The sequence below is a fragment of the Acomys russatus genome, chromosome 6 (assembly GCF_903995435.1).
Source record: "Acomys russatus chromosome 6, mAcoRus1.1, whole genome shotgun sequence".
Lineage (NCBI taxonomy): Eukaryota > Metazoa > Chordata > Mammalia > Rodentia > Muridae > Acomys > Acomys russatus.
In genome coordinates, this window is record NC_067142.1 from 64,758,913 (window position 1) to 64,831,001 (window position 72,089).

Genomic DNA, 72,089 nt, shown 5'->3' on the forward strand with positions numbered 1-72,089 from the left:
AACTGACAGCAAGTCTTCATTGCTGAATACAATACCCACACAACATTAAACATGGAACAATCAAGCTTGTACCTACCTAGAACCTTCACCCTCTACATTCTAGTGGCTTTGGTACAAAAATAGTTTTAAGTATATGCTTGGCAGTTTGGTTGGTGTTGAAAATGGTAAAGAGAAGTGATTTTAAAAACTATGACTAACCTTTTATGCACATTTCATCTACTAAATTAATGATAGATTCTATTGCAGTACTTCTAACTGATGAAGATAATGTGGTGTTAAGATCATTATTTGAGTTAGCAAAACCCCAGAAATAAATTAAATCATAGAACTACAATTGAGCACTATTAATGGCTCCTTCATACCCTTTGCACTGAGAAACCATGAAGAGCAGGTGGGGGAAGTAGGAGGAAACAAACTGCTGAGTGCATAAAGACGGTAATTATATAGTTAGAATGTACTTTAGTCCCAAATAGTAAGTACTAAGTAGACATGAAGGAATACAACAAGTATGTGATAAACAGTGATGGGAGATAAGTATATCTGGAGATGAGATGTTTCAATACAGCCTTCGAAGAATATGTTATATGGGGTGACTAGTGAGGGAGACATGGTTTTATGAATATCTAGGAACTCTGCATCCCAGGCAAAGGAAAAGGTTAGGTCAGAAGGTCTAAGGTTTGAATAAACTACATATGTTTCAGAAACAAAAGTTCTGAATAGTTAGAATGAGCAGGTAGGTGGGGGAAAGGGAGTCCACACACTCACAAAAGTGAAGAAGAACTTGAATGTTACCAAGAGTGTGAAAGTGAGGAAGGCCAAGTAAGTGAGGAGGGCTAAGTAAGGGATTTCAACTTTGTTCTGACATCAATAAGAATGTAATGAAACAATTTGCTAATATGTAAACTATTTTGAGTTTTAGGAAATGAGAAAGTAGGATACCAAAAAGAAGAATGAAGCTAAAATGCCTCACAGAGTGATACATTTGGTAGTGGTTTTGTAAGGTTGCATCCTCTCAACTGCATCATTTTCTCTCAAAGAATTGTGAGATAAATTATCAACTGAGGATAAGGGCTCAGAATGAATTTGGGAAGATCTCAGGAGAGAAGGGCAATACTCTTTTGCATAAATACAAGTAAGGAAAAAAATAGATTTTGGTTGTATTTATCTAGATTTTATTTTTACTAAACTAGTGCTAAGAGGCTAAAGGAGAATGGGGGCATCAGTGATGCTTTCAGGTGTTTGGTTATGATACTTTGTCATTGGCTGGGCATGAAGGCTGATGAATGATTAAAGACATACACACAGATAGGGGGTCTTAAGATGAGAGAAACTGTTTCACTGAAGTTAATACAGTGGGTTGTAAGTAGAAGATGAAGGAAGGAGAAAGGAAGGAAGAGAATTAAAATTGATGTCACAAAAGTAGTGCAATTGGTCATGATGTGGAATTGAGTAAGTGAAAGGGGTGGAGAACTCACTTAAGGAAGTGAGAGGCCAGAAGATTGGATGGACTACTTTAATTCAGTGGTTATTGAAGCTATCAAATCTCAAGTTTGGATTGGGAGCAGAGAATATGAGGTGCCAGATGCTAAAATAAGTACATGATTTCAGCTAAGGAGTATATAATTTAATTACACGAACTTCAAATTATCTTGAGCATTTGCAAAAGAACTAAAAGAGAGTGAATTTGCTGGAATATGTGTTTCACGGTGACTTCTCTGTACAGTATGTTCATCAAAATACCGAGGTCCACCAGATGGTTAAGAAAAAACCCTAATATAGAACTAGAAATCAAAATAGTGAGACTTGTAAGAAATGAGACTCTTGGTTATTGTATGGAAGGGTACTACATGGAAATGGTGTCATCAACTGAAGAGAATTGTACGGTGAACTTACTTTTAAGAAAAGCAGAGAGTCAATATCTGTTATATCTCATCTCTATCAATGTAAAACATCTATCTTGACCTAAAAACATCTTAACCCCTAAACAACTGAGCTTAATTGTAAAACTAAACTATCTCTGATCTTCAACCCTATCAGAGACGTTAGAAGGAATAAAATCAATTACCTGAGTAAACAGTAAGTACAGGTTAGCAGCTTCCAAAGTGAAAAAAAAAGTGGCAGATACAGTGTGCTGCCTGAACAGTCACCCAAAAATCTCTCTATTACTTTGGAGCATCATATGATAGATATTGCTTTACATTCAGAATTTTAGACTCACCAAGATAAGAAATATGTTTTCTTCATGGTTGCCAAATACAAATAGCCAAAGCACCATGAATGCAGCGTTAATATAATTCCTGATTGTTTTGTGCTTTTTCTTGATGTATGTAGTTTATTTTATATATATGTAGCAATATAGATGTATATGTAAAAGAAAAAATATAAAAACAAAAAGCAGAGAAGAAATAATAATAAGAGGAGATGAGGAACCCCTAGAAGAGTAGTAAGGGCATCACAAGTTGTGTGACAAAATCCAAGTAGGGATGCATTTGAAGAGGGAACCAGCCTTTACTATGTCTAAGGTGGTTACGAAAGAGTATTCTTTGTGTAGAGCAGTGTGAAGATGGGGTTGACTGTGGCCAAGTATTTATCCGTGGAACAATAAAGCTCCATGTCATATTGTCTTAGTCTGAAGATAGACGTAAAGGTAAGACATGCAGTTTGGCAAGTGTGAATTGTTCTGAAGAAAAACAGGTGTGAAATATTTAGGAGGAAGATGGAAGGTACCCAAAGGGAGTAATGAGACGTAGGGTATAACCTTAGTTATTGTTTTAAACAAAAGCCCTGTGCATGAATACATTCTCACACTTATTATTTCCATGCTTTCATATGGTAGTGAATATGTTAAAACAATATGGGAGAAATATCTACCATCTGTACTTGATTACACATTTGTCAAGTGTATTGAACATATCTTATTCAACTTCGCTATCCAAGTATCTACCATAGTGCAGTATAGCCATGACAAATAGCATTTTTGAATTGGTTTCTACATTAAAATGATATTTTTGGATACAGTAATGGAATTAAAATGAATCACAGAGAAGGAAACATTCAGAAATAGTTTATAATGACAAGATAAAAAAAAAACTTAATCACTGTGTGATGTTTGTCAGGAAAATAGAAACCCCAAAAGAAGTCTTAGAAAGACTCTTAAGTCTGAACTGACCTCCATAGCAGAGACTCCCATGGACAAAGCAGCAGTTTTGGAGTCATTGCACTAGAATGATAGATTGCCTGGAAAGAAAATAGTCACTCGTATTCCAGAATTAGACTCTTTCCTCCACAACTAACCATGTAACAACAAGAGAGACCTATTTAATATAGCCTCACATATACATTATTCAAGTCTCTCCAAATTTTACTGAAGGTATCAAGTAAAAGATGAGGACTCATTCAAGAAAAACTAAAGTCTTTTTAAGAATGGAAAGATTCTATGGCATCTGTGATATGACTCAAGATATTTCCTATAGAATCTATCAAGAAAACTGTTTCTATCAGAAATGAGCAAGAAAATAGATCACTTTTTTTCCTCAGGTTCAAATGTGGGGTTACAGAGTAACCTAGGAAGGGTAGGCTACTACATTTCTTCTTTACCTCAGCCCCGTGTTAAAGACTATTCCAGACAAGCACAACAGAGAAAGAGAATTATGCATTCTTTCCCCATCATGGCTTTGCCTTGGCAAAAAGCATACCTGAGAGATAAGCACTAATGACGAGCAGTTGCACATCTCTGCTTAAGAGAATTAACTTGAAACAAATAATAGAAAAATTCACAGGTTAAGAAGGCATTATTGAAAACTATGGTGGTATTGGTGCAAACCATGTAAGTGAGTTCTCAGAGCTTTTGAAACTTCAGAACAATCAGAAGTTAATGAGAAGAATCAAAGGAAGAGCCAAGACAGATTTTTGCAGGGGTCACAGTAGAATAGAGGATGGGAAATATATGTACAAAGAAGAGCAATCAGAACAAGGAAGGTGTGCTCCTGAAAAAGAACAATCAGAGCGGGACACAAGGAAGATTTGAAAATATTTCCCAAGACACTCACAGAACAATAAGCAGAGAGCAGAAGCCCCAGTATCCCTAGGAAATGAAATGTATCTTCTGGTTGAACAATAATCTTGTCAGATCAAGGGGACATTCCTAGCAAGCCAAAAGAAAAATAAAATCACACACACCTTCTGTAGTCTTAAATACTGGCACCTGCTGAAAGCTGTGTTCTATTAGAAGTGTTAAGGGTAGGAAAATGCAAGCTAACAGTTCCTGGCTAAGCAAATGGGAAAAGGTATGCTCCCTAAAATGAGAAAGATATCCCAAAGCCACACTTGCATAGGATAGCAAAACAATAAGAGAAAATAATATCTTACTAAGGAGAATTAATCCCAAGCTTTAAACAACAAAAACAATGTGTTTACTTATGTTGAGCTGGGTTCTGCTCTGAATACAGATACTAGAGACTATGTACTATGTCTGAGATCTATTTCAGAGCCAATTCAACCAATCCATTAATAAATGAAGACATACACAAGTCAAATAATATCATCAACTATGGGCTAAGGGGAGGGAATTAGAATTGTTCTGTATTGTTATAGATCATCTAAAATTCAGGATTTTAAGCAAAACTTACCAGAAGCAATCAAACCAGAAAGTGTGACCAGCATTTACAAATATGCTGAGAGAACTACAATGCACCATGTGCAGATAAAGATGGCATGCTGGCAATATTTACTTAGTTAAATAATCAATAAACAAACTTTTTTTTTTTAAAAAAAGGACCAGATATCAATTCTGCAATTGCAAAACATAGCAAGTGACATAGGACTTCAGTAAGATGAGAAGAAAGAAGGAAAAATAAGTGAAAAGAATGAAAAGTAAGGGAAAAGTCTGCTCAAAGAAATACTAAGTGAAAACTTGCTGAAGTTGATGAAAAAATGCATATGTATATTCATAAAGTAAAACATTCTAAACAAGATAACTGCATCAGAATCTATAGCTAGACAAATTATAATGAAAACAATGATAACAAAAGACAAAGAAAAATCCAGAATACAGCAAGATAAAAATGACAAGGACAAGGGAGCCCAAGTGAGATTATTTTAACGGCAGATGTCTCATGAGAAACAATGGAAGCCGGAGGCAGTGGGATGACATATTCAGAGTAGAAAAAGTAAAAATTGTCAACCAAAACTTTTTCCAGAAAAAGTCACCTGTCAAAAATGAAGGCAGAATAAAGAAATTCCAAGATACATAAAAACTAAGAGAATTTGTTCTTTATAGACCTGTCTTAAAAGAAGGGGGTTCTTCAGGTTGAGTGTCAATGATATCAGACAGTACTTTCAATCCATCCCCTGACAAACTCTATCATTAAAATAAGTATGTAGGCAATTATAGAAGATAATGTAATTGATCAATTATCTAGTCAGAAAATCTATAGAGAAACCAAGAACTTGCATTGCACTATACACTAAATGGACCTGACAGTCATACGTACAACACACCACCAGAACTAATAGAAAACACATTTCTCTGAACACCTATTTGAAGTTATTCAGGCCCACTCACATGTTAGGCTACAAAAAAAAATCCCTTTAATTTTTAAAGATTAAAATCATATAAAATAATTTCAATGACAATGGTATGAGACTAGAAACCAGTGACATGGATTTGGGAGATCCACAAGGATAGAGGATAAATAACATCTCCCAACAACTAATGTATCAGAAGAATTGAAAAGGGAAAACATTGCATCAGAAGGTGATCAAAAACATAAGGAACACAACAAAGGAGATTTTTGAGAGGGAAGTTTATAATAATAAATGACGATATCAAGAAAGAGAGAGAAGATGGCTAGGCTTGTGACGTGCTCAGTTAAGTATTTGGTTTTTGGTCATAAGGTCTGAGTCAGATACCTAGAAATGTGTAATCCCACAACTTTAAATACCAAGGCTTGTGGATCCCAGTGGTTCACTGACCAGCTAGCATGGACCAATCAGCAAGAGCCAGGTCACTGAGAGGTTCTGTCTTTAAAAAGAAGTGAAAGGTGGCTGAAGTGTAACAGCCAAGTTTTCCTTCTGGCATCCTCATACATATGCATACGTGTGGATGCACACTAGCATGCTCACAGAATCTCTCTCTCTCTCTCTCTCTCTCTCTCTCTCTCTCTGTGTGTGTGTGTGTGTGTGTGTGTGTGTGAGAGAGAGAGAGAGAGAGAGAGAGAGAGAGAGAGAGAGAGAGAGAGAGAGAGAGAGAGAGAGAGAGAGAGAACAGGAAAGCTCCCACACATTCTAATGATACATTTCAGGAAACTAAGAAAGCAAGAGAAATCTAGGGACAAATTTAACAGAATAGAGGAGAAATAAATGAAACAAAGAGTAAAGTAGGAAGAGAAAAACTCAAAAAATGAGGTGTAATTTACAAAGATTTTTTAAAAATTGAACTTTTAGAAATAATAATAATAATAATAATAATAATAATAATAATAATAATGATAATAATAAAACATGGCTCAAGTAAACAGAAGCGTAAATAAAAGAACATTACATCTGAAGCCACCTGAATTTAAGGAATGTTGAGTGTAACAGTGAGCAACCTCACTATAATGCACTGTTATATGCTATTACAAAACACATCTAGAAGAAATGGATACATTCTCAAACACATACAGACTAAGAAGATTGAGTGATTAACACATTCATTAAGACTAAGCCATAAAAAGTCTCCTATCAGAGAAAAGCCTTAAACCAGATGGCCCAGAGGATGAATTCTACCAAGCATTTAAAGAATAATTAATGATAATCTTAACATCTTACACAGGAATGAGAAAAAGGGACCTACCCAGGCTCCTCTTAAGAGGCCAGCATTATCTTTATACCAAAGCCAGATAAAGACCCTGAAAGAAATTAAAATTACCGTTCAATATCCTTAATGAACATGAATGTAATATCCTAACCAAAACTAGCAAGTTAAGTGTAATATCATATTACAGAGATCACATTCCATAATTAGTCAAAGATGGCTTAATATAATCTAATTAATCACTGTATGACATCATGTTACTGAATAGAGGATAAAAATCATATGATAATTTCAATGGATATATGAAAAGCATATAATAAAAGTTATCACCCACTTACTTTTTCCTTTTAAAGCTCTTATAAGTCTTGAAGAACTTTACCTCAACATAGTAAAGGTTACGTATGATGAGACCTCACTTTAAGATAACAATTACAAAAAGGTATGGGATAAAGAGTTTTAAATATAATATTTTGTTAATTTTGAGAATTTAATATTGTATGTTTTGGTCATATTCACTACAACCTCCTCCACCAGGCTTGTTTCACATACATCCACCCTTCCCTTACTCCTCTCAATTTCATGTCATTTTCTTTTTAAATAAGTCAGCAAGTTGAGTTTATGATGAACATATACTCCTAGGTGGGGACACATACTGGAGGATGGTTGACCAACCAGAGCTACACTCTTTTTCTTTCCATTGAAAATAGCTTTATTACCCACACAATACATCCTTATTACAGTTTCCCCTCCCTCTCCTCCTCCCGGTCCCTCACTACCTCCCTTCCCACCATGATAATAGGAAAAACTAACAGGCTCCTAAGAGATAATAATAAAATAAGATAAAACAAAAACTAATCTACTGGAATATGACAAAAGAAACAGAAGGGAGAGAGCTGGAGGAAAAACACAAGAACAGATAAAGATGCAGAGACTCATTTGAATACAAAGGAATCTCATAAGAGCGCTAAACAGGAAGCCACAATATAAACCCAAAAGACATTCTTCCTGTCTCCTCTTCTGCAAGATCTCCAGAGGCCTGATGGGTGGGGTTTAATGGAGACATTCCCTTCAGGGCTGCATGTTCCAAGGTTCCTCATTCTCTGCCTAATGCCTGGCTCTGCATACTTGTCTTCAGGAGGAAGTTTCTTTGATGATGGCCAGTAAGTGACTGATCTATGAATACAGCAGACTATCATTAGGAGCCATTTTATTGCTAATTTTTTTAGAACAGGAGCATTTCATTTAAACACCTGTTTCTTTCTTGCCCAGAAGCCAGTAAGTATCAATAGCTCCTCAGCTAAAGGCGGAGGCTCATGTCTTCATGGCCAAGTGTGACTGACCAAGCCAACACTGGTCTCTACTGCCATGTCCCCTCCTGCCTCTTTCCTTCCTCATACTCATTCCAATTCCTCCTAGTGTCACACATCTGCAAGCCCAGACACGGACCTAATTTATCACATCTGGGTAAGGACTACCTCCTCTTAGTCTGCCATTTAATATAAATTAGAAATATTTCTAAAGTCTATTTTATCCCAGAATGGCCTATCAATTTAAGTAAATAAATAAATGATAAATAAATAAATGACAATACATGTTGGTTGAGGATGTGTGCAACAGCATACTCTTATGGACTGTTGGTGGGAGAGTAAATTACTGCAGCCACTCTGGAAATTAACGTGGCACTTCATAAAAGAAAAACCAACTAGAAACAGATCTAACATAGGACACAGCTAAGCCAACCTTTGTTCTAAGAGTGAACAGCTTCGGATTGCAAACAGATTTGTATGAAAGTAAGGAAATAAATCTAACTTAACTCGATAAGGGTAAGGGAATAAATAAGGATAATCATACATACTAAACAAGATTAATGCACAAAACCAACAAACGTTGACTTACCTTGTCAGTAGACAAGACCTAAGATGGCACAGTATCATAGGTATTTCTACATACCATTAAATTGTAACATGTGCAGATAAAATGAATTATAATAGCAATAGGCTAATAACAGCAGCTGGCAAAAAGTAGGTGGGGTGTATACAAGAAGAACTTTTCATTCTTTCATTGTAATGGTAGTAAATTGGAGGCAGAGTTTGGTCATTAAAAAAAAAGATGTATAGCTGGGCGTGGTGGAGCATGCCTTTAATCCCAGCACTCGGGAGGCAGAGGCAGGCGGATCACTGTGAGTTCGAGGCCAGCCTGGTCTACAAAGTGAGTCCAGGATGGCCAAGGCTACACAGAGAAACCCTGTCTCGAAAAAAAAAAAAGATGTGTGTGACAAGCACCTTCACTCACATCAGGAACTAAAGTTAACTTCATAAAGAACTGGCTCATAGGCTTAAGTACCAGTGTTAAATCCATAAAACTATTAGAAAAAATATGTTATCATATTTGGGGGGTTTGACACATGTGTGTATATGAAGGCCATGGCCCATTGGTGGAGATCAGATGATAACATGAAACTATCTCCTTACACTATGTAGATTCTGGAGATTGAAGTCAGGCTGTCAAACTTGGCGGCCAGTAAGTGCCTTTACCCACTGAGAGATCTCATCAGCTAGAGGATATCTTTATGGCTTTAAATTAAGTAATTATTTCTTAGACCCAAGTAAAAAAAATGTCAAAAGAAAACCTGTATACATTAATTGCATGGAAATCACAGCTTTTGTGCTGTGTAGTGGCACTCTTGATAAAGTGAAAAGACAACCATAAGAGCAGGAAGATTTATCTGTAAAGTGTATACTGATAAGTTCTTGACAGCTATATGAAATATATAGAGAATTCACAGAACTCAATAATAATATCAAACAATCTGGTTTAAAATGTACAAAAGATTTGAGCAGATACTTTTACAGTGTTACACAAATGACTAACACCACATAAAGCAGACATACAGATGGCTTATGCACATAAGAAGAGTCTCACTGCATCAAAGAAATGCAGATCACACCACCATGAAGCACCACTTCACACACACTAGGATGGGTATTATTAATAAACAAATATAAAACAAAAGTTGTCAACTTACTAGTGCTCTGAAGGATTGGCAGACATTGATACTGTCACAGACTGTTATTGATAATGTATTATTTAGCTATTGGGGAATACTTTGGCAGTTTGTCAAAGCTTTAAAATAGTTACCACATGGATTGTTTAATTTTGTGGGTCAACTTGGCTGAGCTATGGATGTATGCATATCTGGTAAACATTATTTCTAGGTGTGTCTGCGGAGGTGTTTCCATACTGTGATTAGTGTTTGAATTGGTGCATGGAATGAAACAAAGTTCCTTCCCATTGTAGGTGCTCAGCATCTACCCCATAGAGAGTCCGAGCCTTCGCTGTATGGGCATCACCATCTACAATTAAGCATCTGGGAAGAACAGAAAGTCAAATGAAGGCTGAATTTTATTTGTCTCACCATGTAATAAATAGGTTGACCAATCATTCTTCCCCTTCACTTTAAATGTTACTTGTACCACTAATAGTCTGATTCTCAGGACTTTGAACTTTTTTTGAAATTAGTATTTTATTCTAATAAGTCTAATAAGACTTCTTAGTCCTTTCAATTACAAATGACTGGTTGTGGGCTTTCTCAGCTTCTATAAGATGGGTCAAGTGCTTATCAGAACTCTGAATACACACACACACACACACACACACACACACACACACATACACACACACACACACTAGCATTGCTCCAAACATAGAAAACTAGAAACACTTCTGAAAAAGAGAGAGGTAAGAGTGAACTCAGAAATATACATTCCTAGACCAATAGCCATCTGTGTAACTGGAATATACAGCAGCTGTGTCTCAATGCAGAGCCTCATGCCCTGTATTTGCAGGGCTGAGAGTGGTGAAATGAAATATAAACTTGCACTTTGCCATTAGACCTATTACAAAGCCAAGCCTCCCGTATTGTAAGGTGTCTCCTGCTAAGGAGGAAATAGAATAGAAGAGGATGGGATGCTGAAGTTGGGAGGTGAATGTGCGAGGAGTCCGCTAGAAGTTGGACTTAGCAATCCCTCAGGTCTGCTTTTCTTCTCAGGAGAAAAGGTTTCTCCACCAACAGTGGTTTCAGATCTCTCCATCTCTGCTACAAGAGGAAATTAATGCTCCTCTCCAAATGCCACAGCCCAAACCAATTCTCTTAGGTGCTAGCTCCACCCACCCCTTCCCACAAGGCTCGAGTCTCAGTTACCACTAGTGATCAAAGGCAATGTATGATTAATTAGAAAGTGTGCTAAAAGCCAAAAGAGAAGGACCAAAAGTTTCCAATTTGTGTAGAGGGAAATCCAAGGATAACTGTGGAATAAAGTACATTGAAGTGAGAGGCAGGAAGCCGGAGAGCCTAGGTCAGAAGATGGGCTGGTCATAAACCTCCGAGGCCCCGCCCTCAGTGACTGACCTTTCCCAGTCATGCCTCCACTCTGGAGCCTCCACATCTTCACACACAGCGCCATCAGTTGAGAGCACGCTTCTATGAGGGAGATGTCAACGCTAATGCCCTTGAATAAAGGAGTGACCAGATGCAGTGCAAGGAGGGCCTTGAGAAAATTACAAAAGGTTTTTATTGTTGATTTCTTACCCTAAGACATCTCAAGGGGACTTCTTGATTTTTTTCCAAAGTAACTGTCTGATAAGTAACCTTTCAAGGACTACGCTACATTGATTTGGATTTGATTGTAATTCTAGGAGACCCAAAATGCCATGGGCCCTTCCAGGTAAAAAGAAAGAGATACAAAGTTTAGTTGATCGATAGATTTTTTTTTTAATCCCAAGTCTATTTTAAGAGTTCCTAATCTATTTCTCAGGTTACTTCGGCTGCTTGTGAGTATCTGGAGGAACAGAGAGAGAATTTGGCAGAATCTTCACAAGGTTTATCTGACCAGTGGAGGAAGGACTGTTATAGAAATGGAATCTATTAGAACTGTTTAGCCACAGGAAACAACAAACCAACAGCAGTGCCCCATTCCTGTAGGGACTGCTGTGATTTGTGCTGCCGCTAAGAATTGGAAGGACATAGGACATACTTTTTCCATATGCGTATTCAACTCCCCTACTTGGCTTGTGTACAGGAAGGGCTGATTTAGGAGAACGACAGGGAGTTTTCAGAAACTTAAAAGGGTAGTGATTCTAGACCCATTTTCTGTACAAGATCCGGCTTCATCTTTTGAGCAATTTAATGCATATTATGGCACCTGGCAAGAAATTATGAGTCTGGCAAATGAGCTTTGTGTTTTTCAGCTACTTGCTTGTGAACCCTACTAGAAGCGATTTGCTCTCAGGTGGTGAAGCCAGCAATTTACCTCCACTCTTCTGCCACAGTGGGATATCAGCTCTCTAGACCAATGTCATCAATTACTTTGCAGGAACTCTGACTATCTCTCCTGTCTACAACAGATCATACTGATTTATTAGATTTATGGCATTATTCTCATTAGACAGAGTGAGCACGAGGTAACTACTGCTCTGAACTTATTCCTGAGACACTTGTGTCTCAGATGATGGAGAAATAAATTTAAAATTCAGACACATTTTCTGTGACATTTCTAGGGTTCCTGTCGTGTGTGGTCTATCATTTTTAAGGTAAGGGATAGTTTTTTAAGTCCCTTCACTTTCTAAACCAGAAAACTGGCACAATGATACATAGGGACTTATAGGAATGTATTGCCCATTTGGGTGTGCATTGCTGTTTTCCCCAGAACAAGGGGAAACTGAGGCCTGATGCACAGCTTCTCTGGTGCTGAAGCTGTTGGAGGCAGAAAATCCGGAGCCAATGGGTCTGGGTCAGGCAGAGATGCTGTTCAAATCTTGTGGGACCCCTGTAGGAGAGTCAATGTGTGCCTAAAAACGGGGCATTATACGACCCAAACCTTAGAGTAACACGACATCACAAAATAGAAGTGAGATATGTGGGATTGTGTACAGGCAAACTGCAGGAGAAAAATAAGCTGCACACCACTTTGTTCATTTTTTTTTTTTATCCCAGCTGCCTCCTGTAGACAGGAAGAGAAGTCTCAGAACTGGCTAACAGATAGTCCAATCTGATATACAGGTGTTCTCAAATAATGACCGTCTACAATAGTATCGTTCCTTGATGGACTATTGTAGATGAGAACGACAGCGTACATGGGTACCAAACATTGGGTAGCGCACTTAGTGATGCATAACTTTGTTCACTTTTCTAGATACAACATGGTCAGATGTTTAATAATATATGATCTGACAAGACTATTTGAAAAATTGAAAACAAGACCGGAGATTTACCAAGAAGGATGTTTTTACAAAAGCATCTGGGGGTCTTTATCTGCACAAGAAACATGAAACTATGTAGAAGGCTTTAACCATCAATTAAAGGGAATCATTTGTTCTCTGAAATTATCATTTATTTGTTTTGCCTAGCTACTTATGTCATTGATCAATGAGCTCATGAGAGCACTGGTCATGACTGCAATGATGTAAGTTATACAGCATGAATTTCCATTCTTCAATTAAGTTATAGGAAACAACAGCAAGACTACTGCCTTGTCCTCACATAGAAACATTCCTTAAGGATGGGATAGCATTTCATTCTTCTATAATAAGAAGAAATAACAAATATGAAGCATACTATATATTGTGATCACGCATATGACTGTATCTTGTAAGACAAGCAAACAAAGTTGTACATTCCTAAATGTTCTGCCCAATGTGGAACATTTACATTGCCCTTGTGGGATAGTCAATCTACTGCCATCTACCTTTAGGTAGGTGACTATAATTTGTCAATGTCAAAGGCAAAGTGCACAGGGATAGGAATAAACTGATATCGTCCTGGAGCTTCCTTGGAAGTAATGAGAGTGTTGTAGACATTGTTATGATAGCACTGCACACTACTGTTGCATTATAGATTGTAATGGGTAACTTTTATATGATATCAATCACATCTCAATGATACTTAGAAAAGACCTGGCTCGAGAGATAGCTCATAGCTTAAGAGCACTGTTTGCTCTTCTAGAGGTCCTGAGTTCAACTCCCAGCAACCACATGGTGGCTCCCAACTATCTAAATGGGATCTGGTGCCCTCTTTTGGTGGGTAGGCACACATGCAGGCAGAATGTTGTATACATAATAAATAAATAAATCTTAAAAAAAAGAAAAGAAAAGAAAAGGGAGCAGTGCCTTAAAAAGCCCCCCCCCAAAAGAAGAGAGGTGAAGTATGTAAGACATTACTAAAGATGGTCAATTCAGCTATAGAAAATAACAAGCAGGAAAGTATGAAGGAAATGCTTCAAAGGCGAGTCATGAGAGAGCCACCTGGGATTATCGGCGTAGCCCATATCTGCCTGTGGAGTGCACTGTGATGATGTCACCATTTTGCTTAATTGAGTGACCGAATGCCCTGAGCCAGAGATCAATGTAATACAAACACCGCTGTAAGAAGATTGATTTAGGCGTGGTAGGATTCTTAGCTCAGATAGACATCACTCTTATATTTTAAAATGCCATCATTATATGACAATATTATTTCTCAGTTTTTGCCAGTACAGCCTTTTACAGGAACCAATGCTTTGTCATTTCTCATGTTTAAGCTGTGTGTATCTTTCCTACTTCAATTCGTCCCAACAGCAGACCACCCATCTCTGACCTCTACTGATATATATATATTTTTTTTTGAGACAGGATTTCTCTGTGTAGCCTTGGCCATCCTGGACTCACTTTGTAGACCAGGTTGGCCTCGAATTCACAGCAATCCGCCTGCCTCTGCCTCCCAAGTGCTGGGATTAAAGGCGTGCGCCACCACGCCCGGATATCAGGCTCAGTTTGACACAGTTCTTTAAAAATTTTTCTTGACTTCTTGTTCAATTCTGATCACATTTCTGTATTTCCTCTTTAACATATAAAAATCTGGTATCTATGCATATTGATATATTCCATTACATATAACCATTGTTACATTTGTGTGTGTATACATGTATAATACACACATTTTCCTCATATAAACTGATGATAGATGAAACTAATTTGACTTTCACTGAATATGTCTTAAATCAGTACAATACAGGATTTGGTATCCAAAATTACTCAAAATATGTCACAAAATACTCAAGAAAGAATGTATTCTTTTGATGTACTATTTTTCTATAGACCAAATGTGGGCCATCCAATTTCCCTGTTGAAATAAACTTCAACACGATAGATAGCATCGAGAGGTGGGCCTTTATAAAGTAGATAGGCTGTCAGGGTAGCACAAAATTTAAAAAGAGGTTGGAAAACTGTAAAGAAAAGTACAGTGATTGGAGGGCAGTACATATGTGCTATAAAGCTTGTCTAACCTCTGTGAATGAAGTCTTGGGTTGATTAACACACACACACACACACACACACACACAGAGAGAGAGAGAGAGAGAGAGAGAGAGAGAGAGAGAGAGAGAGAGAGAGAGAGAGAGAGAGAGAGAGAGAGATTCTTTACACTCTCTACATCTACAAGGATGTCACAAAAAGACAGCTGAAATCCAGAAAGAGGCCCTTCACTAGTCACTGGACTTGGCTCTTCAATTCTTCGTCCTTACTCTCCTCAGCTCCCAGATCTGTGATAAGTAAATGTTTGTGGTTTAAACTGCATAGCGTTTGGTATTCTGTTACAGCAGCCTGACAAGGAGCCTTTCTGTCACATCATTTGGACACATCTAATTTTCGCTATGCAAGTCTGAATGGTTCTAATCTCAATTTTCAGAATACACGATATATGATACATACTTCGCAGATGGTCCTGTTGTCACAATAACATTATAAAACACATCTCTCTAACTAATGTGCTCTCTTTCTGACATTTTTTGAGTAACACTAGCTCCCAGTCACAATGACCTGGCAATGGCATGGCTGTCTAGGCAAACTATTATCATTGAGACTTCACTGTACGTATGGAAAACAACTGTGTTAGACATGCAAAGGACAGAGTCACTCCACACCCTGTTTGGGAGGCATGTGCCACAGCTTCTCACTTGATCCTCCACCACAGTCAGAAGGCTTTATTGTCAGCTTGCTGTAAGAAAAGGACTTTTGGTGGATGGGAAGGATGCACAGCACAGTCCTTGGCACACAGGATTCACAGATGACTGCTAACGCTTAGGAGAACCCAACGCACCCTAGGTCGCTGCCCTCTTGCTCTGTTTGACCAAGTGTTTTGCCCGTGAGAATTTGAATTCACTTAAAAAATGTACTCACCTTAAATGCAGAAGACTTTGGCTCATTTGAGATTCTGGCTCTTACAAGACAGTTCTTTTCACTGCATAGTGTGTGCATTTGGAGAGCTTTGATTACAATTGCTTTAGCAAAAATCTTAAGAAGCACTCATGAAGATTAAGTGAACTAAAGTTAGAAAATTGACTTAGAAATTAAAAGTATTATACAGATAAGGTTAGCACTATTATAAAATTAAAAGTGTCAAATCTATATTTCAAAGTAAAAGAGGATCTAAAAATAAATGAGTTGGTCTTTTTTAAAAGCTTTGAAAAAATAATCTTTATTTTGGCTCATGAGATAGATTGATCTATAAGCACCCAAACTTAAATAATATGATAAAAACGAATGCTACAACATGCATTGAAAAGTTCAAAATGGTGGGTCATTTTGAGTGATATTAAACATGTTTGAGTGGCCTAGATTTTATAATTAGAAGTGACGTACAGAGGATCCTGTGGGACAGGATCTAGCTTATAGCTAGAGGACAGTCCTATCAGAAATGTAACATGAAGTTGGCATACTTGGGAAATTATTCTAAGGACAAGTCAAATGGCACAAGTGGGCATCAGCAGGACCTAGTCGATAGCAGTGGGCAACTAAGGGCAAGACTGAGCCTTCACTTTAGTTTACTATTACATGTATAGTACATGGGATGGGTGGCATGCTTGTGTCCCAGGGCATGTGTGGGGGGATCTAAGGACAGCTTTCAGGAGTTGGTTCTCTTCTCTCATGGGATCTGCAGATGTACATCATCAAGCATGCATAGCAAGCACTTCCACCTTCTCAGCCATTTCATTGATCTGTCTCATTTTCTTTCTTTCTTTTTTTGTTTTTAATTTTCATTTATTATAATTTATTTATATCACACCCTAATTGTTATCCCCTTGCTTGTATCTTCACATTTCCAGACTCCCTCTCTCTTCTGCCCTATTCTCCTCCCCAAGACCTCAGGCAGAAGGGGACCCCCTCACCATATGACCATCTCAGGTCTCATCCAGATAGTGTGCTTCCCCTTCGTCTGTGTGCAGCAGGGCCTATCCGCTAAGGGGAAGTGATCAAATCAGGGGCACCAGAGTTCATGTCAGAGGTAGTCCCTGTTCTTTGCATAACAGCGGAGAATGAGCTGTCCATTGGCTATATCTCAACAGGGGATCTAGGTTTACTGCATGCATTGTCCTTGGTTGGTGCAACAGTTTCGCAGCCCCCCCCCCCTTCTAGGTCCAGATCCACCAGTGTTGATGGTCTCCTGTGAGGCTCTTGAACTCTCTGGGTCCTTCCATTCCCCCATTCTTTCATACCATGCTCCAAGCTCCACTCAGACTAGCAGCCAGGATCAGTACCAATCCCGCACTAGGTGGAGTCTCTCATTGGATGTCTATGTTGGGCTAATATCCATTTATAATTGAGTATATACCATGCCTGTCTTTCTGTGTTTGGGTTATCTCACTCAAGATGATCCTTTCTAGTTCTATCCATTTGCCTTCGAATGTCAAGATTTTCTTGCTTTTATCAGCTGAGTAGTATTGCATTGTGTAAACGTACCACCATTTCTTTATCCATTTTTCGGTTGAGGGTTCAGTCTAGGTTGTTTGCGATTCTGGCTATTATGAATAGAGCTGCTAGGAACATAGGTGAGCAAATGTTCTTGTTGTATGGTGGAGCATCAGTCAGATATATGACCAGGAGTGGTGTAGCTGGATCTTTAGGTAGTACTTATTCCCAATTTTCTGAGAAAGTGCCAGATTGATTTCCAAAATGGTTGTACAAGTTTACACTCCCACCAGCAATGCAGGAGTGTTCCCCTTTCTCCATATCCTCATCAACATGTGCTGTCACTTAAGTTTTTTATCTTAGCCATTCTGATAGGCATAAAATGGAATCTTAGAGTCATTTTTATTTGCATTTCCTTGATAACTAAAGACATGGATCATTTCTTTAAGTGTTTCTTAGCCATTCGATATTCCTCTGTTGAGAATTCTGTTTAGCTCTGTACACCATTTTTAATCAGATTATTTGGTTTGATGGTGTTCAGTTTCTTGAGTTCCTCATGTATTTTGGATGTAGGGTTGGTGGAAATCTTTTCCCAGTCTGTAGGCTCTCCTTTTTTTTCTGTTGACAGTGTCCTTTGGAAGTTTCTGTTTTCTATGGTGGATGGCACAGGTAAGATATCTAGTTTGTGATCTATCTATCCTATAGCAATGAATAGTAGGAAGCACGTAAAAAAGTAAAAGTAACGTAAGTTCTTGAACTCACCAAGAAACTGAAAACTGTATCAAGACCTGTTCTTCATCAGGGAGCATCAGGACTCAGGATCTGGTTATGGAACCTGGAATCATGAATGGCAGTGTTTCTCCGGAATAAGACAAGAGTCCAAATACATATATTGGGGAATAAAAGCAAGAGTGTTAGTGTAATGACCCAACCTCTGCACTTTTACTGGTACTGAATACATGAAGAATATTGGGTTGAAGCATATATCCAGGCATTTTGTGATGAGACATGGCAATGTAAAAGAGATGGACTAGGTAGATGAGGGATACATCAAAAGTTATTTATATATTACATGCAGTTATATATATATATATATATCTTTATAAAATATTTATTTTCATTATTGATGTGTGTATTAGTGCACTTGGAGAGGACAAAAGTGGACTTTGTATCCTCAGAGCTAGAGCTAGAGCAACTTTCAGTATGTTGGATTTTACAGGTGTCTACCAAATGTTCTCATTGTGACATTGGTGCTGGGAGACAAACACCAGTCTTCATGACTGCACAAGTGCTCTTAACTGCTAAGTCATCTCTCTAGTCCAGTACTTACATGATTCTTATCTGAAGTACTGTATTGGAGTGGTCTTACCAGGAAGAGAAAAAGCCAATCAGAACAAAAAGCTTGAGAACAAAAGGATTTTCCTCTCCTCCAGGAGAGTCTGCTTCTTAGTGGATGTTATATTTTTCAGATCTCTTGCCCTTGCTTAACATTACTCTTTTGTGGAAACAGCTGTGACCCAGAGTGAATGGAGTCTCATGACTCCCACTCCTCATAAGAATCAAATGGAATATGAAGTTCAGGCACAGAGCCTCACTGTGGCACAAAAATTCTAGGAAAACTGCCTGGGGATTGCACAATTGTACAGAAATAACTGGGTGAATTTCTGAGATGACGAACTCAGAAAACTTCCAGAATCTAACAATGTACAATGCATCATGCTTTGAAGGCTTGCCTTCCTGCTTTCATAGTCAGGATATTTTCATATTTCCTCTAAGGAAATCTTTCCTTCCTCACACAAAGAAAAAATAGGTACTAAGCTGGAAGCACACAAATTAAATTACAACCAGAAGATCTCATGCTATTGCTAACAATACTAGAAAATGTGCATTGTCCCCATGGATTATTTTTAAGGGTGCTGGTATGGCTCAGCTTCAGTACTGCGGCTTCTGGACTAGAGAGACTCATTAAGATAGTAATTTCAGGAAATACATAACAAGTGTTCTCTATGTGAATATTTATTTTAGTTCAACTAATGCCCCTTAGCCTCTTCTAACAGCACGAAGTATTGAGTAAAGAAGATAATTAAAATGTGGACCCGTCCATACTTTTCATAGGTTGAAGAAAATGCACTTCAGATTTATTTTTCTTTCTGATAAAATTACTGCTATGCAATATTACTATCTTGGAGACAAAAGCTTGCTTACTTTTTGGTGTTGACCTTTCTTCTTTCTTGGTGTTTATTTTACACACAGGTAATTGCACAGATTGCACTCACTAGTGTATATTTCAATATTGATTTCTGATGGATTTGTATACATTTAAAAATCTGTCTCCGATCAATAATTACAGATGGGTACTTTTATTCTAAATACCTAGAACTGCAATTGTACATGTAGTGGACTATTAAATCACCTTTACATGGAGCTTAACATGCAGGGAAATTGTATCGTTAATCAAGCTGTACAATGAACAATGGCTTTCCAGAATTTTCTGAACCTAAGTCTGAAAATCTGTACCTTTTGAGAAGCCTCTCCCTGTGCTCAGTCTCATGGTAAACACCATTCTTTTTTTTTTTTAACCTGTAACATACATGTTTGTTTCCTATCGGAGCATTTTTATAAAACGTTGTTCCTGCACACATACCAAACCCAAAAATGAAATATTAAAAGACCCTGCAGAAAAGTTCACAATAGGATATGTTACTGCTGTCCTTCCTCTGAGTGCCACCAGGTCTCCCCCTCCAGGGGACATGGTCAAATGTGAGGCACCAGAGTACGTGAGAAAGTCGTATCCCACTCTCCACTCAACTGTGGAGAATATTCTGACCATTGGCTAGATCTGGGAAGGGGTTTAAAGTTTACCTCCTGTATTGTCCTTGGCTGGTGCCTTAGTTTGAACAGGACCCCTGGGCCCAAATCTGCCTATCATATTGTTCTACTTGTAGATTTCTAGGACCCTCTGGATCCTTTTATTTTGCTATTCTCCCATGCGTCTCTCATTTAGAGTCCCAATAGGATGCCCTCCCCTCTGTCCCAGTTTCCTGGTAAGTGAAGGCTTTCGTGGGACACGCCCCTTGGGCTAGTATGCAGATATAAGTGAGTATATACCATTTGATTCTTTCTGCTTCTGGGTTAACTCACTCATTATGATCATTTCTAGCTCAATCCATTTATCCACAAATTGCAGGAATTCCTTGTTTTTAATAGCTGAGTAGTATTCAAAACTTTTAATGTTCCAAAAAAGGTAAGAAATTTTATTTTCCTTTTGTAGTTGCTTGAGATTTTCATATGTGCATATAAGGTGTTTTGATCAAATCCGTCTCCGTCCTTTCCCTTTCTGATCCTCTCCAGCCTCCTCCTACCCCTTTTCCTTTCTAATTTCATGTGATCTGATTTTAAACCCACGTAGTTCTGCCTGCATGTTCATAATGTAGAATCTCCTGGAACATGGCTGTCTTCTTAGGGAACACATTCCTGAAGAAAACTAACTTTTCCTGACTCAACAGTAACCAACTGCCAGCACCTCAGCGTGGATGTGACTTCATGGCTCTCTCCTCTGTTCATTCTGGAAGTTTGGATATACTTATCTTGTGTCGGTTTTACAATGCTTTTATAAGCATAGAGAGTTCACATTAAATGGCCTTACCATTTTCAGTAAATACTTTTTCTGTAGACCCCACTGCCTCTTGCTTTTATAATATTTCTACTTCTTTTTACACAATGACTCATGAGCCTAGGAGGCAGGGGTATGATATTGATGTTTTATTTACAGCTAAACAAACACCCTGCAACCTTTTATTTTCTGCATGTTGAAAGTTGTGGGTCTCTATATTAATCACCATATACCATAAAAAAAGAAGCTTCTCTGATATGGGTTAAGATATGTACTAATCTGTGTCTTTAAAATTAAAAACTTAGGAGGTAGTTCATTACAATATCTATTTATCATTAGGTTCTCCTTGAGGGCCTATGACCTAACAAACCACAGATTTTTGGAGGCGGGGGTGCTAGTTAATGTTATGAGGCACTACTTCCATCTTGAGGAGCGGGCTTTAAATTCAACCGGAAGGTGGCTGATTATTTCTGTAACATCTGTGCCAATATCACAACAGGGTAGTATCTCCTCAAGCATGTAATTACTGTAGTTCACTGCTCTCACAAATAATTCATTACTTTTCTCATCTGCTAGCAAACATAGAACATTCCAGAACTATGAAAGCTAACCAGTAGGGATAAAGATGCTTTCAAGTTAGAACCAGCTTTATTTGTCCATGCCCTAGAACTCAAGTGTGTGGTATCTTGAAAAATAAGGTCTTACTATCAGGTTCTTAGTGGAAACCAAGAACAATGACCATAGCTTGTAGTGTTTGCAGGAGGGGGTCTATGAATCCCCACTGATCAACAATTTAAAAAGAGATATGTGGGAAAGACATTATCTTCAGCCATATCAATATAGTAAGAGATTTTATATATATTAGAAAGTTTCTACAGTAATAGATTCTATATGGCATTTTCAAAGGCTCATTATCCTTTCACATACTCACTTCTCCTGCTGTGTCACTTTTCTACCCACCCCATTTAATCCTTCATGTATAATCATTCCACTTTACGTATTTATACTACCTGCATTCTAGACCTCTTCCTTTGAAATTCACTGCCCTTACCAACTTATTAGTTTCATAACTTCTATGTGTACTTTAATTTAAACATACATAGCTATAATTCAAAAGTAGCATCCATGTGGGAAGGAGAATATGTAACATTTGTCCTTATGGGTTTGCATTAGAATGACTACTACCCACACTTTCTATTTACTGGTGAATTTAAAATTTTTTTTAAAATTTGTTCACTTTGCATCCCAATTGAAGAGCCCTCCCTCATCACCTCCTAGTCCCACCCTCCTTTCTGTACACTCCCACTTCTCTCTCTTAGTCCTCAGAAAAGAGAACCTTTCTCTCCTAACACCTGACCTAAGTCTATCAAATCTCATCAAGACTGCTTGTATCATCTTCCTCTGTGGCCTGGTAAGGCCATCCTGCCAAGGGAAGTGATCAACCTGTGGGGACCAGAGTTCATGTCAGAAGTCGTCCCTACTCCCGATTTTACGGGACCTACAAGGATACTGTGCTGCCTATCTGCTAGATCTGAGCAGAGAGAGGGTCTAGGTCTTCACCATGCATGGTCCTTGGTTGGCACATCAGTCTCTGCAGCAATCTCTACTCCTTCCAAATTTGTTGGCTCCATTGGTCTCCAACTTCTCCAGGTCCCCAACTCTTCCATAAGACTCCTTGTGCTCCATCCTGAAGTTTGGCTGTGACTTCCAGCATCTGCTTGGATCCCCTGCTGCTGGGGTCTTGGGGTCTTTCAGAGTACCTCTATGGTAGGCTCTCATCCTGTTCTTTCTCTTCAACTGATTCCGGTGTGTATTCTGTTTGTCCTTCTGAATGAGAATTAAACATTCTCCCTAGCTTCCTTCTTCCTATTTAGTTTCTTTATGTCTGTGAATTGTAGTGTGGTTATCCTGTATTATTTTGTTAATACCCACTTTTAAGTGAGTATATACTATGCCTCTCTTTCTAAATCTGGCTTACCTCGCTCAGGATGATTGTTTCTAATTCCATCCATTTACCTGCAAATTTCAAGATTTCCTTGTTTTTAATAGCTGAGTACCTGTGAACTTCATGATTTCATTTTTCTTTAAAGCTGAATGATATCCTCTTGTGTATATGCACAATTTTCTTCTCCAGTCATCAGTTGATGGCCATCCAGGAGATTTATATTCTGTAGTCACAGCATTAATTTGTATTCTTACCAACAATGAGTGTTTATTTTCTCTGTATCAATGTAAGTGCATGTTGTCATTTTAAAAATCTTGGCCATTCTGACTTGGTGAAAGACGAAATCTCAAAGTAGTTTTAATTTGCATATCCCTCCTGGCTAAGGATGTAGAACATTTTGAAAAAAAATTTTTTTTTTTTTTTTTTTTTAGCCATTAGCATTTCTTCTTTTGGGAACCCTCTGGTTAGCTCTATGCCTCTAATTTTATTTGCATTGTTTTCTTGATGTTTAGCTTTTGGGGCTTTTTGTGTGTTATCAATACACAAAGCTATTAAGATTTACAGCTGGTAAAGACTTTTTTTTCCCCATTTTCTATGCTTCCTCTTTTTCTTGCATCATGGTGTCCTTTGCTGTAAGAAGCCTTTGAGTTTCAAAAAGCCCCGTCTATCCACTAATGATCTTAATGTTTAGACCATTGGAGTCCTGCTCAGAAAATCCTTCTCTGTGCCCACAACTTGAAGACTATCGCTTAATTTCTCCTATATCAAATTAAAGGTTTCTGGTCTTATGTCGCTGTTCCTGATCCACTCAGTGTTGAATTTTGCGCAGCATGAGAGATAAGTATATATTTCATTTTTCTACATGTAGCTACCATGTTGAACATGCACCGTTGAAAGTGGTATCCTTTCTTTAATGTGTATTTTTTACCTCTTTTCCAAACTCAGGGGTCTGTAGCTGTAGAGTTTTATATCTGGGGCCTCAAGTCTGTTGCAGTGATCAGTATGTCTACTTATATCCCAGTGCTACTATAGCTCTGTAGTATAACTTAAAATCAGGAATGGTGATACCTCTAATAGTATTTTTAGAGTTCAGAATTTCTTCACTATCTGGAGTACTTTTGCACCTCTATTTTGAGATTCCCCCTCCCAATTTCTTTTAAGGATTTCATTGAAATTTTGATTAGGATCTCATTGGCTCTGGATTGCTTTTGGTAGGATGGCCAATTTTAGTATTCAGAATTTCTTTCACTACTTGGAGTCCTTTTTTGCTTCCGTGTTAATTTTGAGATTTCTTTTTTTTTTTTTTTTTTTTTAAATTTTGAGATTTCTATATCATTAATTTTAGCACTAATGTTGATTATCTCTTCCATACCCCCTTTATGTTTTCGCTTATTCTTGACTTTCAAAGGCCTTTGGACTATAATTATTTTACTAACTTAACATTTCTTAATTTTTAAAGGTAGATAATGTTATAAACTTTCTCATTTATACCCTACTTCATTGTGTCCTTTAGATTTCATGTGGTATATTTTTATTTTTATTAAGTTCTAGGAAATTTTAATTTTTCTTCTTGATTTCTTTTTTGAACCAGTTTTCATTCAGTAGTCTGATATTTAGTCTCTGTGCGTTTGTATACTTCCTGATGTTTCAACCTAGCTTTATTCCATTATGGTCTGATAGGCCTGGTAGAAAGCTTAACGTTATTTCAGTATTCATATACTTGTTGATACTTGCTTTTGTGTCCTATTGTCTGATTGATTTGGAAAGAAATTGTCATGTGTCTAAAAGTAATTTACATTTTTTAGTGTTTGGGTAGAATATTCTTTAGATGCCTCTTAGATATATCTGACTTGTGCTATCTTTTAACTCCAATAATTCTGTTTAGTTTTTGTCTGGAAGACTGTAGTGGCTCATGATCACTGCTTTAGGGTTAATCTATGGTTTTACATCCACTAGTGTTTTATGAAAGCATATGTTTATATCTTCTTGGTAGATTGTTTATTTGATGGGTTTAAAATGACCTTCCTCAGACTAGTTTTGATTTGACATCTATTTTGTTGGGTATGAGATAACTATACCTGCTTATTTCCTGGTTCAATTTGCTTGGAATACTTTTGCCTATCTTTTTATCCCAAAGTGATAACTGCCATTGGTGGTGAGATGTGTTTCTTGTAGGCAGAAAAAAACGTAGATCCTGTCTCCTAATTCAGTCTGTAAGTCTGGTTCTTTTAATTGGGAGATTGACACCACTAATATTAAGAGTTTTAATTGAGAACTGTGTAGTCATTCTTTTAATGCTGTTGATGTTGTGGGATTTTTAGACTTATTTTAATTAACTGTTCTGTCATTGTCTATTTATTTCCTGTGTTTTGTTGAGGGTGTTTCTCTTTCTATCCTGACTGAAATAGTCCTTCTGATGTCTTCTATAGAGCTTATTTAGAGGTCATAAATTTCTTTAATCTGTGTTTATTCTTTTTTTTCTTAATTCTTTTTTTTTATTAATTTATTCTTGTTACATCTCAATGTTTATCCCATCCCTTGTATCCTCCCATTCCTCCCCCCCCATTTTCCCATTAATCCCCTCCCCTATGACTGTTCCTGAGGGGGATTACGTCCCCCTATATATTCTCATAGGGTATCAAGTCTCTTCTGGCTACTTGCTGTCCTTCCTCTGAGTGCACCAGGTCTCCCCCTCCAGGGGACATGGTCAAATGTGAGGCACCAGAGTAGTGAGAAAGTCGTATCACACTCTCGACTCAACTGTGGAGAATATTCTGACCATTGGCTAGATCTGGGAAGGGGTTTAAAAGTTTACCTCCTGTATTGTCCTTGGCTGGTGCCTTAGTTTGAGCGGGACCCCTGGACCCAAATCTGCCTATCATATTGTTCTACTTGTAGATTTCTAGGACCCTCTGGATCCTTTTATTTTGCTGTTCTCCCATGCGTCTCTCAAATGCAAATCAAAACAACTCTGAGATTCCATCTTACACCCATCAGAATGGCTAAGATCAAAAATTCAAGCGACACCACATGCTGGCGAGGATGTGGGGAGAGAGGAACACTCCTTCATTGCTGGTGGGAATGCAAACTAGTACAGCCACTTTGGAAATCTATCTGGTGCTATCTCAGAAAAATGGGAATAGGGCTTCCTCAAGACCCAGCTATTCCACTCCTTGGAATATACCCAGAAGATGCTCCAGCACACAACAAGAAAATTTGCTCAACCATGTTCATAGCAGCCTTATTCATAATAGCCAGAACATGGAAACAGCCTAAGTGTCCCTCAGTAGAAGAGTGGATAAAGAAACTGTGGTACATATACACTATGGAATACTACTCAGCTATTAAAAACAAGGAATTCCCGAAATTTGTGGATAAATGGATTGAGCTAGAAATGATCATAATGAGTGAGTTAACCCAGAAGCAGAAAGAATCAAATGGTATAGACTCACTTATATCTGCATACTAGCCCAAGGGGCATGTCCCACGAAAGCCTTCACTTACCAGGAAACTGTGTTTATTCTTAAAATATTTCCCCTGTCCTTTAATTTTAATAGATAGTTTATTGAGTATAATGGTCTGGGTTGACAATTGTAGCTTTTCTGAACTTAGAATACATCTTTCTAAGTATGGCCTTTAACATTTTCTGTCAAATAATTAGCTACTTCTATGAGCTTGCCTTTATAATGACTTTACCTTACTTGCAGCTTTCAATACATTTTAATCATTCTGTATTTAAATATTTTAACTATATTAATTGTTAGGAGTTTCTTTTCTGCCACTATCAATTTGTTTTTCTGCAATTTTCTTGTATGTGCATAATTTTCTCTAGGTTTGGGAAATTTTCTTTTATGATTAGGTTGAAAAGATTCTCTATTCCTTTATTGTGGTCTTAGGGACCAGCCTATTAGATATGAAGGAGAATCCCTGGTTGGAGTTATGGGAGAGTCCCTAAAGAGCTGAGTGGACCACTAGAGTGGATCTAGATAGTGGCGTAGTGTAGAGAACTCTTAGAGAAGCCAGTTGGCCTTATAGGGTGGGAATGAGTAAGCCTAGCTGATGGTAAAGGCAAAGGGATTCCTAGGGCAGTGAGGTGAGAAGGAACTGACCTAGCTGGGAGCAACAGGGAGGGGCATCCTGAAGGAGGACTGCACATCTATGGGATAGGAGTGAGCAGGCCTACCAGACTGGATAGTAACCATTAGTCTGCTCCTTCAAGTTTGTCAATATTAGATACTATATATAAATTTGAGTGTATGCTTGTCTTCCTGTAAACAGCTTATTAAATTTTATTTAAAATCTCATATTTTATCCACAATGATGATTTCTTTTTTGTAAGGTGATTAGTAACCCATTATGCATATATGCTACATTTCTTTATCCATTCTTTGACTAGTGGTCAGTTCAGTTGATTCTGCACTTTTGAAATTATAGATAGCTTTTCAACACAATGATTCCGCTTCCCTTGAAAATATTCCAAGTAGTTGGAGTTTTATATTATAGCATAATTCTGCTTGGGTCCTTTAGAGTAACCTATGCATTATTTTCCATAATTAATTCCAATATTAATTTACATTTATTTATAGAACAATACATTGGATCCTAATTTTCTCACATTTTAACCAATGCTTTCTGGCTCTCATATTTTGATAAGAAACATTCTAATAGCTATGCTGTCATATCTCATTATGATTTTGATTTGTATTTTTCACAAGTACAGAGCCAGAACAGTATACAACTTTAAATTAAAATCCATAATTTATTCATGTAGTTTTAACTTTGCTCATTGTGCTTCTCTCCTCCCCGAAACCCTATCCTGTGTACCACATATTATTGAATTGTATCTCTTAAAACTTCTCCAGGCCTTGTTAGTTTCTGGGCCTTTCCTTAGTCTTGATCTTGACAATTTCAAAGAGTATCCCATGAGTATTTTTGTAAACTTTCCCCCAGTTGGGATTTTCCTGATGAGTTCTTTAGGAATAGACAAGTTTTATAAAGATGAGCACAGCGTTAGAGTTCCATTCTTGGCATATTACAGAAAGTACATACTTGGAGTACATGCTGTGAACGTGGGTTTTTAACAGTGAATGTTAGACTTGATCTCATGACAGAGGTGGCATTTTCCAGCTTTCTCCACAGTGTATTCTTTTTACTTTTGCTGTTTTATTCCACATTCACAGTGGAGAGAAATCTGTACCTCCTTGAAGCAGTTACATCTATGTCCATTACATAGAATCTTCCCAGATGGGAGATTTGTCTGTTTTTACACACCAATCTATTTATTCACCCATTTGTGATCTTGTCCACTAAATGTATTACATTGAATCAATCTGTGTCAAATTGTTCACCATACTCCTTTATTAATTCTTTCAAGGTATATGGACATCATTCCAGTCCAGTTCTCTGTGACTGTGAATATATAGCATTCATCTTGTCATTTAAGGAAGCTTATCAAATATGTCATGATATTCATGATTGGGCTTGGAGGAGTAGTAAGGAGGGTGATGGGCAAACAAACTCTAATCTCCCAAGCTCAGTTCACCACATTCCCTTTAAATGATTGTCTAGATATTCCACATTCAGCTTTCCTGGTGTGGAAATTTATTTGATGTAGGTGTTTGTGTTGGTGGTAGTGGAGTGTAAGTGAGTGTATGTGGTGTGTGTGTGTGTGTGTGTGTGTGTGTGTGTGTTACGTGTGTGTGTCTGTCTGTTTGTGTGTTGTCCAAAAATTATTGCAGTATACTTTGTATCTCACATGCATTTCTGACAATGTGATGTCAATGCTCTTTCCAGTCTCCTGAAATCAGCCAACTACAGCAGAAATGGAGACCTGGTGGCACTCAGAGGAAGGATAGCAGGCTACCAAGAAGAGACTTGATACCCTATAAGCATATAAAGGGGGAGCAAGTCCCCCTCAGTCACAGTCATAGGGGAGGGGAGTAAGGGGAAATGAGAGGGAGGGAGGAATGGGAAGATACAAGGGATGGGATAACCACTGAGATGTAACAAGAATAAGTTAATAAAATAAAATAAAAGAGGATACATAGTAAGAGAACAAGTTGTCTCCAGATGCTTCTTTTCAGAATATTATTTTTTTGCCTGCATGCATTCAAGTATACTGCACACTTGTTTGGTGGTCTTTCAGGTCAGGGGAAGGCAATGGACCCTCTGAACTAGAGTTTGGGAGGTTGTGAGTTTTCACGTTGGTGTTGTGAACCAAACCTGGATGCTCTGGGAGAGCAGCAAGTGCTCTGAGACATGGAGCCATATCTTCAGCCCAGGATTCCTTTTTAATTCAAGAGATAACATAGTATATATCTGGTGGTCCTGATGTTACTCTACTGTGACTAAATATAAAGAGGACATACAAGGGGTACACAGGAAGGCCCTAAGACTACATGTAGGTTTCCAGGACCCTCTGGATCCTTCTATTTCCCCATTCTCCCATGCTTCTCTCACCTAAAGTCCCAATAGGATGTCCTTCCCTCTGACCCACTTTCCTGGTAAGTAAAGTCTTTCATGGGACATACCCCTTGGGCTAATGTCTTGATATAAGTGAGTATATACCATTTGTCTCTTTTTGCTTCTGGGTAAACTTACTCATTATGATAATTTCTAGTTCAATCCATTTGTCCACAAATTTCGGGAATTCCTTGTTTTTAATAGCTGAATAGTATTCCATCTGGGGCCCCATTTTTGACCACGTCCCCTTGATGGGGATGCCTGATGGCACTCAGAAGAAGGATAACAGGTCACCAAGAAGAGACTTGATACCCAATGAGTATATATGGGGGGGGGAGATCCCCCTCAGTCACAGACATAGAGGAGGGGAGTAGGGGGGAAGCGGGAAGGAGGGAGGAATGGGAGAATACAAGGGATGGGCTAACAATTGAGATGTAATATGAATAAATTAATTAAAAACAATAAAAAAGAATAAACTAAGAGAAACAAACACAGTTTTATAAAAATAACTGTAACATGATCCCATTTTTCTATCCCTCTCGCCCTATTGCCACCTTGCTGCAACCATAGAAGAAATGAAGGAAAAGCTATTCCTAAACATCTCTGATCTACTCCAGAATCGCAAGAAAAAGTAGAACTATTGTTATTGTTTTGAGATACTGTTGTGTGTGTGTGTGTGTGTGTGTGTGTGTGTGTGTGTGTGTGTGTGTGTTACTCAGGCTTGGGAGACACGTGCTTTACTTATTGGGCCATATTCCCAGTCTAAGGTACACTGTTAAGGAGCCATAACTCAAGAGGAAATAGAGGTGAGGACTATAAAAATTTGAAATAAGAATGTCTTAATAATAAGTTGGAAACTCTAAGGAATAGCCCCACTGATCATTTTTAAATGAACATTCTGCTAAAAGAATCAGATAGAGCAGAGATATATAGTCAGGAAAACCCTGACAAGTGTTTAATAGGTTTCACAACATGTTAGAACACTGACAAATGGCTGAGGAGTAAGTAATAGAGACTCGTGTCTAACACACAGGCCAGGCATCCCATGAAGAACTGACTTGTTTTGTTTTGTTTTGTTTGTTTTTGTTTTTCAAGACAGAGTTTCTCTGTGTAGCCTTGGCTGTCCTGGACTTGCATTGTAGACCAGGCTGGCCTTGAACTCATAGTGATCTGCCTGCCTCTGCCTCCCAAGTGCTAAATTATCTCATTAAATATTTTTTAAGTTACTATCTTATTATAGTAGGAGTTTTTTTACTTGGGTGAGTTATCAGGATATCTAATTTTATGAAGAACTGTTCTATTTTTTTGACCATTTAAAACTGCAGCAGTGGCACATACATTTTTGTGGTAACCAACAGCTCTTCATTTGGACTTAAAACTACCTGGTACTGGAAACCTAGCTAACTAATGAGTCCTAGTCAAGGCATGGTTACTGGAAGTGAATCTACAACTGCCAATTTTCTAAACCAGCACAATCTGTAATAATAGTTTATGAAAACTTGCTCTTATAGCCATAGATTACTGTAGTTTTCACTCCTCTTAAATTAAACTTCTCTTGGCAACAGATGGAAACTGCTTAGAATACCGTACTCAATTAAAGTACAGAGCTGTGGAGCCAACTTTCAAGGGACACCCTCACACCCAAGGCTCAGTCAGGGAACATAGCAGAGGAGGGGGTGGAGAGCTGGAGAGATGGCTCAGAGGTTAAGAGTACCGACTATTCATCCAGAGGTCCTGAGTTCAATTCCCAGCAACCACATGATGGCTCACAACCATCTATGATGACATCTGGTGCCCTCTTCTGGCCTGCAGGTGTACATGCAGGCTGAACATTGTATATATAATAAATAAATACATTTAAAAGGAGAGGAAGAAGAAGGAGGAGGAGGAGGAGGAGGAAGAGAAGGAGGAGGAGGGATGGAAAGACTGTAAGAGCCAGAAGATCAGGAGTTTACCGATTTGATGCAGTAGACTGTGTCTTCTAGTAGCATCAGAAGCTATGTCCATAAAGTCTCATCAGCATGACTATTCAAATGCGACCTGAACAAAGATGACACCAGTGAACATTCCAAACTAGACAGGGAAAAGTCCATCAGGCCTCAACTCTATACAAAGAACTATAAACAACTGAGAAAGCTAGGGGTGGGAGAGGTGACCTCCAAGATAACATTATACAGACCAGACAGGTTGTATTTAGGAATATACCTGTATGTACATATAGAGGCCACAGATTTGAGGGAGAATGGGGAGGGTTATATGGCAAGGCTTTGAGGAAGGAACAAAAGGAGAGTAATCTTGTAATTGCGTTATAGTCTCAAAGCTCAAATTAAAAGTTTATAATGTCTGATTTTCTTTTTCACATTAAAGGCAATTTTTGTACAGTGTAAATATAAGCACTTTCTTGCATCTTACTATCTTGTGATTTTAAAAATATTTAATTTTATGCTAATATACAAATTATTCTATTATTTTTAAATTGATAGATTTTGTAACTTTAATATACTGTAATTTTATACTATTTTCTTTGTGCCAGTGAGATGTCTTATTATGTAAATGTGCTTGCAAACTGAGTTCAGTCCCTAGAACGCAAAAGTAACAAAGAACCACATGCTTCTCCAGCATCTCTACATATGTTCTGTGGAATGAGTGAGTGTGATCTACACACACAATGTAAAAATTAAAAATATACTCGCTGTTGTTAGTAACAATTATTTTATTAATCAAATACTTACAGTTTTAAGAAGCTAACTGGGGAGATTTATCAATGGGTAGGGTCTTGGTTGTGCAAACATGTGGACCTCAGATTCCCTGGAGTCACATTGTTGTGTGTGATAACACATGTCTTTATTTACATGTGTGTATGAAAAAAAAAATGACCTTGCCCCCCACAAAAAAGATTGAGGCGCTCAAATTTCTCCTGCTCTTCTATATCATATTTCTTATATATCAAGTGGCCATATGTGAATTGATATATATCTTTACTTTCTTTTTTATTTCGTCCATTTATCATTACGTAATATCATATAGTCTTATTACTTGATGTCCTCAAACGTTGCTATTCATAATTTTCTTAGCTATTTGTGGGCTTTCCCATTTTAAGTTGGAATTTAACACACTAGAGGTAGAAAATTGAAGAGAAATAGCCTTTTTATAATTTCATAGACATTCTAACAGATGAGCTGAGTGTGTCCCATTACTTATTTATGTATATCAATAATATTACATGAAATTCTCTGTAGAGGTTTTATACAATTGTGCATCTGATGTTCCTGTGCTGTTCTAATTGTAGTTTTTTTCTTCTTTAAACTTTTACTGTTAAGATAATATCCCTGCTTTATTTTTCATCATAGCCCTGATCATCTATAACACACTATATTATTTGTTTATTTAGTAATATGGAAGTAATTCACTTTTATAATGCATGAAAATTTTCATTTGCTCTATTTACCCATGTAGCACAAAGCCTAAAACAATATAAAGTATGTATTGAATATGTACATTGATGAATAAACGTGCTATTACTTCGTCATACTTGACAAGGAAAAGTGAGTGAGAGAGAACACTTAAGATGTTCTGTTTTATTTCCTCACTTTTTGTTTTCTTTTGCTGTTTTCCTTGATGACCCTATTAGCAGTTTGAAGTTCTAGATCTTGTATCAAAAGTCAAGTTGAACATATAAAACAGAGTGAATGTGACAGATCTCCATGTGGAATGGAGGGGCAGTTTGTGAAACTGGGACCTCCTTAAGGTGCAGGACAAAAGTGCTGGAGTAAGTTGACGTTGGTATTAAACTATCAAGTTGCTCCTTACATGTCAAAGGTGTTCACTGCAGATGGCTTCATGCCTCTGCCTGAAGCTGTGCGATATCTCTGCTACTGAGAGAGCACAGCAAATGATGATGGGCAGGGAGCCAGAAGAGGAACATGAAGATTAGAAATAGTCGTTGAAGAAAATGGGAAAGGAGATTGAACAAGTGTGGAAAGGGTACAGGCCAGTCCAACAGTGTGGATGGGATGCCATGGAGCAACACCATCCAAACCTTAGTTGTGCCTTTTGGAAATTAAGGGGCAAAATTTCTACGTCGTGTGTCAAAGATTGTAATCTTATAGGTGGGACAAAAGAAAAAAAGGGGGATAATGCATTTAAAAATGAGAAAGTGTGGTGTGGGGAGGGAGGGATTTGATTGACCAGGCCTGCACTGTCAGTCATGAAAGCTAAGGTTCTATTGTATTGAAACAAGGGTTTCTAGTACAGAGGTTGTTGGCTTAAAGAAAAAAAAGAAAAAAAAAAAAAAGAGTATGTTTTTGCCTCTGGCTATGGCTCACATATACTTTCTGTTCAAATTTCATCTCCTTTACTAGCCAAGTAGCTTTCTGAAAATCTCCACATTACTGTCACCCTAATAACAAATGAAAATCAGGTCACACAATAAACTGTCAAATATATCCATACTCATGAAAACAAAGGACTGAGTATTTGAAACAAGGCCTGTCCCAGAACATCTGTGTAGCTACATTTTCTCTGGCTATGAGACTCAGTGTTACGCTAAGGATTTTGAAAACTTAGCTAATGCCTTAAGGCCCAATGCTGTTCATCCACAGAATGAGGCAAATCAAGTGTACGTAAATTCACAAGGGTAGGAGGCTAACTATGAATGGATCAGGAATGCTATGGTCAGGCTTACAATGGGGTTTTCCCAAAGGAAGCAAGCCAGCCTATCCTGACCAGTTAAAGCTCCACCTGGCTCTAATTAGGAAAGCCTTGGGGTTTCTGTAGCAACTGTGCAGGAATTTCAAGGATACTCCAGGCTCCTGATGGTTGCTAGGGAAACAGTCGCTAAGGGCACTGAGGAAGCTGAGTTTCGTGAGTAGTTGCCGCCGGTGAGGTACTCTCCTCGGGTCCTCTGGGAAGAGCATTTCTGAATCCTGGGTTCTGGATTTGGCATATTTCATCATCCTGGGATTCCGCAGTTGCAAACAAACAATAAGAAAGAAAGAAAAGAAAAGTTCTGAATTTAGCAGTTTAGCATGAAGCTCCAAAACATTTCTGCGCGTGTGTGTGTGCGCGCACACACACACACACACACACACACACACAGTAAGGTGTGTGTGCATATAAATAATTGGCAAATGATAATGATAAGATAACTGATCAGAGGTAATTTTTCAGCTTAAAAGATGACGTTCCCTCTTGTGATGTGGGTTGCTTGAGAGGCATCTGGTTAGAGACACCATTGGTGAGAAGCTTTGCAAAGTTTGAGAAATGTCTCCTGTTATTTGCAGAGCAATGTGGGAAAACCTAGACTGAAACCAGAAAGGCAATTAGTTTCCCGCTTGGAAACAAAGAGACATCTGTGCGAAATTCACTAGCGGATTCACAGGGGGCAGGTACCATGCATGAGGAATACATTCCAGCTGTACACATCTCCCCTTCCTCACCCCAGTTCAAAGCTCCAACTATACTCCAGTAGAATTATTACCACGATCTAAGGGAAAGTCCATGTTCATTAATAACCAATTTCCAAGCTTCTCAAGGGCATAGTAGAAAGATGTGCTGCATACCCTAATTATAATATTTATAGATAATTGAAAAGGATTTAGGGAACCTTTGCAACCTTGCAAATTGGCAGTGGCCTTATTTTACAGAAAATGCAACTGAGGTTATATGATACTAGTAGCTTAACTGTTAGGAAATAGGCTAACAGGTAGCAAGTGGGGCCATGTGATCTGTCAGTGTCACTACTGGTACACACACACAGATCCCCCCCACAGACCCCACACACACAACTTAGATACACACACAGAAGCATACAAGTACACACAGGCACACACTGTACATACTCACACAATCACATGCACAGGTACAGTCTCTCTCTCTCTCTCTCTCTTTCTCTCTCTCTCTCTCTCTCTCTCTCTCTCTCTCTCTCTCTCTCTCTCTCACACACACACACACACACACACACACACACACACACACAGAGAGAGAGAGAGAGAGAGAGAGAGAGACAGACAGACAGACAGACAGACAGACAGACAGACAGATACATACAGGCACACACACCTGTACACATAGGAACACAGGAACACAGACAGACAAACACAGGCACACAAACAAATGCATCCAATTTAATCCTAACAATTATCTGTCAAAATGTGTATTTGTATGTCTAATGTTTAAAACAGGAGACTAAGCACAAAGAAGTATAATGCAATACCCAAGTTCATACAAATAGTAAGTTATAGAACCAAAATGAGACTTCCGCCCATCTAAGCACTTTTCACTGCATTATTGGGTCAATCTCACTTCAGAATTTGGGTGAATTTCTCATGGTGATAAGAAGGGCCCTGGCCTGTCAGATACATATTATGGAGAGATGACAATGCTAGATTAACTAAGCAAGTGCTGGCCAAGTTTTCTCCAGTCCTCTGCTCTACTTGAAGGTTGACAAGCAGTGGTCTCCAATCCCTTTTGTCTTCATATCCGGTATCCCTTCCCCTGCCCCCACTGCGCTTACTCTGTTTGAACACATGGTTCAGACCGTGCCACCATTTGCCTTCAGGTTCAAGTGTTATATGCTGGGCACCAGTTCTAGACTCTAAACACAACACTATAACAAAGGTTTTGTCATCTCCCCTCCCATCCTCATCTCCATAGCTGTGTGTAGCTCCGGACTTTTCCTTTATTTTTCCCTATTTTTATGAAATAGGGTTGTTGACATTAACCAATACTCTCTTGTGTTTCGTTTCACCCTTATCCTCATCTAAGGCTTTAACCTCATTAAGGCTCTGTGGGATTGGCTGTCTAAGAGAATGGAGAACTTTCTGTACACAGGCCTTGACAAGAAGCTAATCGGAAGAACTGAAATCTGCTGAGTGCTCTTACGTTGCTGGTGCTTCATGAGAACAGTTGCCTTTACTGCAAAAATTCTGTTATCAATACCTACTCTTTGTCCTGGAAACCAACCACTACCCATGTCTGGGGGCCATCCATTCCCAGCTCAGAGGGTATTGTGACACTATCACAGATAATCTCTTTGGTTGACAACAACAGGTGACAGCATCCATAGGCAGCTCACCTGTTTTCTGCTAGGTTTAATCATATATGTCTAATTGCTGCCTTTGGTTTGATCATACACTTCCTATAGGCCAAAAGTTAATATGCAAAATAACTAGCATATATTAAAATACTGTATCTGGGCATAGTGGCACAGAGCTGTAATCCTGGTACTTAGGAGGCTGAGGCAAAGGGTTGTCGATTTGAGGCTGGTAAGTTTGTAGCTACCTTGGGAGATACTATCTTTAAAACTACTTTTATAACATCTATGAGTAAAGCTAATAGAGTGAGGTGTTTCTACAGCTAAAGTTCAGGAAGCCTAACAGTTGTTGGAATCTCTTCCTCTTCTACCTGTCTTACTGCTGTCTTTTATTTTGTAGCAAAGCTTATTTTGGTCAAGGGAGCATTTATAGTGTGAATGAACAGAGGCATAAAAAGCCCAGCCCACAAAAAAAAAAAAAAAAAAAAAAAGAAGAAAGAAAGAAAGAAAGAAAAAAAGAAAAAAAGAAAAAAGAAAAAAGAAAAATCAAGAGGCTTCAGAACAAGAATCTATGTTCCCAGCAGAGCATAGTGGCACATATCTTTAATCCCAGCACCCAGGGAGTCAGAGGCAAGTGGATCACTGTGCGTTTGAGGCCAGTCTGGTCTGCCAAGTGAGTCCAGCACAGACAAGGCAACACAGAGACACCCTGTTTCAAAAAACAAAAACAAACAAACAAGAAAAAACCTCAGCAAACCAAACAAACAAAAGAATCAAGGTTCCCTTGACCACCAGGCTCCCTAGGAGATAGGCCTATCACTGGGGTTATCCTGTGTCACCCAGGCATTAGCTTCTATGTCTGTTAACAGTGAGTCTGTGAATGAGCCTAAAACCAAAGAGCTGAGCTGACCTAGAAGGTGTGTCTAGTCAATTAAGTTGAATCATGATCTACATAAACTAATATTGTTACATTGTTTCACGCCTCTAGATTGTAAAAATGCTTATTATGCACGAAAGGCTAACTAATATAGTCAGAGAAGGAGACAACAATAAAGCAAGGGTGAGGCTAAAATGAGAATTCACTTAGCTTCCATTCCCATACCCATAGAACACAAGTAATTGCCTTCTCGTGTTTATTTATTAGGAAAGAAATAGATGGTTCGGGGAAATTAAAAATTCATAATGCAACAGAGTCAGAGGAGAATTGCTACAATGCTATCTTCCTATCGGCAAGAAAAGATGTGATCTTAACACACAAAGGAAAGAAGAGTCAAAAATAAAATCAAAATTCTGTAATAACAAGAAGAGGGAGGCGGCTCAGTGGGCAAAGTGTTTATTACAAAAGCATAAGCATATGAGTTCAGGTCTCCAAACACCCACATAAAAGTCAGGCATGGCTATGTGTGCCTGTAATCCTAGTGCTTGGGACAGGGATTAAGTGGAGCCCAAGCACTCGCTGGCCAGCCGTTGTAGCTAAAATGGCAAACTCCAGATTCACTCAAGAGGTGAAGAGCAATGGAGAGAGACATTCTAACATTGACTTCTGGTTCCCTCATACTCCTGCAAGGGCAAGCACGCCTGCACACACTTATGCACATTGACACATACACTGATTACACACATATGTGCACAGAGTAGTCTATAAGCAAGCAATTGGCAGGTAGAAGCCAATGTACAGGTGTATACATATGGTGGGGGAAGCTTCTGGAATCTTTTGTGATGGTCTCAGTACTTTGGATGAAACACAGGCTTAGTCATCAATTGAAAACGAGGGTGGTAAGCAAATCGTTGGCTTCTAAAAAGAGAAGAAAATTCTAGATCTCCATCAGGAAAAGTGTAAGAATGCCCAGAATCCTGAGAGAATTATATGATGGTGTATTGTGAAAGCACATTTATTGAGACAATATGACGTGATCATATACAGTGACATATGTATGTATAATTTAAATTACACACTAAATTATCAAATGTCAAAAGAAACTACAATGCAAAGTTAAAGGGTGGAGTGTGTGGAAATTATATGTCAAGTGTGACTATATTCAAAGTATTGTCACAAAGCAGCCAAAAATACATCCAGAAAATACAATGCCAGGATGTCAACAGCAGTGTCCCTTAGATACGGGGAGATTCTAGTATATTTAATGTTTTCTTTATATTTTTGTGCATCTTCCAAATAAAAAATAGCTTCCTTAAAAAAAACACACACAAAAAGAAACAATTGACAGTAATTTGAAAACTGACAAACAATAGGAACCATGATTTCTTCCCTTCCCTCCCCTTGCCTCTTAGAGTAGAATTGACATGCTGGAAATTTCCAGTGGAGGACAGAGGCTGACGGGAAAATAACAGTGAACTTAGCAAAGGGGAAAAAAAAAGATAGAAATAGAGGCTACTTAATGAAGTCCAGGACTTCAGCCCCAAGTGCCGTCAAGCCCTGTCTGGTTCGCTATTGTTTGGAGATATTTATGTTATATCCCCATATGGTCAGCTCCCGTGACGTACGTTGACTTTTTACTTCCCAGCTACAACTTGACTCCAAGTGAGAAGGCAGGCAGTGGATTCCCTAGTTCCATAGCCCAGCTGGGAAACTTTGATTTCTTGGATCATTTTGACCCCCAAAAGAAATCCAAGGTGAATAGTCTGAGACTCCTGCTGCACTCACACCTCCTGACTGGAAAGACATATTTCAACTCTGCTGCCTCATTGTTCAGATGGAACCAGACCCTGCCCACAGACCTCATAATGGAATGATGATTTTACATCATAGCCATCATTAATTACAAAATGTCCATGCTATTCATATTCAGCAAGGAGTATTTTTGAACATTGACTATGTGCATGAGTTATGATAGTAAACAAAGCAGAGTCTTCACCCTCAATGTTTAATATGGAATTCAAAAAGCACAATAGAGAGGCTTCCAAAATCACCTGTCTGGAGGATAGTTTAATGTACACTTTAATGTGTGCACACACGTGTGCCTGCACACGCGCGCGTGCACACACACACACACAGAAAGACTAAAACAGAAGTTACATAAGACAACCCTCACTTTCACCATCTAGATATTTTCTGGTATGTACCTGAGAATTTTATGAATCACAAACAAGTCAGCAGTCCAGTGTTAAAAAAACAAAACAAAAAAGAAAAAAAAAAACTCTGGTAAAAACAAAGAAATAAAGACGGAGGATTTGGAGTCAGGGAGAGTGGCATCAGGTTTCCAAGTCTACTGTTGATAGGCTTTCTGATCCAGACAGATTATTTAAATTTCATGAGTCTTAGTTTTCTCACAAATAAAATTAAAATGATAGGATCCGTTTCAAATAACAGTTTTCACTCCTGGGTATTATAGCATCTGTGGAGTTCTCAGCACAGTTCTCATGCCTAGAAAACACCTGCTAAGTGGGAACTGTTGAAGTAGTGTTATGATTCCACAGACTCTATTATAGTAGTTGAGTGAGAAATCAAATCAAATACCCAGAGTAGGTACTCAGAAAACACGTGGAGGGCATGTGTAATCTAATTGGGATAATGTGGATTCTTATGCCAGCTCTCTGCTACACAGATGGGGTCAGACAAAGTACATGGGATGTTAAAGCAACCATGGACTCAATCAAAGGGGCTAAAAACCACCTCCTACCCATGGAAATACTCTTGTTTCCTTCTCTTTTTCATGTTGCTTTGACAACAGAAAACCCTAATATAAACTGATGACTTAGAAAAGAGGTTATAGTATAGGAAAAACTTAGCATATATCAATGGAGGGCGTTTCATTTAACTTGTTTCAAAATGGCTATATTCTTTGAAATTTCTCTTAATTGAAATTCTGGGTGACTTATTTTAATTTTAAATATATATATATATATGTTACACTTGTAGACAATAAACTACTTATAGCAAGAGGAACCATGAAACAATCAGGAATTATATAAATGTTATATTCATAGTGTTTTGGCTATTTGTATTTGGCAACCTTGAAGAGAACATCGTTCTTACCTTGGTGAGTCTAAAATTCTGAATGCAAATCAATATCTATCATATGTCCTCTTTATCAACTTAAAAGATATATCTAGACCTAAAAACAAATTAACCCCAAAATAATTAAGCTTAATTATAAAACTAAACTATCTGGTCTTCAACCCCATCAGAGACTTGAGAAGGAATAGAATTAATTATCTAAATGGACAGGAAGTGCAGGTAAGCAGCTTCCACAATGAAAAAATGATAGGGACAATTTGGCGCCTGAACAGACACCCAACACTCTCTATAGCGTTGGAGTATTATCTTCAGCCTTCTGGCCCAATATATCTGACAGACATCTGGGTGACTTCTAAAATAATCGTTGGGATCATAGGTGTTCAAAAAGTCCTGTAATGTAAGAATTGTAGCATCTTAGGCACATAGGGGCACAGTTCAGAGGGAGAAGTTAACACCTAGCTAAATAAATTGCACTACATCATCTAAAACCTTTTATTTGGAAAATTTACCCATTTTTTCCCTGTTTTTGAAAAGAGGTTCTTTTTTATACAATATACTGTAATTACTCTTTCCCCTCCATCTACTCCTTCCAGTTCCTCCCTATCTCCTCTCTCCTCTGGATACACTCCCTTTCTGTCACTCACTGTTTCTACGAGACAACAACCAACATGATAAAATAAAGTATAATATGATAAAGCAAAAGCTATCACAGCGAGGCTGGACAAGGCAACCGACAGAAGGCAAAGAACCCCAAGGGCAGGCAGAAGAATCAGACAACCACTCCTTCACACACACACACACACACACACACACACACACACACACACACACACACACACACACACACAGGAGTCCCATAAAGACACCAAGCTGAAAACTAGAGCATATATACAGAGGTGCTGGTGCAGACCCATGTGGTCCCTGTACTTACTGCTTCATTTGCTCAAAGTGTACATGACTCTTGCTTGATTGATTCAGGGCCCCTTCTTGTTCTGGTGTCTTCCATCAGCTCTTACACTCTTCCTGCCTCCTATTCCAAAGTGTTCGCTGGGCTCTGAGGGGGAGAGTTTTGATGGAGACATCCCACTTAACGCGGTGTGTTCCAAGGACTCTCTCCCCATAATGTCTGGCTGTGTGTCGCTGCATCTGTTCACAGTTGATGAGAGAGGAAGCCTCTCTAATGGTGACTGGATAAGGCACTGATCTATGAGTTTTGCAGAAAATCTTTAGGAGTCATTGTACTGATACTTTTTTGTGTGTGTGTCAAGTAGTGCTTGGTTTTACTCTAGTTCTCTGGGCTATCTAGTCTCTGGTTCTTGGTCACTCGAACTGTATCAGTATGGGTTCCGTCTTATGGAATGGGACTTAGGTCACATTAGATGGTAGCTAGCTACTCTTCCAAGCTTTGTACCACCATTGCCCAAGTGTATTTTGTCAGCAGGGCAGACTGTAGGCCAAAGATTTCTGTAGCTAGGTTGGTGTTTGCGCTTCTCCTTTGGCAGTCTACAGAGTATCTTTCTGCAGTAAAGACACTAGAATGGAGGGGCAAAGGCTCCATGCAGGAACCAGTTCAACTTCTCCATGTTCCAGGAGTTGTGTGGGTGTTGTCTTCTGAAATGGGGCCCCACTGTCAGTTTGTAGAGAAAAATCCATTGTCTTAGCAACAGCCTGGGTTGTTTGGGGATTTCTATGGGATGTTCTTGGCCAACAAATCAGTTGTATGCAATTTAATCCTGTTACTGGAAGATTCCTTTGGGAACAAGAGATAACTGTTTGGGACTCTGAGTTCCCCATTAGTAGGGGATTCATCAGATCACTTTCATATATTTTAAGAAGTTTCACTGCAGTAGGTTTCCATATCATCCCTCAAATGCTCCTCAATCCTAGCTGTCTCTCCCCTCATTCTTTCCCTCAACCCTAGCTCCCCACTCCACCCCCCACCTTATTTATTCTTTCTTTCCTATCTCTACCTGCCCCCATCCAACTGTAAAATCTATTCTATTTCCCCCATCCCGGGTAGATCCATGTGTCTCCCTAGTCCTCTACATCAGGACCTCTCTGGGTCTATGGATTGAAGGTTATTTGTCATTTGTTTATTGCCTAGTATCCACATACCAAAGTCCTCTGACTCATATAATAGAGGGTGTCGTGTCTTCTTGCAGATCGCCCTGTATTCATCTTCTTTCAGCAAGGGATGGTGTAGACCAGTTCTCTGTTAAGCAGAAGTCTATCTAATATTGCATTATGAAACTGACAGCACTTGAGCTTCCCCATAACTCTGGATTAACATGGTCACTCACTTCTATACTCAACAGAGCATTTATTAATCAAAAAATAGTTTTAAAGAAAAAGTTAGAGTAGACCACCAGTCCTTTCTAAGTTATATCCAAAGCATTTGCATTAGCCAAATGTGATAAATGGATGTGTCACCTCGCTGGGAGATAAGAATCTCTGACCTTTTTCAATGCTTGGATAAACCATTAGGGAAAATTATGAAAAAGCAAACTTCAGTAGTGAAGTGCAGATTATCTCCTTTTTGGATCTTTAGTTCTCTATCACTTATCTTTCTACTTTCCTCTCTCCCCTCATTAGCTTTTCAAAACCATAATCTCAGGGAATGGACATTCAAGCATGGTGATTTATAGAGTTTGCTTATGCAAGCTGATGAATGATCCAGAAATTACTGAAGTCTGTTAACATGGTCAGACTGGTGAATACCAAGGAGCTTTGCAAGTGTGGTGGGCAGGTGAGCTTCTGGAATGGGGTTAGCTGATGGTTTCCACAAGGTATACTCTGTGGCCAGTTACTGTAAAGATTGCACCATTGAAGGTTAATTGGTCTGTCATGAATGTTCAAAACCCAGGGAGATCTAAGTATGGGCCTCTGGCTTTCATTGGTAATAAGTGTGCAGAAGGCTGAGACGCTTTATTGAGCATCCCAAAGTTAGTTGGTATCCTGATACATTGTTTCTGGGATGGTGAGATGACAAATCCAAAGAAGTTCATTTACTAGAAAGTTCAAAGGTCATTGGGCAGGCTTGTTTCCATTTTTTTTTTTCTATCACAAAAATAACTAATTTTTCTTTTTGGTTTACACGTATATAGTCTTTTGCTAGTGGGAATTGAGACAATAAACAAACATAAGGAAAAGGATTTTTTTTCACAGACAGAACTGCCTCAAAACAAAAATCATTCAAAAACAATGCATGCGTGTAGATTGTGTCTCTGTGAAGGGCGAAGCATAGCTCCACAGCCTTTAATTTTCAAGCAAATTAACTGATATATTCATGTGACTAGGCTGAAAATGAAAACACGTCATGATTTATGGTTGTATCCAAAGTCAGGAAATAATTTTAGTGTCACTGTATGTTTGTGAAAACTTAACTCTTATGTATTTATAGAATGTCTACAAAGGCCTTTTCTGTCTTTTAAAAATATTTTATTATTTTCACTGGTGTCCATCGCCTCATTATTTTTATCCTGGTGGAAGAATATGGAAGGAAATGTAGAGAGAGGAATGTGAAAGGGGAAAACCGGGGACAGAACAAACAGTTGGAAATAAAATAAAAACTATAAAGTGCAGACACCTGAGTCACGGTAGAAGGCTCATGTTCAGCTTACCAAGACATTTATGTCTCGTTTTATAAAATCATTTTGTTATTCTCTTGATAAAGAAAGGAATAACAAGACATGTTTTATATTTTCTACTCAATAAACTAACCATTTACAACCTGTTAACAACTTGCCTCTCTAGCCTCTGCCTGCATTCAGTGTTCTGCTTAAAATATCTTTATTCATCATTTGCCAAATATACCAGGCATCTCATCTTTCCCTAGATGCTCTCACAGCTGCAGTCAGCCTGAAATATCTTTCTTTCTCATACTCACTGACAAACTTTTTCTCTTCAAAACATAAGCCATTTTTTACTTCCTTTGGCCATAATCACTCCCACCCAAATCTGTATCCCCATGACATTTGCATGCACAGTTTTATAATACTTGCCATATCGCTTGAAGATCTGCACTGATGTGTTCATTTCCTCGAAAGGAATGAGTTATTTAAATCAGGGATGTGTGTTATTTATCCTTGTGGCTCTGGTCTGCTCCTGACACATGGGAAATAAGCATTCATTGAAACGATGCACATGGCCTCTCATATTTCCTGCAAAAGAGTAGGGAACAGATTTCAGACCTCCTGGTTCAAAGTGGAGCCCAGTCCTCATTATCGAACTGTGTGGATTCCTTAGCTCGGCTGCCTTAGTGCAGAGTGCTGGCTCACCCACCCCAGCTGGAGCAGTCATGCTCTAGTGACTCCAGATGGTTGCCTTGGGCCTTGGGCAGCTGGGTGGGGAATGCACCTTCCATCTGATTGCACTCACCATGGGTGGGCAGGTGCCCTCTGTCAGGATGGCTGCAACCAGAAGCCAAATGGGTGGCTCACTGAGGTGAAGGCAGTGAAGGCAAATCGTCATGGTTCCGATCCCAACATTGACCTCAAGCTAGGAGGATGTTGTTGACCTTGAAATAACTGGCCCCTCCCTATGTAGGTCATTGCTATGATCACTGCCCAAGGTCTTGGCTTCTTTCTCTGACTCACTTACTTCAATTCCATATCCAGCTTGAGAAATAAGTCATCAAGAACCACAGTGCCTTACTGAGTCAGCTATCTGGAGTGCTACCAAATTCTCCTTAGGTGGTGGAGGTTTATAATGCCAGAGTCTGTCCAGATGGGCAATTACAGGTAAACAAAGGAGGTAGGTAGGCCAGCTTCCTCTAGCTAAGAACTCCCAGGGGTGCTGACCAAGCTCTTTCCAATGTGGAGCTCTCCCTGATGTACCTTCTCACTCCTTCCAGGCCACCAGTGTGTGTCTTGCTGAATATTGCAGAGGTCTACGAACTGAGTTCCTGGCTTCTGCTTTCATTTCTTCTGTTTTCCAATGGCAAAATTATTTTTATTTTACTGTTATACTTACAGAAATCAGCTCAAATCATCACATTTTACAAAGCTACTCTATACCTGATGCTGGCTTGATATAGTGTCATAGACTTCCACTTTTAAAAATGAACACAGAACAATGGTGAAATTAACCAAATGTCTGTTATATGTACAGTCCTCTTTTAATGGAAAAAAAGAACTGTTACATACAGTATTTACTGAGATACACTTGTTTCTTCTACAGAACTGGCCATGATCCTTACCACATACCTGATTTTTACCCTTGTATACTTTGAGCACAGTTGAATGGGTCAAGCGTAAACACATAGTTCAAGAGTAATGAAATTAAGGCCCTGTGGATGTGGCAGAATAAGTAGCCAAGTCTATTATCCTAGATTCCCCATCATTGAAACAGCCTCATAACTGGCCTCTGCCCTTGTGCCACTGTATTCTGTAAGTTGATGCACCAACTAGACTAATTTTATTTAAACAATAATGTGATTGTACTTCTTTGTTGAACACCTTCCAGTGGGTTCCTAATTCATACAGAATTAAATTGAAGATCCTTGGAGCTCAACCAAGCCCTAGTCCCTAAGTTCTACCCCACCTCCTTGCCTTACCACTCCCCTCTTCTTCCTTGCTTCCTTAAGCCTCCTAATTTGACCTCAATCTTCTTGTGTTGTCTGGTTCTTCTACTTTGTTCTTTTCTTGAGATTTAAGCATTACATCAAAATGCCATCCCATTCCAGAAGCTTCTCAGTTATTCTCTATCTTCAGTACCCATTGCAGAAGTCAGGTACCAGCCACTTGAAATACGACATGACTTGCAAATATATGTATAAAACACACACGAGAGTTTGAGGGCAACATGAAAACACCGCAATAGCTGACATAAAATGTTAGCTTAAGATTGACTTCACCTTTTAAGCATTTTTAAGGAGCTACCAGAACAATGAAAAATTCATATGTGGCTTGGGCTGTGTTTCCAAATAGCACTGGCTTCCACCATCCTTGTAGCTATCCTATACTTAGTATTTGTGGTCTTGCTTTTGCTGTGTGAACACATTTCCTGACTGTGAGAAGGAAAGGCCAAGAAAGGCTGGGCATTTGTTCTCTTAGCTTTCATATTTTGAATAGTTGAATAGAATAATGACAACTAGCAGACAGTGGACATCAAGTAAGATTTTTGGACTATTACTGAGTATTTCAATGAATTCTATTCAGCTGTACCCTGGTACCTTCAAACTAATACTCAATATTTCCTTACCAAACATGGAGCTGGTAATTGATACTGTGTGGCCGTCAATCATTCAATGGATTGTGTCAAAGAGAAACACAGCTGTGACTTGAATAGTACCAACTTTGATCCCAGGCATAATCTTTCAGCAGACCAGCATACAAAATTACTGAACATTTTAAAATTGGTCCTCATGAACTTGAGTGGATTCCCAATGAGACTGTAAGTTCTCTGAAATACAGATTAGAACATATTAGCTTAGAATCAGCAACTCATTTCATAATTTGATTGGACTAGTAAGGTCCAATCAGTAAAGTCACCTATTCAATAGGGTATGCTCAGGAAGTAATTGTTTGACCTATGGTTTGTTTTTTGCACACAGCCATTCCCCTAGTTAAAAACACAAAAGAGAAGAGAGACAGTCAATAGGCCAAAGCCAGCCTTAGGGCTGGCCAAATTCCATTTTGCTAGCTATCAATGTGCAAAGCGTATCTTTGCCCCACCTCTCCTGGTTGCTTTTTAAAAATTATCTCTCCTGCTGCTGATGGAGCATCACTCTTGTGATTTTTTTTTCCAGGAAAGGAACGTTATTGCCAGCTGAATACCAATTGGGTTAAAGAAGTCTGCATTGGAGATCTGGCTGCAGAAATCTGACACTGTAACTAGCACTTACAGCATCCATTGTGGAGGGGAGCTCAGACAAGTGCAGTGAAGTCACATCCTTTAGAAAATGGACATACAAGAAGGACAAGGAATAGAAAGGAGGGGGCAGGCGTGAACTCCACTTACATAAATTGTCATGGAGAGAGAGAGGGAGAAAGAGAGAGAGGGAGAAAGAGAGAGAGAGGGAGAAAGAGAGAGAGTCAAATAGAAATTAGTTATCCAGCGTTATCCTCTTTATGTGTGTGTGCTGAGATTCTGTCCTGGGAACACTCCTTTCTAGAATTTGGAACTAAATTCTGAAGTACAGAAACATTAGTCAAACTTATATATAAGTTAGATATAAACCAGGTATATGTACTGTGATAGTTCCATCACGCTGCTCAGTGGGCAGTTTGTGGGGGATGGTTGTGATTACCTTCACTGATGTTGGAAGACCAAGCCTAAAAATGTGCAGCACCTTCCCTGAGTTTGGGCCCTGGGCTGTATAAAACCATGGAAGGTGAGCAAAGCCTTAGCAGGAATACAGTAAGTCATTTGCACTGCTCTTGACTGTAGCGAGACAAGCCACTTCAAGGCCTGTCTTGGCTCCCCTACAATGATAGACTGTAATCTACCTTGTATGCTTAATAGACTTGTTCTCCAGTAAATTGCCTTATGATCACAGGAACAGAAATAAAACCAGGACAGATATTAATAAGCATAGGAGAAAATGGCGCTTAGTCAATTTCCCTGCTCATACCGCAAAACTGAATTCTGCATGGGGTATTATTCTTCGTCACATGGTCTCTCCCCAGCCCCTCCCTCACCCTTGTCTTCCTTTCTCCCTCCTTTCTATCATCTCTTTTTCATAATCACTGTTTTGTGTTTTGGGAAAAGATTAAAAAGACATACAGAGAAATCATACCAATAAGGGAGAAGAGAGAGAGAAATGAGAGGTTTTCTCATTGTTGACCATTGCTCAGCACTTGGGTGGAGGTAGGCTGATAGTTAAAGAAGGCCCAGCTTCTCTCCTTTACTCCCATCCCCCATCTATTTCACACATCTGGCTGTTACAAGTCCCACTCTTGTTTTATTTATTCAGTGTTTTTTTTCCCCCTTCAATGTATACCTTTTGTTTGCATCTTCAGACTGGCCAGAGACACCATTGCTACTTTAGTTCTCAAAGTCCACAGTTCCCTGTTCTCCTTCTCTTTTTGCTCCATATCAGCACATGGTTCTTAGAATGGGGTTTGGCTGAGGTTTCTGATATTTTACAAGAGCTACAAAGGGATAGAGAAGAAGAGAAAAATAGCAGAACAGGAGAAGAGAGGACAGAAGAGGAGAGGGAAGCGGAGGGGAGGGGAGGAGAGGAGAAGAGGGGGAGGGAGGGGAGGGAGGGGAGGGGAGTGGAGGATGGGGGTGAGAGGAGGGGAGGGGAGGGAGGGGAAGGAAGAGGAGCATGGGGGGGGAGAGGAGGGGAGGGGAGGGAAGAGGAGCGGTGGGGAGGAGAGGAGGCCCACTGGCTTATCAGAGGTCCACCTAATCAGCTTCTGTTTGAAGGCATGCCGCTGCATCAAGTCATTCTCTCCTCTTTCACCGGCAAACCACACAAAGTCTTCAGGCAAGGAAATATCAAGTCTCTACAAGAAGTTCTTTTTGTGCTGCCACTAGGGCGTCAATATCTTGAAGAGTAAATATTGCATTGTTCACTGGTAGAATCCCCCTCCCATCCATGGTGTGCTGTTGTGTGTCTAAGGCCAAGGCATAGATGAACGAAATGCTGCTGCTTTGCTTGTGGAGAGGGAACACTATTACGATAAGAGATACAGCCTTGCAAATTGTTAATTTGAGAACAATTTCTCTCTTACCATGTACCATGTACATCCATCTTACATGGATGTACACATGTTTTTGTTTTGATCCCAAGTATGGGATGGGGAATGGACTTGTGAGAGAACAGGTGATGTTTATCCACTAGAAGATGAGCCACCTCCTGCAGAGGCTGTAAGAGGAGTCTGTACACACACACACACACACACACACACACACACACACGGGCTTTTTGGCTCTTGGTATTGTTTGGCTGTTCATCATTCCACTTTGAGACACTCCTAGAGACAACCACACTATAGAATGTTCCAGGACTCTGGGTTACTGCTGCTGTTCCAGGTTCCAGCAGCAACTTTGGTTGAATTGCTGGTCTGCTGAAATCCTGCCGACTACGCCCAGGGAATGGCTCCCAGCAACTGAGTGTAAAAAGATCTATTTCTCCTGCTCCCGTTAACCTCTTTTCTCTCCTATCTAGGGTAGGTGGGTTGGAAGGGAGGCATAAGCATTAAAGAACCCCAAATAAAGTAGGTTTGGAAACGGTCGAAGCCTACACTTACCTTTGACCCTTTGACGTTAGGCCAATGCCTCCAAAATGAAGGTTCCTAGGAAATGCCAAAGAGAGGTCTGGCACACACTTACAGTAGAAATATTGAGAAAGGCTTCAGAAAAGGATTCAATATCATTTATAACTTAGCAAAAATAAAATTGTACTTGAAACATTGTTTCATTCTGTATAAATGAGAACTATTGATTTAAAAACAAAAATAGTTTTTATTTACCTACCATGTACCTCAGTTCTAAATGTCAGGATAACAGATGTTAATGCCTCCTGATTTTTGGAACTTACTTGAGGGGGAATCCCTACAATGTGAGTGAGGTGTATGAGTGAAAGAGAGCAAAGTAAGGTGATCTAAATCAGTTTGGTCACATACAATATTTAGATTATTCTCGATAAATCATTATATGCACTAAAAAAAAAGCCTCAGGTTATGAAGGACAGCTATTTCCTCAAAACAGAATATCTGGTGATCACAAACAAGGTTTTCAAGCCAGATTTGTGACACAGAGAATCATTATTACATGAACATTGTTTGGCTAGAGGCAGTCTGTTCCATACTGTCATCTAGGTACCTACAATGGAGTCAGATGCTAGCACAATGTAAGAATAATACTCTATAACCCCACGCAGCAGTTTTACTAGGCAAGAGGAAGGAGTTTTGCATAATTGCAAGGTTCATGCATCCAGAAGTCCTAAATTACAGGCTGGACAGAGACTGATTAGGGTCCAACCTCAAGGGACCCATCCCTGAGAGCTGCAGAATACCAGCCTCAGGGGAATGCTCGAATTCAAAGGTGAGGAGGCTTTCTAAGCTATTCAAGCCAATCCTTGCATCTTAAATGCTTTAATTTCATGAAAGACAGCCCATTTCTAACATCCATCATGCTAATTAATAGGTTGCTAGTTTCCCCAATAAAAATCAAATTTGACATCTAGCATGCTAATCAGCAAAGGCTGGTTGTCCAATGAGACAAGAAAAACAGGAGGGCTTCCAGTGGCCACTCCTGGAGCCAGGCCCTGGCTGATGGGATGCTGGCTGCCTCTGCTGGGTTGGAGATTCGGTAGGATACATGCTCCTCATATTCCAGAGTCAGGCTTAACTGTAGTTTAAATATTTGCATCATCCTATTCACTATGAGTAACATTCTAAAGTCAATTATAGGTTTCAAATCAGTGAATGGAGAGGACACTAGAAAGATATCAAAGTTTGGCCTAACCAGTGAGAAAGAGTTGGGATTTACTGAGAATGTATAAATGGTCAGAAAATAGCTTTAAGGGAAGAAGTTTGAAATGGCCCTTTAATATCAAGCGAAAATGTTGGGTAGGAATTAAAGACTGATCTACATATCACCAAATGAATAAGACTGTAGAAAACAAAAACAGAAATTATCAAGCTCATTATGCTGTCATAAACTGACGTAAGAACTGATGTAAAGGAGACCTGGAGAGTGAATCGCAAGTCACTTAAGCGCTTATTAAGTTGACAGGATGATGAGGATGATGGCAGTGCTGGTGGTGGTGGTGATGATGGCAGTGTTGTTGATGATGGTGGTGGTGGTGGTGGTAATGCTATGGTAGTGGTGATGATGGTGGTACTGGTGATGATGATTGCAGTGATGATGGCAGAAATGATAATGGTACTGGGGATTGTGATAATGCTGTGATTCTAGTGTGTATACTGATGATAACGGTGTTGGTGATGGTGATCTGCCATCTACATAATGTTTACCTTACCCTATGCATTGTTCTGTAAGTACCTAACATAGTTCATTTAATCATAACACTCCTGAATAATGTACTAGTATTAATACCAATTTATGAGTGAGGAAATTCAAAAGGCTAAGTAAATCGAACAAAGCCATAGCTAATGGGACGAGGAGAAGCTAGCACAGGTCAGAGAAAAAGAGCAGCCACTGAGAGCAGGAAAGCTGAGACAGCCTACTGTCACGGCGCCCAGGAAGATGGGTTCACAATGAGGCAAAAATCTAATGCTAAATGTCTTCGGACCAAGCCAAAATTATTTGGAGACAAGGCCATTGGTGACATTCTTATGATCAGTTTTATTGAAGCAGAATGTCAAAAGCCCAACTGATCTTGATTAGAGAAGTAATCAGAGGAGCACAAATATATATGGAGGTATATTAAGGTTTGCTTAAGCTGTTAAAAATACAGGTTCATGAAGACAGAAAGGAAAACCTGTGTAACAGCAAAGGTGACTAAATGGAGCAGGAAAATGTTTAGCACCGGGACAGGAACAAGTATGCACACATGCAACAACAACCGAAGAAAAGCAAACCTTGGTGGCCAGCACTGTGGTGTTAAAAGGTGGTGAGACCTTTAGATATAACAGGCAGTTAGAGCAAGGTAAGTGCTGCCTTTAGAAATGATGATGACAGTCCTCACAGTGCTCTGGTTAGCATGGGAATGTTACAGGAAAGCAATAGTGGCCTCTAGCTTCCTGTCTATCCACAAAAACTTTTCTCTGTCTTCCTTTCTGACGTGGCTGAACCAGAGCTGGTGACCTGGTGTGTAGAATTTTAACCTCCTAAACAGGAGGCAGAAACGCCCTCCACCCTCCACCTTTTCCTTATAATATTTCCAGTTTGGATATATGTGTGAATAGCAAGAGGAATCAGAACATTCTGAATTAAATGTTGGAGGTTAATTACTTATTAAAAATGGAGACAGTACTTGTGTACTAACGTAATACATATACTCTAACATTTAATAAGAAGTGACGAATAATGAAGATAAACCCTTTTCTCTCTCTCTTTGCCCCATCTTAAACTCAGAGTCAAGAACAACTTTTCTCTATTCAATTCATTTTAAAGTCAGTGAAATATCAATCCAAATTGGCAGTTGGTTCAAGGAATCGCTTGTAAAGAATTTCGAATCTTTTAACTTTTCTTACTCTTCCTTTAGTGCCAGAACTGTGAATTTCTCACTTAAAGAAATGTTCAACCTCCTTAGTCATCAGGGAAATGCAAATCAAAACAACTCTGTGATTCCATCTTACACCCATCAGAATGGCTAAGATCAAAAATTCAAGTGACACCACATGCTGGCGAGGATGTGGAGAGAGAGGAACACTCCTTCATTGCTGGTGGGAATGCAAACTAGTACACCCACTTTGGAAATCTATCTGGTGCTATCTCAGAAAACTGGAAATAGGGTTTCCTCAAGACCCAGCTATTCCACTCCTTGGAATATACCCAGAAGATGCTCCAGCACACAACAAGAAAATTTGCTCAACCATGTTCATAGCAGCCTTATTCATAATAGCCAGAACATGGAAACAGCCTAAGTGTCCCTCAGTAGAAGAGTGGATAAAGAAACTGTGGTACATTTACACTATAGAATACTACTCAGCTATTAAAAAACAGAAATTCCCAAAATTTTTGGACAAATGGATTGCGCTAGAAATGATCATAATGAGTGAGTTAACCCAGAAGCAGAAAGAGTTAAATGGTATATACTCACTTATATCTGCATACTAGCCCAAGGGGCATGTCCCATGAAAGCCTTCACTTACCAGGACATCTTATTGGGACTCCAGATGAGAGAAGCATGGGAGAATAGCAAAGTAGAAGGATCCAGAGGGTCCTAGAAACCTACAAGTAGAACATTATGATAGGCAGATTTGGGCCCAGGGGTCCTGCTCAAACTAAGGCACCAGGCAAGGACAATACAGGCAGTAAACTTTAAACCCCTACCCAGATCTAGCCAATGGACAGAACATTCTCCACAGTTGAGTGGGGTATGACTTTCACACAAACTCTGGTGCCTCATATTTGACCATGTCCCCTGGAGGGGGAGACCTGGTGGCACTCAGAGGAAGAATAGCAGGTTACCAAGAAGAGACTTGATACCCTATGAGCATATACAGGGGGAGGAAATCCCCCTCAGGAACAGTCATAGGGGAGGGGAATAAGGGGAAAACAGGATGGAGGGAAGAATGGGAGAATACAAGGGATGGGATAACCATTGAGATGTAACAAAAATTAATTAATTAAAAAAATTTAAAAAAAAAGAACTGTGAATTTGTTTCTACAGATAATTGCAAAGAGGAAGCCTGTATTTGATGGCTCTTTCTATATGTCCTGGATGTTCACGGCACAACCCAGAAACCATCTCTTCTCATAATGTACCCTTAGTCGTGTGGTGAATGTGAGGGACCCAGTGCTCTAAAGGTATGTGAATATTAGACACCCATTCCAGGAAAGGTTTCCATGGTGCAGTGTTTCTGGCTTCAGTTTCCTTGAGTTCTGAAAGGTTCCCTGCACATTAATGTTGCAGTTTGTTGATACAGCATTAAATTAACATATCTTACTGATATCACACCACCCACAAGTGATAACAAAACTATGTGATAACAAAACTAAACCTTGATCATTGAGATGTTGTCACAGTAGTCTGGATCTTTTAAAAGGAAAAGAGTTCAACTAGAAATAATAAATGCATTATGTTTATAAATTTATATGCATATACCAATATTAAAATTATAATCAGAGAAGAAAAGATCGTGAATTTGAGGAGTGGGAGGCACAGGGGAGGAACTGGAAGACAACAAGGAAAAGGGAGAATCATAAATACAGTATACATATATGACATTCTAAATATAATTAAGAATATAAAAAAGACTATCTTATGGAACCCCTGAGATATTATTTTGGAGGATTAGAATGCCATCTGCAACTATTGGATCATGCAGCTTCTCCTTTTAAAAGCAACATGTGTACAGTGGTGTGTATGTGTATGTGCCTGCCGGAGTTTCTCTTTCAATCCCCTAACCACGTGGCCACTCATTTGTGCATATTCTGCTACGGCTACACCAGGCCCCATGAGCACTCCAGGAACCCTTGGCTGCCATTTCGTTTATTCAGCCAGCCTACATGGCCTGGCCTTCTTCTTTATCTGCTTTGAATCTTAAGTCAGATGCCACTTTTTTAGTCTAGCCATTCTTAAATAGCCTGTGGAAACCATGTCCTCCCCCAGCACCTTACACTCACCAGCCTTCGTTCTTAGTTTTACTCTGGACTCTGTTTCTATCTGCCATGCTACATGTTTGGCCTATCAATTTATGGTTCACTTCCTTCACTACAATATAAACCCTGTGAGGCATAAGTACACCTGCTCCTGTTCTGGGCCTTGGGTAGTGTTTGGCATGTACTATGCAGTTAATCAATCCTTGTTGAATGAGTGATGGACTATACTGATGGATGCAGAAAGATGGCATGGAGAGGCATAGGTTGAATATTAGTAGACAAAGAAAAGAGGAAATTGTTTTTTTTTTTTTTAAGGGAGAATTACAGAAATCCAGTTTTGTAACTGAACCGTAGGAGGCTTTAACCCTGGACGCCATCCCCTTGGACCATAAATGTCATTTTATATGATGTACTTCCCTTAAGTTTTACACAAACACGGTGAGGTCAATAACCTAACTTCAGCAAGTGCTCTGCCCACTTCTACAGGGCTCTGAGGAGAAAGGGCCGACTCACACTGGGAAGGAGCATGCATTAGGATCCTCAGGCCAGGAGTTAAGGCAGAGAATGGGTGCAATGATCCAGGTTACTGCCTGGTGGGGGAGGGAGGTGCAAATCGGGGAAGTCCCCTCTCGTTCCTAAGCACACTAGCAGGAGACAGCTCTGATTGGAGGGGAAACCCAACTAGGCTCTTGAACTTCAAGCTGGCAAAGAAACCAAACCTCGGCCAGGCATGGTGGCACGTGCCTTTAATCCCAGCACTCGGGAGGCAGAGGCGGGCGGATTTCTATGAGTTCGAAACCAGCCTGGTCTACAAAGCAAGTCCAAGACAGCCATGGTGACCCAGACAAACCATCTCATCTGAATGGTGACCCCAACATGTTGGATTCTACAGAATAAACACTCTTTGTTGTTTGTATACTATTAAAAACATAAGAAAGAAAGAAAGAAAGAAAAAAAAGAAAAAAGAAGCAAAAGAAGAAAAGAAAAAGAAAGAAAGAAAGAAAGAAAGAAAGAAAGCCTCACAAATGAACGGGGCTGGCGAAGTCTTTTAAATCCTGACCCACCTGCTCTTTCCACACTTCCTGGACACTCTACTCTCTTAGCTCACCTGTCACTTGAATGCTTATGGACTCCAGCTCCTCAAGCCACAGTGTGGAAACAAAAATTTACACTTCGTCTCTTCTCCGTGTGCATGAGAGCTCCATGCACTCCTGATAGTCCACGTTTTGCATGAATCTTAGAGCAGTAAATTCCAGGAGTTGTTCAAAGAGGCCTTGCTTCTATCTACTTGGAAATACTGGTAATCATAATACAAGATGATTAGGATATGAGAGGAAATATAAAAAGTGTGTTCTATACACATTGTTTTTTTCTTCTTTCCTTTTTTTTCTTTTCTATCCACATTTCCACAATCAACAATAAAATGTTCCCCTAAAGAAAACTAGAGTGATATGGGCTTTTTTCTCTTCCCCAATGTCTCTCTTTTCTAAGCCCATTTCATGATTTAAGAAATGAGAAAAAGAAAAAAAAAACAAGTTTATATTGGTTGAAGAAAAAAAATGTCTGATTTTGTCAGTTAGAAATGAAAGCAACTGTGGTTCTTTCGAGAACTCTTAACCGAATCTTTGTTTAGTCCAAACCAAGAAACTCAAAGGCTGGTCAGGGCAGGCTCTGGAAACCCAGGCCTGTGTAGTGTGGGCACACTGTACAATATTGCAAAGGCCCCATTGGCATCTTGTTTCTTCCCCTACAATAATTGCCTTTCTTTTAGATTTCAGTGTTTTCCTTTTGTGTTTACGATAACAGAGGGATGCTTTATTGCATTTCACCAGGCCGGTTGCCATGGTGATCAGCAGTTGCTGTATGCTGTAAAAATAACCCTCCTTCCTTGATAGATTTCACTTGAGTGAAAATAACCCTTAAAAATAGGTTGAAATTTACATACTAACTCTTCCAGCAGGTTCAAGGGGGAGAAAGGAATGAATTACATCGTGATTTGACAAGCTATTAGGTGGGGGGGGGGCTGCCGGATGAGGTTTGAACAGGCAAGTTGGCTGCGGGAGGCCAACCAAATTCCACTGCAAAAATCATCAAGTCTATGTCTTTGTTGTTGGGTCTTTTCCTCATTAGTGTCGTATGAAGATGAAAAAGAGATCAGAGAAGATTCCGCATCCATGGGGATGAGAGATAGCATGGATTAGTGGCTCATAAATAAAGGACTAGTTTGGTTCCAACTGGAACAGCAAGTCCCTCAAACTGCCTGCTGACTTCTGTCCTGAAGATGGAAATGGATGTTGCTTGAGACATTAATAAGATGGCCTGTAGATATGTTTGAAAAGCACCATTTACGGTACCCATAACCTGTACTGTCAAGGTCAAGTGTTGGAGAGGTCCTAAGGCGAGATCCATTTCCCTATATTTCATGCTTCATTCGCATTTCTGCCTTCCTTAAACACAAACACCCTGTCACATAACAATCACAGTGATTCCATTTTTGAGAAACTTTTCACACTCTTCAAATTCTTCTGTCATGCTTTTTGCCAATGATTAGTAAAGATGGGCTAATGGTTTGAGAACTACCTACCAATGTCTTCCACCATGTGTTCTCCCATCTGAAATAAAATATAGGAAAAATAAAAGCAATCGTAGGATGGTGATAAAATGGACATAGAGTAAATAATGATTGAAGGGGTAAATGGAACTTCCAGGGTAGTTAGTGGATTAAAGAGAAGTGTTTTTCATGCATGATGAAAATCAAAATTACCTTCACACTGTAATGACCTGAGGGGAATTAAATTACTCCTTGTCAACAGCACATGTCCATATGCATTGCCCCTTTTAAACGTAATTTATACAAAGGTTTTTAGGTGTTCATATGCATCTTAGCTGTATCTCCTCCAAGGCTACTGAACCCAGAACAAGTATCTTATTGTTTTTCTCTGGCTACACTTCCATGTCTGAAATTATATTTTTATTTACATGCTTCACATTGATATTTAATATGTATTTTCATTTTGAATAAATATTTAATTGATTTTTATGCTGGTCTCCATAAAGTTATTGAGTACTTCTTAAGATACCAGTCAAGCCACTTCAGTATTAGTAGATTGATATTTCTAGTATGGTTCATGCTGTAATCCCAGCACTTAGGAGGCTGAGGCAGAAGGATTGGGATAGGTTTGAGGCTAACCTGCCATACATAGTGAGTTTCAGGGAAGTCAGCCTGATGGACATAGTGAAACTTTGCCTTAACTAGAGCTTTCCCCAAGAAATGGCTAACTAAAGTGAGACAGACTCACAAATCTAAATGTTTGCAAGAATGGGAACTGAAAATTACATCCATTTTATTCAATTTACATTGTTAGAATTTCACATGTGTGCTATATTTACATGGCTCCCCTTCTTCTCCTCCCTCAGTTTCCTCTTATGTCTCCCCTTTCCCCTCTCAAATTCACAATCTCTTTCTGTAATTCTTCTTCCTCCCTCCCTTCCTGAGATCACTTAGTGTTTTTCATATGTACATGCATTAAGGCTGCTCACTTGCATTGGATAACCTATGTGGGGGCTCATCTCTGGAGGAGAGAGATTCTCTCTCCCTTACAACCCCATATCGCTTCATCTATGCCTGGTGCTTTCTGAGATTTACCCCAAGCCACCTGGTATTAGGACTGTTCAGGTACTTTGTGGTACAAGGTTCCTCTTATATAGATCTTGCCTCCAAATCTTTAACTGTGAGACTACAACAGAAACCAGGAGAGACAAAAGAGATCATGGTGGGAAGCAGAGCTCTACAGATGGGTCTAGTAAGGCATAGGTGGTATGAAGAGAGAAATGGGCGAAGCAGGGGTGGGTGGGCTTCAACTGGAAAGGGGGATGTGGGCTAATACAGAGGAGGACGGAAGAGGCTGAATGCATAACACCTAGGATGCTCGAAAATCTCATAGACATGCATACTTTTTATGATGTATATAATATATATTTAATATACATATTATACAAGTGTATGTGTGTACATATATGCAGAGTTTAATGACATTGCATCACTTGTGGGGAAAATACTCCTCCCAGGAGTAAACTCTTGAAAAACTATGGTGTTTTTCCAGTTGAATGACTGATACACTCAGTATCATTGATGAATCTTAGACACATCATGCTAAATAAATGAAGGCAGGCCTAAAGTAATACACACCACCTGATTACATTTATAGTAAGTGGTGAAATGGTCAACAGAAGGCCAGAGGACCAGAAATCAGAGAAGAATCTGATCTGAGTGAAGAGGCTATTGACAGGAAAGGAAACTCTAAGGATGATTTTTTAAAAACCAATATTTTTTTTTAAAACAAAATCGGGGATATAACATGAGCTCTGACATATGACCAATGTCACACTTAAAATCTATATTGTTTTCAACCATGTAAATTCCATCACTATGTAAAATAAGAAAGGAAGAAGCTATGGCCTTCACTTAAGAAACATCTGCTCAGTGGCCTGTATTCCCTTCTGAGTGCTGCTTCCAGTTAAAACTCATGGGAGACTGCATAAACTAAGTCTGTACATGACAGACAGGGCACCGGTTCACTATTGTCTTCTTTGTTCAGATACTAAGATACCATTGGCTTGGTCTATGCAGGGACTCGTAACTTTAGAACCCTGATGTTGACTTTGGAGTGCCTGAGAACCCCAGGATAAGATGCTGACATCCATCATCTCAGGTGTTGTTTGTGTACTACAGCACACCTTCCTTTCCAACGTACTTCCTGCATGAAGTGGGCAAGAAAAAAACGCCTAGAAAAGAGATGGATAGAGCTTAAATTCCATTGGCAGATTCTAAAAGAATCTAACTTCCAAAATGCAAAGAGTGCACACTCTTCCTTATCTCTTCTTTCCTCACACTTGGACTTAATTACAGAGCATATTGTTTACTGAAAAATATACAGTCATTTTCTATACTGGAAAAATAAAGTGCAATTTTCTTTATGATTCTGTTACCTTTATTCACTCCTTTTCATTTAGAACATTGACTGCAGAATGGAGTGAAATAATCCTGTGTGACCTTCCGAATGGTCAAAACATTTTCAGATTGATTTCGACAACCTTTGCACAAACAACTTCACATTTCACAGGAGATATCGAGAGGGTGCATTGGGGTGAATAAACATATAGATGACATGCCTTTTTCTATGATTTAAAATTAAGTATAAGTCACAAAAAGTTTAAGTCATAGTTTTGAATCCTCAGGGCTAGAATTTTAGTCCCTTAATTTTATAGGGAAAATTTTCTCATGATCACCGGCCCCAAAACAATTACTAACATACTTGATATTATTATATCTACCAGTGTGAGGTGCCATGTGACTAAAGAGTCGCCTTGGGAATTAGTTGTGTGTGGATAAAATATACTTACATTTCTATCTAGAGTATATTAATATTTTAGAAAGGGGTGGTGGTAAAGCATTTAGACTATTGAGTTCAAAGCGCTAGATAATCGGATGTCAGTGCTTTTAAACTTCAGAGGAAAAGATCCTGTAAACAGTATTTCTAAGTAAGGTACTATTTCTACTATTTCTGTTTATTTCTATGTCTATTTCTACTCAGTGTTTTAACTTTTCTCTACCCCTTAAGTATTTCAGTTTCCTTAGTTTTGATTTTCCTTCCAGGAAGACAGAGATAATGCACCAAGACAATATGACTTTTTTTTTTTTCTTCTGTGAAGCAAGTACGTTTTTTTTTTTTTTTTCCTTTTGAATGAAGATTGTGCTTGTGCTTGGAGAGAAACAAAGCCTTTGTAATCAAAGGCAAAGACAGCACATTTAAGCATTTAATGCTCGCATCTTGATGATTTCATTATTGACTTCTATTAAGCTCTCTCTGGGCGAAGAACCAAACTCCCCCACAGCTCTACAAAGCTGCATTGCTGGATCTATTTGCTATTAAGTTTAAATCCTCATTTCTCCCCATGACATGCTTATTGGCTTGGGATGACTTCCTCCTGGTCCCATGGAGACATCTGCAGACTGTATTTAGTTTCAACCCTTTGTCCTCTTTACCCAACTAATAGTACATTGCTGACTTCTCTCTCTGCCTCTCTCTTCCCCTGCCACTCACCTTCCCATTCTCTCTCTCTCCTGACTTACCTTCCCCTTGGCCCTCAAGTCCACTCTCGGAACTATATTCTTCTTGCAAGGTGAGCCCAACCATCCAGAAGTAAAGTAATGAGATTATGATTAAAAGTACACCCTGATAGTGGAGTATCCATCAACCTGTCATTGAAATCTTATCTCTGGGGCTGGTCTCATCAATCTGACCTTTCAATTACAGTCCTCAGTTCATGACTCTAAGTACACAGAACTCAGGGATGGAGTATGAGATACACAACTCTTTGTTTGGCGCCCACACCACTTGGTGCGATTGGATAGCATCTCTTCTAGGACCTCTATCTTTCCTTAAAATACATCGTGTTAGAGCTGAATCTGATCACTTTTAGTTTGGCTCTGGCATAGAGATATTCCCAGTGCTGTAACACATCTGCCATTTAGTATCATCGGCTTTACACAATTCAACTTTCTTGCCACACAAATAATAGTCAAATAGGATGAAGCAGGTCTCCACATGGAGATTCAGGAACAGAGCTATCTGCTACTTTCTGGGTCCTGAAGGTCCTGTATTCAGCTGGATGACAGAAAACAGGTAACGGAACTGCTTCTTGAAGGACCCTCCCCTATGCAGCACGTGCCACTTCCCCTTACAACCGCTATAACTAGTCACATGACTTCATTGACATAAAAGGGAGCTGGGAAATAATGTCACAATGAATGTAGCCTTTTGCCACCCGCCACTTGTCACTACGGGATGAAGAACACGTGTCTTTTGTAAGCCTCTAGCTACAACCTCCTTCTACAACTCAAAGCAGGTTTACAAATTATCTAAAGCCTATCTTAATGTCAGGTTGCGTGTTCAATAAATTTTATCTGATCTCTATTTTTTGTGAGTTTTGTACACATGTAGAAATGAGTCCCTTCTGGACTCAACTGACATGACATGAGCTGAGCTCATTCTACACATGAACAGAGAACATGATCACAGGTTATAGGCATCACATTTGTAAGCAGATGACTCTATTAGACTTTGAGAAGCAGCTATACCCCACTTAAAGTCAATAGAATGGCATGTATTAAGTGTCATTCCATGCATAAATAAAAGAGTCAGCTATTATGCAGAAAATCCACCTGGAGATTATTGACAGCCTTTCAAGTGGACTTGAGTCCTTTCTTTATGAAAGGGGCTGCATATCTCAGGGACCAACTCTCTTTACTTTACGAAGGCAGAAAATAAAGTCATGGGGAAAATAGCATCCTATTTGTCAGCATCCTGTCCTAGCATTATGAACCAGTGCTCACTCACTGGTCAGCTTGTTTCTGCACCTTGGCTTCTTTCTCATGTTTAAATAAAGTTAGATCAGGTGCTATGTTAGACTTCTTCCACTCTTACAGTTCTGTGCTTCTTTGTGTCAATGGCTAGTTTTCCAAAACCAAAGAGAGGAGCAAAAAGCACACATTTTTACCATGTAAGTTTCATCTGAATTCAATTTGGTCATCTTCAGAAAGTATCCTTCTCCTTTCCTTTGAGAAAAGGAATAGTAATACCAGGTGTAGTAAATTGAGAAATTTATTAATTCAAAACAAGTTGCCTAAGAATATGCACAAAGCCAATCTGTTACTTCTCAAGCTATCAAATTAATCACATGTAGTCTGAAATTCATCACATGTAGTTCTGAAATTCATCACATGTAGTTCCATACAGAGGTGTTGACTTAGTTTTGCCACAGAGATACCCAGAACACTTGCCAGACCAAACTCAGAAAGCAGTCCTGAGGCAGGCCTGGGTAGGTTAAGAATTGAAAGTCATTGCTTTCAGAACTCAGATCAGGCAGGCACACACACACACACACACACACACACACACACAAAGATACTGTCTTCACATGGATACAATGACTTCAGAAGTCAAAGTATATGGATGGGGAGGTGAGAGAGAGAGAGAGAGAGAGAGAGAGAGAGAGAGAGAGAGAGAGAGAGAGAGAGAGAGAGAGAGAGAAGATTGGTTGGGCAGGCCACTAACAGACCAGTTCCATTGTAACAAGTGCCCACCAGCCTCCCAACTTGGCAATTAGTTCCAGCTTTTAATAGAGCACTCGGCATGGTAACAGCTTTCAGTGAGATGTGTGGAAGTGTCTTAAAGCAATAGCTCTAAGTGAGGTTAAGAGGCTAAACTTTACTGGTGGAAAACAAGCAAGAGGTCTGAGCAGGGTGATCATTTCTGCTTTTAGATGATGGAAAGCAATGCTCAGGAGACCAGAGAGTGATTTCCAGAAGTGGAGGGGATTCTGCATTGACTACAATGGGAGACTGCCAATGCACAGGCCAGTCAATTGCTGTCTGGAGTACCGCCATTATTCTGGTGCTTATCTTGTGTTTTGAATGGTGCTTGAGAGATCCTGATGAGAACTATAGATTAATCAAGCCTTTTACTTTAAATAGCTTCCACTGAGATGTTCTAGGCAAAGAATGAGACATCCCCTTATTTACAAGATTTAAAATGTAGAGTGCAGAAGAATATTTTAAACAATGCTTGCCATAATAAAGGTTAGTAAGAGACTATACAAAAAAATTAAGCATAAGCTTCATGCGTTTTCCTCTTACTGCTGTAGCCAGAACCAGTGGACCCAAAGTTTATATGAGATATTTAATAGTCATGATTTTCATCATTAAAATAATCCACATTAAGTGCAACTTCTACAGTGGCCCCTTACCTAATGTGTGCACCTAGCTGATACACTGTTCCTAGACAAAAATCTTACACGGACAAAGAAGCTCCAAGATGAGAGATTTCAGCCATAGTTTAAAATGTTCTTATCATAGCTCATGACATCTTCCCAGGCAGCCTTTTTATCTGCCTTTTGCTGCATTTAAGGAAATGCCTTTTCTTTTGTCAAAAGAATTAAAGGACAAAAGAACATAGAAACCACTGGGAGGGTTAATTAAGAATCTGAGAAACAGAGAATGAAATTCATATTTTTCAAACTCATATACCATTGCACTAACAACAGAGAGAGTTTTGGCCCTAAATAGATTATCACAGCTTTGTAAAAATTTAAAGATTCAGGATTCATAGGAACATGAAAGACTTGGTGTGGTGCAAAATGCAAGTGAGTAGATAAGACTTAGAGTTTTTGTCTTGTGATTTTTTTTTTTAATGAAACAGTGATAAAAGAAAGGCTAAGTAGGGGCAGAAAAAAACTTAGCAAGAAGAAGAGCCCAGTGACCTGCGTTTGTTCCCTAGTCTTCCTCTTAGGAGACAACCTATTTTCCAAAGTTACCCTCTGACCTTCACAAATGTGCGTGCGCCCGCGCGCGCGCGCACACACACACACACACACACACACACACACACACACACACACACTCATAAAACATACTTGCAACAATAATAAGTTAAATAGAAAAATTAAAGTAAAATACTGCAATGCTGTCTAATTAATAACTGGAGACTGCATAGATATTGAAATCTAGACGGCAGTTGTGTAAAGCTGACTTTACGTAGTGAGATTCACAAGTAATACATGTTTATATTATTTGTAACTGTTTGGTATACAGCAAAATCACTTTCCTAAAAGAATCCTGAACTTACCTTTCCATTGTTCGTGGCAACACGGACTCACCTACGTCACACATTTCAGAGTGACCACACAGAATCTTCCTTCCTTCATAATCTCCAGTTTCAGACTTGCAAATTTCATCCTCTGTAGGTATCACTTCCTGAAACTCGTCCTCTTATCACACCATTCACAGCAACTTCCAAATCGCATCAAGTCCGGTAACTTGAGGAATCCAAAGAGGCTAGAGAGCATCTGGACTAGTATATATCAAGCTCTTTTCTTCATTCAGCGTCACTCCTACGAGGGAAAAACGTGTGTGTGTGTGTGTGTGTGTGTGTGTGTGTGTGTGTGTGTGTATACACTCGCATATACACATACACATTTGGGGGGGAATGTGTGTGTGAGTGTGTGTGTGTGTTTATTCCTCCCTCCCAAGAAAGTAAATTTAATGTTAAAGAGTGTGATTTTTTTTTTTTTTTTTTGGCCAGGATAAGCTAAACTCCAGGAGGTGACAAATTAGTATAATAGTTTAATACTATTCTTTAATCCCACAAGAACCATTTTCATTCGGCTGATACTGCAAAAACATGATATAGTCTGATCTTTTAAGATTAGCTGTCTTTGAGACTCTTATACACAGATGCAATGAAATGTGGTCAAACGCACAGCTGTTTCCCCAATAATTTCCCACACATGTGCCTACCAGTTGTCACACCCTCAAAAAAAATAAAAATAAAAATAAAGAGTCCCTTTTCTCCAGGAATTGTCCTGTGTCAATAAATCCTCAGTATAAAGTGGAGCTTGGAGGTTATGTACAACATTTGTGCTGGGATTTTAGCTGGCTTGACCTTTCATGGGTCCCGTGCAGGTAACCACAGCCGCTGTGAGTTTGTGATTGCGGTAGGCATGCCAAGACCAGGAAGGCAGTGTTTCACAGTGCTCCTCCCCACCCTCTGGCCTAACATTCTTTCCTTCCTACTCTCCTTCCTGGTTGGAGGGAGCTCTTACAGATGTCTTTTTTTTTTTTTTTTTTTTTTTTTTTTTTTTTTTTTTTTTTTCGAGACAGGGTTTCTCTGTGTAGCCTTGGCCATCCTGGACTCACTTTGTAAACCAGGCTGGCCTCGAACTCACAGCAATCCGCCTGCCTCTGCCTCCTGAGTGCTGGGATTAAAGGCGTGCGCCACCACGCCCAGCTACAGATGTCTTATTTAGTGGTGAGCTCCGAATCTCTTTTTTTTTTTTTAATTAATTTATTCTTGTTACATCTCAATGTTTATCCCATCCCTTGTATCCTCCCATTCCCCCCCCTCCCCATTTTCCCATTATTCCCCTCCCCGATGACTGTTCCTGAGGGGGATTACCTCCCCCTGTATATTCTCATAGGGTATCAAGTCTCTTCTTGGCTATCTGCTGTCCTTCCTCTGAGTGCCACCAGGTCTCCCCCTCCAGGGGACATGGTCAAATGTGAGGCACCAGAGTACGTGAGAAAGTCATATCCCACTCTCCACTCAACTGTGGAGAATATTCTGACCATTGGCTAGATCTGGGAAGGGGTTTAAAGTTTACCTCCTGTATTGTCCTTATTCTTGCTACTCTGACTCTTGTCCATTGTAAAAAAGGAGCTTTTCTGACCAAGGTTAAGGGGAGCCTGGGTCTCTACGTATTAGCACAAATAGATTAGAGGTAAGGAAATGGATTGCCAAGAGAGATACACTAACAGTGCAGATGACGAGGGGACTGTATGGAACCTTGAACTTTGAGTTATTAGGCCAGAATTCTTTCTCGTTGCTACTCTGTTTCCGGAAGTCAAGAGAGAGGAAACAGCGCAAGCAGGGGCTCTTCAGCGCTCTCCTGGCACACACAGTTTATGTGGATGTGGATGGAGGTGGAATATGAGTGGAGTAAGAGGCATGGAGGGGCATTCACTTCCAGGCCAATTTTCATTCATCTATTGCACAGACAGGAAAATGCTAGACCAGATTCCGTTGGTGTCAGATCACCATTCCCTTTGAAATTCAGACCGAGTAGCCACTTAATTTTGAGTTCTTCAGAGATAAACCTGATGTTAATGTCTACCATTAACAGTAAGAGTAGTTCTTAAAGCCAATCACCCACTCTCAGAAGGCATGAGAGGAACCAAGTTTCAAATGGGGGAGGGGTAGGAAGGATCCCAGAAGCCGTGGTGAATGCCTGTGATCTCCACAGCCGGGGTGTTTGTGGGTTCGAGAACAGTCTGGGGTACATAGCAATACCCTGTCTGAAAGAAAAAACAATGAGTGGTAAGAAAGAAGGGAGCGAGAAAGCAATAAAGAAAGGGGGAGGAGGAATAAAGGAAGGAGGGAGGGAGGAATAGAAGGAGGGAGGGAGGGAGGAAGGGAGAGGGAGGAATAAATGAAGGGAGGGAGGGAGGAATAAAGGGGGGAGGAAGAGAGGAAAAGAGAGAGGACACTAGTTATTTTGTTTCCTGGGCTATGGGGCTAAGGACTGAGAGCATCTTTGCTCCTGTTGACTGAATAGGTAACATTCCAGTAGCATCACACTGAGCAAGGTAAGAACAGACCTGTGCAGAAGCATTTCCTGCACCTTTGTTCTCAAATTCCTAAGGTAAAGCACTTGGAATTGGATTGAAGGCAAAACAGGTAGTGTGGCCACATGTGATAAACAGGCTGGTACCTAACACATCATGGTTATGGCGGAGAATTATCATGAAGAGTAGTGGGGTATTGAAAAATAAACGATCTGGATGTCAGATTCAGTAATTTATTTAAATGTTATTGCTGCACTGTGACTCCCAGTGGAGTTTTCCTCTCACATTTTTAATGTCAAATAACTTTGAACAGCCCATATACAAATTTCATGAAGTGAAATAACTCACTTTTGCAGGGCAATCTTAGACTTTTCCTATGCTAACTGAGAGCAGCAGAGTAACAAGGTGTTGAGGAGAGCCTCACACCATGGCTAGCATTGCTCTTAGGGTGTTGGTGGGGAAAAAAGGGAGTCTATTCTGTGCCTAGCTGTAACAAAGTTCAAAGACTTATGCTTAACTACAGTGGGATGGAAGAAAAAAGACACATACAAAAAGAGAAAGAAGAAGAGAGGAAAAGCCACTTTTGATCTTTGGGACTCATCAAAGTTACTGTCTTTGGGGACTAGGGAGCCCATTGTATAGTGCGCCTGATGTAATGTGAGTCCCTGTAATTCATGCAAAGCTGGACACACACACACACACACACACACACACACACACACACACACACACATGAGAGAGAGAGAGAGAGAGAGAGAGAGAGAGAGAGAGAGAGAGAGAGAAAGAGAGAGAGAGAGAGAGGAGAGCATATTTATAAAGATGTTGCCCAATTTTGTTCACATTTCAGTAAAAAAAAAAAACCAAATGGCTGAGTTATGCCTCAAATTAAAAGAATAGTCATAATTCCCATTTTAATGGGATTTCCCTTTACAATATTAAGGACTTTTAATTCCTGATATGTAATACATATTTTTATTTTTTAGATATAAATATATTCTCAATATAAAATAGTCTTTAGTAATGTCCCAGTTAATTGTCATTGTGAGCAATCTGTTAAACTCTAATGACTCCATTCCTTTGATTGCATATCTGTTTTAAAGACACTGGTAGAGAAAGCTGCAGTCCTCAAGCATCCACACGGTGTTGTCTAACACTCTCAGTCATGGCTTCCTATAGGTCTTGAGACTGGCATGCTGACTTTCTTACTGCCACAGCTCCCAGTTGCCATCAGAGAGACAAGGGAAGTCAGAAAATGGGGCATTGTCTTAGACTCACATACTCCTTCCACATGCTAAGGCTTATTAGAGTTTATATTGTATAGATGGTGTGACAATCACAGCCACACATCTCAAGTTCGGTTTGCCCCATGAACAAGTGGCTGGCCAGGAACAGGATTGTAGGGCTGAAGATAAAAACCATCTTTGAAGTGTTTGCTATGCATCTTGTCTCTTGCTAGGACATTTACTTACTGTATTTTAGCCATTCTCCGTCAACTATATAGCACCTCCTTGATATTTGTATTACTATAGGCATGGGCTGTTCTAGAAGCTTAGATACCTCATTGTTCAAGTTTTCTCCATTTTAATACAGTAGAAAATTAATGTGTCCCCCCCCCTTTTTTTTTTAAAGATTTTACATGTCGTGGGAAGTGGGGGAAGCCCGGAGTGAGTGAAAGAACTGGTAAACATATGAGAAACAAGTAGAAACTTCTAAGAGTAAATGTTAAAGGCTTGGTTTGATTTTGAATGGAGAGGGGGGAGGGAGGCAGGGGGATGGGGAGAAGGGGAGGAGGCGGTGAGGGGGAGAGAAAGAGAGAGAGAGAGAGAGAGAGAGAGAGAGAGAGAGAGAGAGAGAGAGAGAATGAGAGAGAGAGACTTTATCTTTTGCTGACAGAAATCTAAGGCAAAATTGCAGTGTTAACGGATAAACTATGAAGGCATGTCTGCTCTGCCCAACCTTTGGAGGGGTTATCTCAGGGACTTCTTGTCCTTCACATTGCATGGCCAGAGTGGAAAAGCCACGCCAAGTGCACCACTGGTGAGCTGAGGAGGGGCATTCTTGAAGCAGCTAAAGTTCAACCTTACCCATTACACATCAACTCTTACACATTCCCAAGAACCAGAGAATGGTACCGATTCTCCTGGTCATTTTAGGACAGCTGTTCTGGAAATCTGTCTTTGAGAGACATTCAGACAAGAGTCAACACAATCACTCAGCATTCTCCTGAAGACCAGAGCAGCAGTGGTGGGGATTTTATGCTAATAGCACCCATAATCCCATGCTAATTTATTTTATCAAATTAAAGCAAAATGCTGCTCTCTGACCCCAGGGACCTCCATTCTCCTCTGGGTCCCTGTGGTAAGCTGGAATCCGTTTAGTAGAAGAGTTTGCCAAGAATATAAATTAATAAAACAGGATTAAAGGGAGACGTGGTTATAACTGATTCCCTAATCCCAGGGAATAATTAATGGTAGTAATTCATGACTTGGCTGAATTCTCCTTCTATTTGAATAATAAATAGACTCAAAATAAACTTCTGATAGATACCATTGAGGCTGATTTCTGGCCAGTGGAGCCTTTCTTGTAAGGACTCCACACAGTGGAGGGCACTGCAAAGTTCTCCTCCTGGCCTTCCTGCCTGTCAGTTCATATTTTTGGGTGAGTTGTTAACTCTTCTATGCATTAAAAACCTTACTGTGCCTTTTATAACCACACTTAGTTATCAAAAGTACATTCTGAGGTGCTGCTATCTTCCCAACACTGTTCATCACGGCACCCAGGACTAAGTGTGTAATTGGAAATAGCTGTATAGAAGCATTCAGAAAACCAAGATCCACAGTTGTTCTCAGACATACACTAGCAAGTGATGCTTAGCGGCTTCTGTAAAGATGCGCTTTCCCAGGAAACAGGGAGGCAGTGCTCACAAAAGCATGTCGTTTTCTTCTTCATAGCTTCGGCAGTCCAGTGTTGCCGGAGTGGATCTCTTCATTTGTCTCTGGACTCTCTCCTCAACATAAGCCAATTTGTGGGATCTGTGTCAAAGAGGGTACCAATTAATTGAAGTGAACTAGATTGTTTCATTGGTGACAGCTGTGTCACTTCTGTGTTACCTCTGAATAGACTCAGCTGTATAAAAGTTACTTAGTACTATAGTCTCTTCTGTCCGCTCTCCAGGGCTCCCAGACTGCCCCACCCTACTCTTCTTATTGGGTGTTTGTTAGCAATATGGACATCCAAGGGAAATAAATAACAAAGGAGACCAATTTCTTGAGCATGGATGTTCCTGGGACTCTGGAGGTCTTCAATCTACATTTCTGGTTCAACTAACAGAGGCTTAGATTGTGAATTTCCAGACTAATGCTTCCCCCAACAGTGTCCAAAATCAGCATCTTCACATATGATAATATAGACTACTTATTTACATACATGATGTTTCAAAAAAAACAACATTTTCCCAGAATTCTAGTATAATGAGAACAGAGACACAGGAGACATTTTATGGACTCCAATATAGAAAGGGTGCAGAATGCTAAAACAGAAGCTGTGCTTGAGACTCTAGATGCTTGCCTTTCTGTGTAAGCTTACGGGCAACATGGCAGCGGCAGCTACAGATAAACTCTTACATGTGGCGTGTATTAAGTGCTAACTGCCTTTCCATCCTTGATGTAATTTTCCAAAATGGTTACCAGATTATGCACATTTTAGGCAAAATAAAGACTTCCTTCAGTTGGCATGGAAGTTACAGTCCCAAAAACCTCCATGTAGACTAAAGTAACATTATCATCAAACCTTAGTATTTTACATGGTGCATGGTTGGTGGATTCACGTCTCAGTCTCAGACCAGTTACATGTCTTCTCCTCATCTGTAAGAATGTCATCTAAGGTGCCACACTATCTTTCACTGTGTCACAAGCTTCAGGCTCGTGCTCTCAAACGTCAATCATTCTCCGTAACTGCTGTGACAGCCCACTCATTTCTACACTACCTACTGAAGTGCACACCTTTCCTTAGAAGTGGCCATTTCTGGGGAGGCTTACAGCTGCCGTATGTTGAGATTGGCAAAGAAGGGAACACTAGACTGTAAATTTTGACCAACAACTCAGTTTGCTATGGTAGAACCAAACGTGATGTTATTTTCAAGACTGACACAAACAATATGCCTGGGTAGGGAAATGATGAACAGGGAAACGGGCTCCCTGATCAGGTAGGCTTTTCAAGTTTTTCAGTACGTAACTCAGGTTACTGTATTTCCAAGGCGGAATGTGGAGGCTGCTGTTTTACAGACTTTGAAGGAATAACACGGGCACTTATTCACTACAATAGGGTACAGATGTTGCTCTGCAATGCTATAGACCACTAAAGTGCTCTCAGAGTGTCCTACTCAGCTGGAGAGAATGTATGCACAAAACACTCTTAAAAAACCGTGTTCTCACAAACTCCTTTACATTTCAATGCCAATTTAAACCTAACAGTCTCTAAAACTTGTGAAGTAGCCAGTGAAGTAAATAAAAGTTTTCTGCCTAAATTTTACCAATTAATTAATCGGTCCCCTATCCTTGTCCATGGCACACGGGAAATCTCAGAGCTGTTTCCATGAAGCATGGAACTTCACTTTTAACAATCTTTTGCTGAGGACCCTATATATAATTTAATTGAAAATTCATGCCATTATATGATAGCTACTACTAATAAAGTTTTTATATAGTGAATCTGAAAATAATATATTTAACATTCCAATCAGTGAAGAAGAAGAAGACAATTTTATGTCATTTAAGCACCATCTCTTACTATGCATCTCTAAGAAGCCTCTTTCAGTTTCTTGTTTTTGTTTTCCAATGTGACACTTCTGTGGAATTTCACCTCTCTTCATGACAAAAGGGTAGAAGATAAGGAATCCTTGAAGGTTGCTTTTATTGAAATAAAATGTCTTCTGACTTGTGTGTGTCCCCCCGGCAATGCCACTTACTTGGTGCTGGTACTCAGTTATTCTTGATGTTGCATTATTCCTCCATTGTGGCATCTAGGTAGAGTGACACCCAACAACATGTCATTGATAATGCATTGAAGAGGAAAAATGTGGACACTGTTTTTTTTTTCTAAATTTATTTTTCATAATTATATAGCTTAAAGTGCATCTTACAAGCATGCCCTCTTTGATAAGATATCGAGTGCACCAC